We start from the raw sequence: 72,089 nt of genomic DNA on the forward strand, positions 1-72,089 counted from the left end.
GCTTCGAGTGGTAGAGCACTAGCTTTAAGCAAAAAGAGCTCAGGGACATCGCTGGCCCCGAGTTCAAGCCCCATGACTGAAAAAGAAATTATCCTGTTGAATTTTTTTTTTTTGGGGGGGGTCCGTTCGTGGGGCCTGAACTCTGGGCCTGGGTGCTGTCCCTCAGCTTTTCAGCTCAAAGCTAGCGCTCTACCACTTGAGCCACAGCGCCACTTCCGGCTTTTTTTTTTTTTTTTGCTTATGTGGTGCTGAGGAATCGAACCCAGGGCCTCAGGCATGCAGGGCAAGCGCTCTACCACTGAGCCACCTTCCCAGCCCTCCTGGTGAATTTTTATGTAAAGTCAAGACTAATCTTACTAGTTAGTGTTTTAAAAGTTTTTTTTTTTAAAGCAGTAAACATTCTTTCAAGAACACTGATTTATTTAAATGTCAGCCTTGAATTAAAAATAGTTGCTAATTAGAACAATCATTCATATGCTCTGCTTAGGTCATTAACCTAAAAAAAAAAGACATAGTAAACACAATAATGTGACCTTGGTGAACAGAAAGTTTAAAAATTAAAGTTTCCAGAACTATATTTAATTCAAATTAGTTGGATGTAGTTTCTCAGCAATGGAGAGAGGCATCGTGTGTCTACACTGGATGTGGCTTCTCAGCGATAAAGAGATGCACTGTGTGTCTACACTGGATGTGGTTTCTCAGTGATGGAGAGAGGAGCTGTTGTGTTTGCACTGGAAGATGAGCACACATGCTTCTACATTAAACAAATCTGGGATGCCTTGTGGATAGACTCCATTATTGTGATGGGAGAATATGCAAGACACCACACTCTGTTACATCACAACATTGTTTATTATGTGAATTTTTTACAATACAAACAAAAAATACAGAAATGCAATATATGGATACAGCTAAATGCAGAATGGTGACTTTTTCTCTCTTCAAGAGGCCATGATTCCCATTTCTAGTAAAATAAGAGACTGCATATAGGTAGAAACAGGCTTGTTGTTAGCTCCACAATTTGCCTAGAAATGACCTATAAATGCATTTTCTCCCTGCTACTTACCATAAAGTGTAAAAAGGGAGTTAAAGGAAAGTTTCCTTGTTGGTTCCTACCATATGAAAGATGCTATATTCTATTTTAGCAGGGCCAATATATGGAAAATATCTAAATTAAATGTTATTACAAAAATGAAGCAGTAATGAGATTCTGGCTAAAGAGGGTACTAAATGAGAATAACATATACGTAAAGAATCCAAAACAAACAAACAAAAGGTTGTTATAAAAAGCTCTAGGTGCACTGTAAGCATATACGTTCTTTTTTCCATGTGTATTTTCAAACAATGGAAGTGTCAAAAATAGGGTCAACTGTGTTAGACTAAATTACATTATTGTATAGGCTGCACTGAATGGAACCTCTGTATTATAATTATCATAGAGAAGCATAGTCTGCATCATAGTATGGCAATTTATCCTCAATGAAAACCTTCCAGAGTCCTTTATTTTGGAATATCCTGTAAACAATCAAACCACCAGAACATGATTGTACAACAGTTAAATGTTCTCTTGCATTAAATTGAAGACATCTGTTTAATAATAATAATAAAAAAGAAAATGTAGAAAGGTACTTAGAGCTGTTACTTTCTAAGTACAGAACACCCTAGACAATTCAAGGCATCTTAATCTCCATCGAGAACAACAACAAAAAAATAGTATTTGTCATGCTGTTAAATCCATCATTATGGATAAAATTGGTGCAAATTGGTCAAACGGATCCAACAAACACTGATGTCCAAGCTGGCATATTGGCAACTAATACGTAACTGGTGGTCAATGGAGAGTTTAAAAGATCTTCCCTTTCTTCTTGTTCTTTTCCAAGGTTCTAAACAATTGAAGGAAAATAATTAGGATGAGTGAGCACAATCTAACCATGAAGACAACACGTGGCAGAGGTGGCTAACACAGATACCAGTGTGCATGATTTTTAGGCACTATTTTTTCATGAAAAAGATCACAAGATTTAGAAGTACATTATGAGGACAATGAGTCTAAAACAGTATTTTTGTAAACAATCATATTTGACAAAATTCCAAGATGAGCAGTAAAACTTCCTCTAAATCATTTTAACATACAAAAACATTTTTTCAAATGAAACATCACAAACTGAGGAAGACCAACAAAGGGTTCCACTTGACTCACTGCCACTGTGTTCTTGAGGACATCTTATGCCTTACAAATCTACTGTCCTCTTCATATGTGGGTATCACAGAACTACCTAATCTGGGCAGCGTGGAACTCTCAGGGATATGCAGACTTTCAGTTTAAAATGAGATCAACCATAGTGACATTGACCAAGAAGCATTGTACTCATCAATCTGACTTAAGGAATTGCAACCTGTCTGTACAACTACTTAATTTTAAAAAATTGGAGACTAATGAGCTTGAGACCAATGAGCAATAAACAAAAGAAGAAAATCAAGGTAGGAACAGGATTGAGTTCCATATCAATCAAGGAGGAACTGACTTTGCATGTGTTAGAAATAATGTATCAGAGTTCATCTTCAAGAATTTAACTAAACAAATAATCTCACACAATTAAAACATACCCTTGTATGTATAAAAGATATTTGTAGCAGTTTATTCTCTAAGTATGCCAAAAACTGAAACAACCATTACTAGGAGTAACTGGGAGAAAGATAAATTAATTACAATGTGTCAACTGGAATGTTAGGAAGCTGAAAATTTGTAAAGATTAAGTCCTGGAAATGTTTACATGGGAAAAAAATACAGTTAACAGTATTTGCATCCATGCATATAAACATAGTGATCCACTAAATAACTGTGCTTGGAGACACATAACAATGGTAGTGGCTTTTTAAGTGCCACTCCAGTGTTTTAAAAATAAACACAAGAAGAAATTCCTTAAACATCACTACATGCACACACCTCAGGACTGGTGCTACTTACCGCGAAGAGTTCTGTTGTTCTAAAATGCGTTGCTGAGCTTCCCAGTTGGCTTTCTCCTCCTCAAACTGACGCCGTTTTTCCTCTAATTCTTTGTGCTGGGCTTCCAAATTCTTTTTCATCTGCTCATGGCGCCGTTGGAGCTAAATGACAGCATAACACACAAAGTATAACTGCTAAACCTGAGACAGAAGCATGTTTCATGCAGGCATCTTATTTTGAAGATATTGGCTACATAAATCCAAAATTCAACCTGGAGAGTGGCAGGGAGGGCACTGTACTGCAGGACCCATCTGCCCCCCAGAAGCCAGTAACTCAACAGAATCATCTTGGAAACAGGAGGACAAAAAAGCCTCCTAAAAAAAAGGAACCAAAACTAGAAATTCATACAAATTATTGTAAATATTTACATGTTTTGCTGAAAAAAATGGCAAAAAATGTGCTTGATTACATTTGCATGAGATAGCTCAGAAGGTGTATTTTCTATTACTGTGATCCCACATGTTTAAAGAGTTTGTGCTTTTAATTATAACAGTAAGAAACATGGTAACAAAACTTCACAGTGAAATCACCTCACAACAGTCTTCTCAGACATGAATCAAGCCTTTCACCTCCAGTGTCTCTCATTCTCTTTCCTTTTGCCTACTGAAGGAAATACCTCCATGGTTTTCTGCTTTTAAAACAGCAGAAATTAAATGCCAGCAGCCGGGCCGCTGGTGGCTCACACCTATAATCCTAGCTACTCAGGAGGCTGAGATCTGAGGATCACAGTTCAAAGCCAGTCAGGGCAGGAAAGTCGATGAAACTCTTATCTCCAGTAAACCACCAGAAAACCGAAAGTGATACTGCGGCTCAAGTTGTAGAGCACTAGCCTTGAGCTGAAGAGCTCAGGGACAGTGCCCAGGCCCAGAATTCAAGCCCTATGACCAACCAAAAAAAGAAAAAAAAATTAAATGCCCGCGTCAACACCTGGAGTGACCTGGCTGGAGTGTCAGTCACTGCTGCTCAGCACTGGGAATTACTAACACTGCACATTCACAGGGTATCACATCCCTTCATTTTCTCCCCTTATACTGTCTATAACTTACCCAGGCAGGTCTTAAGTGCAATTAAGATTACTTCATTCCTTCGCATTTATTCCTAAGACTGATCAAGTGCTTCATTTTTCCAGCACTAGGAATTAAATCCAGGACCTCACACATGCTAGGTAAGTGTTTATACCATTTGAACCATGTCTCCAGTCTTTTTACACACACTCACACACACACACACACACACACACACACACCATACTATGTACATGCTTGTAACATAGATATATACATACATCATACATACATATGTGCGTGTGTGTGTGTGTGCGTGTGCGTGTGTGTGTGTGTACACACAGTCCCTTTCTGACAGGTACTATTTAAGAAAGAATACAGACAGAAGCAAACTGGTTACCTCAGCCTCAGAGTCCTTCAGTTTCTGGACCTTCTCCTTGACCTTCATCTCAAACACCTGCTCCATCTCCATCTCCATTTTCTTCATCTTGGCTACATGTTCCCTTCTTTCTTCCTCCATTTGTGCCAGAGGGCTTCTGTCATGAACATTAAGACAATCACTCAGTGTGTGAATGGAAACTGTAACACAAAACTCTGAGACAGCCAATATTATACATGCATAATTTAGATGCATAAAAATAACTTTTGAAAGCTTTTATTTACAGCATGTTAAGTGATAACATAGAAATTCTAAGTTTTATGTACAAATCGATTATGAACCAATGCTTCAGAAGCTTATTTATAAGTATACTTGTAACCTAGGAACTTCCCTCCATAAGGTTTCATATATAAACTTCAATTTCTAGTGAATAATGTTAAGACAAAGATCTAAGCTCTAAGCTCAGCTGCTGAAGAAGTAGAAATTCAAAGGAATGTAGTAAGTATAAGGCCAGCTCAGGGAAAAAGGTGTACTGAAACCTTCATCTTAAATCAGTAAGTCAGGCTATTGGTATACAGCTGTGATCACAGCTATGAAGGTGGGTATATTAAGTAGGAACATAATGGCCTGAAGCCAGCCCTGGAAAAACCTCAAAATCCTGTTGGGTAAGTAAAGCAAAAAAAAAAAGGGGGGGGGCTGTTTGGGGGCATGGCTCAAGTAATGGAGCACCTGCCTAGCAAATGGAATGCATTAGGCTCAAACCCCAATGCTGTGTCCCCCACAAAGATCTAAATCAGTAAGGGCACCATCACCAAACCTTGTGCACATCCTCTATGAAATAACATGCAAGGAAAAAGTTCAAGTGTGAAAAACAAAGCAAGTTGACATAGTTAATTAATGTATGAGAACATTTTGAGTTTTCTTATGTTTCAAGTATCAAAATTTAAGATAACCTCTGATGTCACAACTATATTTAATTACAAAAATTTGAAATTCAATCTGCTTGCTGGAAATAACTACTAGTCAGTAGTAGTACACTGCATAGAAAGGCAGAATGTCTGCAGACCCTTTTTATTACCTGTAATATTCTCAAGAATTCACTATACTTGCAGATTCCAATGTCTTAAATTTGACATGTTCAGAGATTTACACACACACACACACACACACACACACACACACACACATGCAAGCAAGCAAGCAAACAAGCAAGCACATACACAGACATATAAGTGCCAGAAAACAGACATTAAGCACAGTCAAATAGTCTATTATACCACTGACATTAGTTTATGCGCTCAAGTATCTTGGTATAATTATGTTCCAAACTTTCATGCTGAAAAACATGTATAGGTGGCTTTTATGTCAACGCTGCTATATTTAAAGACACAAGAAAAAGCAAGGTGCTTGTAACTACCACAACCATGGGGAGCGTTCTATGGTTTAGCTCAATCATGCGAGTAACATCTTTCTCTGACTCTGAAGATAAAACACATATACTCTGACTCCGTAAAAATAGGCTTTAACCAAACACAAAGTTATACATTTTAAGTGAATAGCTCTGATCTCAATAGTGTTTTGTTTTGTTTTTAAATTAAGTTATGACTTAAAAGCAAAAGCCAGGCCTTGAGTTTCAGCCACTTCTTTCTGGTCCCCAGAGGGAAGTGCCAGCATGGTGACCTCTCTCACTGACTCAGTCTCTCTAATTGTCTCAGCACTCTTCTTCCCGAGTAAGTAAGTAGGGGGCATAGATTGCAACAGAAAACACTCCAAAAGGCTACCAATTTTTCTTAGTAAAAAGAAAAAAAATACTTGTTATGCTCCTATGATTAAAAAGATTTTTTTATGATTAGTGTAAGTTAAAACAAAACATTATTTAACTGAAGGATTTTTTTTTCACATAAGAAAACCAGTGGCTCACACTTGTAATCCTAGCTACACAATAGGCTGAGATCTGAGGACTGCAGTTTGATTCCAGTTCAGGTAGAGAGAAATCAGAGACTCTAGCCAGCAAAGTGCTAGACTGGAGGTTTAGCTCAAGTTGTAGAAGAAAAGCTCTGAATGAAAAAATGAGAAAAAACATGTCCTGAATTCAAACTCTGATAACCGCTCAAAAAAGAAAACTTCTACAACTGAGTACTAGTGGTTCATACCTGGCTATTAGGGAGGCTGAGAGAAATTGTGGCTCAAGACCAACATAGGCTGAAAAGTTCTGGAGATCCTACCTCAACAAAACCAAGAAAACAAATAACCCAGGCTCAAGTGGTAAAATATTGCCTAATGTAGCTCTAGGTTCAAACCCTAGCACTGTCAAAAAAGAAAAAACTATACGCACAGACCTGCAATATTTTGCCAAGTCATCAAATAACCAGAAATTCTGAAAATGCAACTAAATAAGACATTAACTTAGAATGAGACTGCCTTTTTAAAAAAGGTAAGGTCCATTGATAAATTTTTAAAAGCACTATTGCTATATTTCATTAAAGTTGTTAAGATCCAGTTTTTTATGTTTTTTACATATATGGGCCCTTGTCTCTTGGGCAACGCTGTAGGTGCCCTGAAAAAGCATGCCATAAAGGGTAACGGTCATTTTTCAGGGAGATGACCTGAGGTTTTATTACTTTCAAAGGGTCTCTAACCCTACTGCTCCCTCAACTACCCCAAACCTTCTAGACTCTGGAGAATAACTACTTTTTAACTGATAGTCTTTAGTAATTGGAATATATGTATTTAAAGCAATTAAAGATTATGCAACAATATAGTTGTAATTCAAAAACCAGTAGTTTGGTAGTTGTTGTGTGTGTGTCTGTGTAGACTGAAGGAAGCAGAGTAAGAATCTGAAGGTTCAGCTACAAAGAGAGGTCCTATCTCAAAACAAAACAAGACTGGTGTAGTGGCTCAACCTTGTGATTCTAAGTACTTTTAGGAAGCAGAGATTGGGAAATTCGCACAGGCAAAAGAAGTTATTAAGACTATCTCAACAAGTAGTCAGAAACATGGGGAAACACAAGCAGGGGTATCCACAGGCATCCCAGGCCAGCCTGGGGACAAGGTAAGGTCTAACCTCAAAAATAACCAAAGCAAAAAGGGGCAGGAGGCATGGCTCAGGTGGCAAAGTGTGCCTAGCAAGCGTGAGATCCTGAGTTCAATCTCTAATGCATTCAAACAAAAAATGCAAAGCCAAAATCAAAATATAACAACCAAAAAGGGAGAGAACTACATGAAGTTATTAGATATATAAATGTTGAAGCTACACATTCTTTTTTTTTTTGGGGGGGGGGGGCCGGTCATGGGACCTGAACTCTGGGTCTGGGCGCTGTCCCTCAGCTCTTCAGCTAAAGGTTAGCGCTCTACCACTTGAGCCACAGCGTCACTTCTGGCTTTTTTCTTTTTGCTTATGAGATGCTGAGGAATCGAACCCAGGGCCTCATGCATGCAAGGCAAGCACTCTACCTCTGAGCCACCTTTCCAGCCCGTGAAGTTACACATTCTTATTTTTACCTATCTATAAAATGCAGATAAATTTTGTTACTTTATCCTTGGGAGAATAAGGAATATACAAAATAGTACTTTGCACATGAAAAATTACCAGTTTACCTTGCAGTAGTAAACTTTGTCATTTTATTGTATTATGTATTTATTTAGCACCAGGACTTGAATGCAGGGTCTCAGGCTAGCTTCTGGCTTGCTTGATCAGCCAACTCTCTACCTTTAGCCCTGTCCTCTCAACTTTTATCTAAATAACTCCTGCCTTTAAATTCAAAGTACTAAATATTACTTATGTCTTAGAAAAGTAAATAACCTGCCTTCCACTGTCTATCTAAATGAACCTGTATTTTAGTCATTTCTAGGAACTCAGTCACCTAATAAGGTTCTCCTAAGTGAACAGATGGAAGTGGCTACAGAAAGAAAGTTTTCTAGGCACAATGAGATAAAGAGTCATGCACTGAAACATATAAATATAAAAAGCACATTTTTCTATTCCACTATAAGAAACATCAGGCTATCTGGCATCACATAGCAAACACCCTCTCTAGAATTTACACCCTCTAGAATTTCCAGTGTTAGGAGGCACTAGATGAAAATAACCCTGGAAAACAACGCTGGAGCTTACTTGGTAAGCTGTCCTTTACTCTTGTTATTATCCACGCCGTTGTAAGTCACAGCTGCCAGCTTTCTGCTTCGGTAGTTCTCATAATGTACATTATTAGTGACATCTTTTAAGTCTTGCATGTGTGTTCTGTCATAAATAAAGAGCATGAGTTGACTCTATTAAGAAAAGCTCTGATGCAAACTAAAATATTTGCCAAAATTTCAGACTTAAAATGGGCAAAAGATTATTCTTAAGAAAGACACATTCCTGTCTTCATCTTTAGGCTTCAAGAAGATCAAAATGAAGAACCCTAACTCGACCAACAGAATTTAGATTCCAAAATCTCTTAAAGCAACAACTTTAAAATAAACTTTCTACAATAGAATGTTCATCCTCTCTTCACAGTATTTATGTAATTTTACAAGGGTAGATTAGCTTCTATTTAAATTTACAAAATCTAAATCAAACTGCTTTTCTTTAGGTAAAGTAATTTTTAAAGTAATACTGAATTTTCACTGCGTTAATACTTAAATAAGGACACCTGAGATCACATTTCAACTTATTTTCACACTAGGGCAGCTTAATTTCTGTTTATTCAGGCTGTCCAGTGCATGTGCTACTTTGGCTTGAGGTATTTCCAACAGACAGAATCAATCAACACATGGGAGATAAACCTTGAAAATTCATGAATGGTTACAATTCTTTAATCATGAGAGCTGCTCTATGGATCCCCTTTGCAAATGCAGTATGCAGTATTCGTAGGTGGAAATGGTCCAGCAGTCCTTACCCATTCCACCCTCCCTTTTCTTATCACCCACTGCATCCTGAACTTCCTGTGCTCATCATATTCCATCTTCACTGCTTTACCACAACTCCCTTTGGAGAGACAAACAGAATCAAGATAATACTGATTTCATTCTTCCTTTTGGCCAGGAAACACTGTTACTTCTTATCCAACTTAATGGCATGCCTTCTTCAAAGTCCTTGTGAAGAGCATGTAACGTTTTAATTACTGTGGTTGTTCTCCTTCTGCCTAACATTTCCATGCAGTTCTCTGATAGTTTATTCCCCCTAGTCCTAAATTTGGACTTAGTCCTAAGTCATCTCCTATTACACTCTGTCCCTTGATACATATTTATTCTCTCTTATGGCCACAGTAGTTACATTTAAAGCTGTTTATATTCTACTCCAGTGAAGTCAGGACATTCCTAATCCCTAGTGCATCTGGTGGTTAAACAGAGCAGCTCCCAATAATCTGTGATAGTCCCCTCAGTTTCATTTTGTATCTTCTTAGGAGCCCTCTTCTGAAATCATAACATATAACCCTTGACTGTCACATATCTTTCTGGTTACCAGTATTGCCACAGGCAACACCATGCATGTTACTTCTTTATCTGTATTTTGCATTCCCCTTTACCAGAAATGTACAATTTCTTTTGTACTCAATAAAGAGAGCAGATAATAGGAACTTTAAAAAAATTAATAACTAAAGACTGAAGCTAAAGTATGATAAATGTTATTGAATTTTGGAACTAGTTACCAGTTTCTCCAGAGAATAGAAACAAGTCCCTGTACTAGAACACAGAATTCAATTTTGTACTCTTATGAATCACATCATCACTGTATACTGAAAAATCTAAGAAACATGACTGCAGTAAATAATGCAAGTAGTATAGAAACATCTAACACGTCAGAAATTATGTTGCTTCTAACACAAGCTTCTACAACTGCTGAATTCTGACTTGCAGATATACAAGTCTTTATTTCTATGGAAGCAAGAAGTCAGTCTGCCCAATTCTGTCACAATTCTTATCACTGTTCATACTTACCTTATCAACATATTCCTTAGAATTGTAAAATCACAATGTTCACCATTTTCAACTATAAAAAAAATAGATGACACATTATTTTCACAAAATCTGGTCTTTTCTAAGAAATTTCAAATGAGACTGTACAAGAGATTCAATCAATTTCTCAGAAAGTTTTAACACTAACAGTTCCCAAAGGAATGACAGACAAGTGTACAATAATACTACTTTATTCGTTTAATCCTCGTGATAAATATGAAAGCTGGAAACAACACTGAAAATTTGAAAACAGACAAGAAAACGTACATTTTCTCATATATCTCAGAAAGTATATTTATTCTATAATAAAATACATTTTGTAAATTTAATGGTATAGTAAAGAAGAGAACTGCTTTATTAAAACTTCCTTAAGGATAGGAAGGGGAAACAAAAGAGGAGGCAACAATGCTTGATAAGAAATGTACTCATCATCTTGCCCATGTAATTGTAACTCCTCTGTACAGTATTTTCACATTAAAAAAAAAAGAAAAAAAAAAAACTTCCTTAAGATGAAACCAAATGAAAAGGTGGCTGAGAATTTCAAGATTACTTATTTTTTAAAAACATATCACTCTGGGTACAGGAGATAAAACTAGAAATACAAAGGCATCTCTGCAATGTACAGTTCTAAGGAATATCTAAACTCTAAAGTCTTGAGGCAGTGACTTGCCTGGGTATCACAGAGCTTGTAAGAAAGCACAGGATTACTGGAAAGAAAAATCACTGCTAATCAGAGCAATTTCAAAGAGTATCTCCAAACTTACGTAAGTGGCCAACAAGTAGATAAAATATTCATTACTCTAGCTTATATAACACAGAAGATTAAGTATTAGGGTAAATAAATATAATAAATATAACATAGCTAAGAAGATTCTAAGGATTGTTCTTCTAGGATTATATTGGTATTTAAACTTGGTAGGGATTATGGCTTAGTTGGTAGAGTGCTTGCCTAGTATGCATGAGGCGGCTTTGGGTTCAATTCTTCAGTACCACATCAGCAAAAAAGAAAGTTAATAAAAATAAATTTTCAAAGTTTTTATATTTAAGAAAAATTTAAAATTAAAAAAATTCACTCTAGGGCTGGGAAGGTGGCTCAGTGGAAGAGTGCCTGCCTTGCATGCATGAGGCCCTGGTTTCGATTCCTCAGCACCAGATAAGCAGAAAAGACCAGAAATGGGCTGTGGCTCAAGTGATAGAGCACTAGCCTTGAGCTAAAGAGCTGAGGGACAGTGCCCAGGCCCAGAGTCCAGGCCCCATAACCAAAAAAGAAAAAAAAAAAGTTTTTACTCTGAAGATATGATGTAAAAAAAAAGAGAGAAAGAAAGAGAGAAGAAAAGAGAGAAAGAAAGAGAAAGAAAAAGAAAAGAAAAAGTGAACTAAGATTATAAATACTTTTAAACCATTCTTAAAGGTCTTTGAGGATTCTGGCTCAGATTAAATGAAGAACCTTCTCTCCAAATTGTTCCATTTTTCAGAAGACTCATTAGATCCTTGGCAAGGATCTTTTTGGTCCTTAGTCAAGAAGTCCTAAATTACAAGCATATTTTCAAGGAAGAAAACAAACACTGGCTTAATGATGGGAAAAAGAAGAGGAAGAGTGGCAGGGTACCAACAATTGACATCTAAAGTATCTCAACTTCAGGAATTAATACATACTTTCTTGACTGAAAATCAGGGTCTGGAAGTCAGAATTGTATTTAAGAGGAAAATGAGATTACAGGGAAATAAAATTCAACCAGCCTTGAAAATCCGGAGTATATCAACATAGTGTGCATTTTATACTACTTATAAAATTTTATGATTGTGAGACTTGATAGAAAGCCATTCACTACAGAAAGCCTTACCTTCAGCCACACCCCAAGGATACTGCCTTCCTCTGACCCTCTTGCCGTTAACTTCAATGATTGTGTTACTACCTACTACAGCGAGAGGTAAACGGTCCTAGAAAATAAAGTGCTCGTGTTCAAATACATCTTTGTAGTCCTCACAAGCTCAAGAATGAAGAACTTACATTACTCAACAGATTAAAAAGCAAATTATTTTGAAAGCTTTGACATTATTATAGGCCAATCAATAAATACTCAGTAAATTGCCAGTATATGGAATTACCAACAAGGTAAATAATGAATATAGTATTATTTTCTCTGAGAATTAATGAATACTAGAGCATATTCTAGTCAAATTGTTATCTCATACTGGGCAAGATAGAGTAACAAGAATATTGGCATTTATAAGGGAAGAATGAGGCTTGTGATTAGCCTACTGACGTAATCATAAACCAATCTTAACAATGGAACAGGGAATGTTGAGTCTGTAAACTATCATCAGAACCTTGGGTGCAAGTGACTGCACTAGTGTCCACTCATACTAAAACTCAACAACCTTTTTAAAATATTTGTGGTTGTCAGAAATACAAAAGTAGCTATTTTTATAAAACCTTAGAAATTAATCAGATATAAGTATTTCACTAATTACATAATGCCATAATTTACCCTACCAATTTTAGGTCCAAATTATTAAGAAAATCATTACAAACTAAAATACAGAAAATTATGCTGGTAGAGATTTTGATCTAGCTTTTATAAATGAAAAAATATTTTGTATGGCTCTTAAAAAATTAAAACATAACAAATCCTCTCCCTTCTCATCCTTCACTTAAGAAAAAAAAACTATATGAGATATAAAACCAATCCACTGAAAACCATATGAGTTAAGGATTGTATTATTCACCTCGCTATTCAATGCATTCCTACTTACATATAACTACCAGCAAAGTTAACTACAATGTGGAATTCACCACTAAATAGTTTTTATTATGTAAGCAAACAAACTACATAAAGCAAAGATACTTTTGGTTTTTCTTGTGGATATTATATTATGATTTAAGTGTCCAAATACTACAGTATATGTTGAGAAATAAACCTACCTTTATCTTTTTAACCAGCTTATTTTCTTCTTCATCATCTGTTTCTGGAAATTCATATATTTTAATTTTATGTTCTTGGATTTCTTTCATTATCTAAAATAAAAGAAGTAATCAGCAAAGCAACGCCACACATAATTAGTATACTTTTTGGATTCTTACATGAGAACTGTTTCTGGTCCTTGTTTTCAATTATGTAAACTATAATCTAGCCAGGCATCGATGGTTCACACCCATAATTCTAGCTACACAGGAGATCTGAAGATCTGAAAATCAAAGTTTAAAGCCAGCCCAGGCAGGAAAGTTCATGAGACTCTCATCTCCAAATAACCACCAAAGGCCCAACAGTAGCTCTAATGATAAGAGCAGTAGCCTTGAACTAAAAACTCAGGAACAATACGAGCCCTGAAAGCCAATAACTGCCAACCCAAACTGATCTACCCGGCAAAGCTAGCATTCACATTCGATGGAGAACTGAAAACTTTTAATAGCAAAGAAAAACTAAATGAATACATAAACATTAAGCCAGCATTACAAAGAATTCTAAGTGGGGGGACACAACCTGAAGAAAGCAACCAGGAACTGGGACCTGCCCCAGAGAGGCATTACTCAAAGCACAGGAGGAAAGGAAAAAAGAAAAACTTAGGAAAACGGAATGGCAGGGACAACAATGCATCTCTCTATACTTTCTCTTAATATAAATGGGCTGAATTCGCCAATTAAAAGAAAACGAATTGAGGACTGGATCAGAAAACAAGACCCATCCATCTATTGCCTTCAGGAGACCCACCTCTCAGCCAAACATATAAACAAACTCAGAGTGAAGGGTTGGAAAAGGATCTACCAATCAAATGACCCCAGTAAGAAAGCAGGTGTAGCTATCCTGATATCTGACAAAATAAACTTTTCATTAAAATCAGTACAGAAAGACAAGGACGGACACTACATATTAATACAGGGAACAATCCAAGAGGAGGATATTACCATCATTAACTTATATGCCCCAAATATTGGTGCACCCAGATATATTAAACAAACGCTCTCAAACTTACAGAATAAAATAGATCCCAATACGATAATACTAGGAGACTTTAATACACCACTCTCACCAAAGGACAGGTCTACCAACCAGAGGATTGGCAAAGAAGCTACGGAATTAAGTGAGGCCATACTTCAAGCGGAATTAACTGACATCTACCGAGTATTTCACCCTAAAACAACACAGTACACATTCTTCTCAGCAGCTCATGGAACTTTCTCCAAAATAGACCATATCATAGTTCATGCAAGGAACTTAAGCAAATACAAAGGGATCGACATAATCCCCTGTATCCTATCTGACCACAGTGGAATCAAGCTAGCTCTCAATAACAAAGCATACCGCAGAAATTTCATTAATACATGGAAATTGAACAGCACACTCCTTAGCAATGCCTGGGTAACGGAAGAGATCAGAGAAAAAATAAAGCATTTCCTACAACTCAATGAAAATGAAAACACCTCACAAAGAAACTTGTGGAACACAGCAAAAGCAGTCCTGAGGGGCAAATTTATTGCCCTCAGTGGCCACATCAAGAGAATGGAAACAGACCAAGTAAATAATCTCATGTTGCAATTAAAACAGCTAGAAAAACAAGAAAAAATGGGACCTAAAGTAACTAGATGAAGCCAGATAACCAAATTAAGAGCAGAGATTAACCAATTATAACCAAATTAAGAGCAGAGATTAACCAATTAGAAAATCAGAAAATCATAACCAAAATAAACCAAACAAAAAGCTGGTTCTTTGAAAATAAAATTGATGGCCCGTTGGCAAGATTAATTAAAAAAAGAAGAGAGGAAACCCATATTAACAGGATTAGGGATGCCATGGGAAACATCATAACACGCACCCAAGATATCCAAACAATTCTAACAGACTACTTTCAAAAGTTATATTCTCTAAAGGAAGAAAATCTGGCAGAAATAGATGCATTTTTAGAGAAATACAAGTTGCCCAAACTGAGCAAAGAAGAAATTAACCAATTAAATAAGCCAATATCCTATAACGAGATACAGAAAGCTATCAAAAGTCTTCCAACAAAAAAAAAGCCCAGGACCAGATGGATTCACAGCAGAATTCTATAAGACCTTTAAACAAGAACTAATACCCATACTCCTCAAGCTCTTCAGAGAAACAGAGAAGGAGGGAGCTATCCCAAACTCATTCTACGAAGCCAATATTACACTCATCCCCAAACCAGGCAAAGACCCAACCAAAAAAGGAGAATTACAGGCCAATTTCCTTGATGAACAAAGATGCAAAGATCCTTAACAAGATTCTAGCTAACAGAATCCAGAAACACATAAAAAAATTATACACTATGACCAGGTAGGCTTCATCCCAGAGACGCAGGGATGGTTTAACATGCAGGGATGGTTTAACATACGTAAGTCAATAAATGTAATCCAACACATCAACAGAGCCAAGGTCAAGAATCACATGATTATCGCCACAGATGCAGAAAAGGCCTTTGATAAAATTCAACATTCATTCATGCTAAAAGCTCTGGAGAAAATAGGAATAGAAGGAACATTTCTAAAAACAATAAAAGCCATTTATGACAGACCAATAGCCAATATTATACTTAATGGGGAAAAGCTACAACCAATTCTCCTAAAATCAGGAACAAGGCAAGGATGCCCACTGTCTCTACTCCTCTTCAATATAGTCCTGGAACCCTTAGCCAGGGCAATAAGGCAAGAAAAAGACATTAAAGGGATCCGCATAGGGAAAGAAGAAGTTAAACTATCCCTTTTTGCAGACGACATGATACTATACCTTCACGATCCCAAAAACTCCATCCCCAAACTCTTAGAAATCATAAATCACTTCGGCAAAATAGCAGGATACAAAATAAACCCACAAAAATCAGTTGCCTTCCTGTACACTGACAATGTACAAGAAGAAAGGGAAATAAAGGGAGCAACCCCATTCACAATAACCTCCCAAAAAATAAAATATTTAGGAATTAACCTAACCTAAGATGCAAAAGAACTATTTAATGAAAACTATAAAAAGTTAAAGAAAGAAATTGCAGAAGACACTAGGAAATGGAAAGACCTCCCATGCTCTTGGATAGGCCGACTTAATATAGTAAAGATGGTAATACTTCCAAAACTAATATACAAATTCAATGCAATTCCTATTAAAATCCCAATAACGTACATCACTGAAATACAGAAAACAGTCCAAAAATTCATATGGAACAACAAAAGATCTAGAATAGCCAAAACAATTCTAGGGGATAAAGACAATATGGGAGGGCTATCCATGCCGAACTTCAAACTCTACTACAGAGCTATGATAACAAAGACAGCATAGTACTGGCACAAAAACAGACCCGAAGACCAATGGAACAGAACAGAAGATCCAGAAATAAATCCACAGGCCTACAGCCAGCTGATATTCGACAAAGGAGCCAAAGACATACAATGGAAGAAACACAGCCTCTTCAACCACTGGTGCTGGGAAAACTGGGCGGCCACATGCAGAAAACTAAAAGTAGACCCCAGCCTATCACCATGCACCAACATCAACTCAAAATGGATTAAAGACCTTAACATTAAACCTGAATCTCTGAAACTACTGCAGGACAGAGTAGGAGAAACACTTGAACTAATAGGCACAGGAAGGAACTTCCTGAACAGAGTCCCAGGGTCACAACAAGTTGGAGAGAGACTCGACAAAAGGGACTACCTTAAAATAAAAAGCTTCTGCATAGCTAAATCTATCACAACCAACCAATTGGGAAAAAATATTTACCAGCAATATATCAGACAAGGGGTTAACATCCTGTATATACAGGGAACTCAAGAAACTAATCCCTCCCAAACCTAACAAACCAATTACTAAATGGGCAAGGGAACTAAAGAGGGACTTCTCAAATGAAGAAATAAAAATGGCAAAGAAACACATGAGGAAATGTTCATCATCCCTGGTGGTGAAGGAAATGCAAATAAAGACAACCCTGAGATACCACCTTACCCCAGTCAGAATGTCCCACATCCACAAATCAGCCAACGACAAATGCTAGAGGGGATGTGAAGAAAGAGGAACCCTATTACACTGCTGTGGGAATGTACACTTATACAACCACTTTGGAAAGCAGTCTGGAGGGTCCTTAGAAAGCTAAAGATTGACCTCCCTTATGACCCAGTCATACCACTTCTAGGCATCTACCCTGAACAACAGGAACCAATATAAAAGGACACGTGCACCTCCATGTTTATTGCAGCACAGTTCACAATAGCTAGGATATGGAACAGCCCAGATGCCCCACCACAGATGAATGGATCCAAAAATTGTGGTTATCTATACACAATGGAATATTATGCAGCCATTAGAAATGACAAAATAATGGCATTTCAGGGAAATGGATGGAGCTAGAAGGAATCATGTTGAGCAAGGTAAGCAAGAGCGAAGAGACAAATGGTACATGGTCTCCCTGATAAGTGGATGCTAAATCCAAAATGTTAGGTGATACGACAAAACTAACAGGACTTAAGAAACAAAGAAGTCCCACTCATCTGGTCGAACCACTACTAAATATCCCCATGCTGCTGATCACATGTATGGTGTATAACATGTGAACACCGTTATATGTTAAAACTGTGAAAGACAATTTGCTCCAGGAAAGTTAGGATGAACTTGTGACTTTAAATGAGCATCATTATTCCACAATACTGTGAAATTCCGGAAATTATGTAATCACTTAATCACAATCAAAAAAAAAAAAAAAGAACCTCAGGGAAGGTAGGGAGGGAGGGGATGGTAGGGGGAAAACAATGGAGGGGGTAACAATGTTCAATAGGAAGTGTACTCATTACCTCACTCATCTAACTGTAACCCTCTGTATAGTATCTTTACAATTAAAAAAAAAAAAACAAACTCAGGAACAGTACGCAGGTCCAGAGTTCAAGGGCCGAGGACCAACTCACACAAAACCAATCATCATCTAAACTAAAGAACTATGCCAAAGATCTTGTTTTTAAACTACAACGCTGATTTATAAGTACCAAGACCCAATTACGTCAGAAGTGTCCATCATATGGTTATCAGCCCAAAAGAGTTCTAAAGTTAACATTCCAGAAAGGATTTATACAGGGAGTTTTCAATATAATGGCTTTAAGTCACTTATCTGCAATGACTACGATTCTTTCTCTGGACACAGCTTACCAAACTGTCTTACTCAGCTAAACTAATAGGGCTTTCAAACTCACCTACAACTTTTAGTAGAAGGTGGGAGGGTAAGCAAAACTAAGCACAACCCTGGAGAAGATGTTATGCTGTGATCAGACATCCTTATGTGTACAAGTGCATATACACAATTACCGAGGCGAGGAACAGAGGTAAGACTGGACATATACAAAGATGAAACAAAAAAACACACTCTAGAAATTAAGCTCAATAGTAAGAAGAAAGAAAATCAAAGGAGATATCTTACTAATGACATCAGAAAATACCTAGTTCAATTTAAACTATCTTGTCCAAAATCACTCCAAATTCCAAAGGGAATAAAGACATTCAAATAATAGCCAACTCTACATAATACAGAATGCTAATAAATCCTAGCAATAGCTTCCTGCCTATACTTGTATTTTGGTGCTGCTTTCATGGCAGGGGTCCAAGCCCAAGTAAAGCGGCCATAAACAAATGACTACTACATAGAACTTAACAGAAGTAGGTAAGGCATGGATGCCCTGGCCTGTAACCCCAGCACTCAGAGAGTAAGGCAGGAAGATGGTGCACTGAAATACCTGCGATACCCAGCAAGACTTGTTACAAATAAGTGAATGGACAGAATTAAACAGAAAATCACTACAAGGAAAAACCAGGATCACATCTCTTTCACAATTGGAACATAGACACACATGGAAAAAACAGAAATAAATGTCAGGTAACCAATATTTAAGCAATAAAATCAAAGAAACAACAGTTCAAATAACAGTAGCTCTTTGTATATTAAAACATGAAGGTACATTTTTAAATGATATGGGGCTAAAGTCCCATCTTCATCTATATAACCAACTAGCATGGATAAGGCCCATCAACTCATTTTGAACAAGTTAGCTGGATAATTATGTTAGGCATATGAAGAACCATTACTCTAAGTATACAAAAACAGGTAAGGGCCAGAAGTGTAGTTCTGAAGCTCAAGAAAACCAAAAGAGATAGGGCTGGGAAGGGAGGTATGTTACTATAAAAATGAAAGGGAAGGCTGGGAATGTAGCTTAGTGGTAGAATACTTGTCTAGCATGCATGAAGCCCTGGGTTCAATTCTTCAGTACCACATAAACAGAAAAAGCCAGAAATGGTTCTGTGGCTCAAGTGGTACAGGGCTAGCCTTGAGCAAAAGCAGCTTAGGGACAGTGCCCAGACCCTGAATTCAAGCCCCAGGTCTGGCAAAAAAAAAAAAAGATGGGATCTTCAAGGAAAAACTTAAGACAGATTATTTTTAATAATTATTTGCAAAAACAAACAACAATTCAGTAGAGTGGAGACAACTGTATTACAACACACTATACTAAGAACATTAAAAAGCTGCAAATTATGTGAATGTAAGAGCAACCCAGGAGTCAAATCATTCTGCTCACCTGTTTTTTAAATTGCTGGCATTCCTCTGGTGTGAGTGTATCTGCTTTGGCAATTAATGGGATGATATTCACTTTTTCATGCAAACGTTTCATAAACTCAATGTCCAATGGTTTAAGTCTGAAATACATAGTATTTAATATGACTGAAACTGGTCAGTTTGGGGGAACAGATTATTCACATCCCAATGATCAATTTAGTACAATGAACTCCTTTACTTACTTATAAGAAACACTCTCTGTGAAGATGTATTAGGCCAGTCAACAGTTAAGTAGAACAAGACTTCAAGAAGCATTGGAGTGGCTAAGAAGGCATTTTGCTTCCCGCCCTTGAAACACCCTGGTCATAGGATTTTGACCCTAAAGAGGAATTGGAAAAACCAGAAAGGCTCCTAATAGAATTTCCTACAATCAGCTCTGTATTACTCAAACTTTGCAAAGTTTTGGGTTTTTTTTTTAAATGAAAAATAGTAGTCCTGTTCAAATCCAAGATGCTCTCAAGAGTATCAACTTGCCTCTCTGTCCATTACAATTTGGCTGGCTACCACCCCTTAGCCTCTGTGCTTTCAAGGTTACAGTGGCATTTACCATCACTACTTTGCCCATTATGTATTCCTGACACTACTCCTCAAAATTCTCCTAGAATTCTCACAGAACCTCATCTCTGAACCTCATCTCTCAGGAACTCGTTACAAAGTGAGTCCCTTTAGAGGTACATAATTCAGAATTCTTAGTTCCTCTTTTTTTTTGGGGGGGGGGGTCCTTCCGGTCGTGAGCCTGAACTCTGGGCCTGGGCGCTGTTCCTCAGCTCTTCAGCTCAAGGCTAGCGTTCTACCACTTGAGCCCAGCGCCACTTCCGGCTTTTTTCTTTCTGCTTATGTGGTGCTGAGGAATCGAACCCAGGGCCTCTGGCATGCAAGGCAAGCGCTCTACCACTGAGCCACCTTCCCAGTCCCTCTTCTCTTTTTACTACATTTTTTACAATTATGATTATTATCCCTACAAAAGATTTCAATTATCCCCTGTGGGCGAAGTACTTCCAAATCTTACTCTGAAGATCCAGACACTGTTTACTAGTGGACATACAATTAGAATATCCCATGGACTCCTGATCTGAATCTCTATGTTCTCCTTGTCTCTATGCTTCCTATCTCAGCGAATGATAGATACTACAATCTGAGTGGATAATCTTGAAACTTGGAATTCCCCATTCCTTTACTCCTCACATCTGATTCATCAATACTGACTTGAAACACACACACACACACACACACACACACACACACACACACACACACACACACACACACACACACACACACACACACACACACACACACACACCCTCCCTCCCTCCCTCCCTCCCTCCCTCCCTCCCTCCCTCCCTCCCTCCCTTAGGCAACCAAGACACTGAGAATGGACAACATGAGCCTTTCTGGTTTCCCTCCAAATCATCTGTACTGCAGCCTGACTGAAAACCTCAATAAAGGCCAGATTCCTTAGCTAGTTGATTACAAGGTAATGAGGACAAAAGATTCTCTGGCTGCCTCATTTCTTACTCTCTGTCCCTTTTGTTTAAAAAAAATCACCTCCTCCTTCTACTGTGCCAGGCTATTTTTTAAACATCTCATAATTCCTTGAAAGTGCCGTACTTGAACTTCTGGCCACAGACTGCTACCTCTGCCTGGAACATTCTCCATTCTATTTCGCTTGCCAAATTCCTATTCATCCTTTTAGGCTTGGTTTATAGTCCAATTACCTCTGGGATCCTTCTTCTAGCCTTACCTACCACTAGGCATCCAAGTGGTCCATACCTGATGTATGTATAGTAACTGCCTGCATATTCATTTTCTCATGCTATCACTGTTAAGAACCTCTAAAGTGGGGCTTGTGCTCATTCATTTGTGTTCTTAGCCCCTACCACTGAACACTTCTGAAAGGGCTCAAATACTTGGTGACCAAAATAAAAAAAAGACTGCTATGAATTTCTCTATGCTCATAAGAAACTGAAAGAGCAATGTCTTCATATGTAGACTATACCGTAAACTAAAAATTAATGTTCCACAAGAACAAATGAAGATAATGAAAACATTCTGCACAGAAATATCACCCCAAAGTGGTATTCCTTAACTTGATTAAAAATAAAGTAAGAAAAATAGAATAAAGTTTCGAGGCATGGTAGCTCATGTTTGGAATCCTGACACTTGAGAGGTGGAGGCAAAATTCCCTGTACAAGGTCAGTGAGGGTTTCATAGGAAGTTCCAGGTTGGCCTATGCTGCACCATGAGAGCCTGTCTCAAAAAGCTAGCTACCTAACTATGTAGATTACTAAACGTATAAAAGTAACAAAGGAGGAGCCAAAGAACACCTCGGTTTAGAAATTAAACAGTAAGAGAAAAAGTAAAATCTTGTCAACTTCCAAGAAACTCTTTTGCTCTTCTAAATTACTATACAAATTTAAGAAGCTTACAAAATGTCAACAGCAGAAAACATTTAGTTCACGTTGATTATACTGGTTTCTACTTATAGAGATTTGTCTTTTCAACAACAAATTCAGTTTTAAGTATTGTATTAAATTATAGAATAACCTTTTCAAAAATTTTAGAAGACAAACCCACTATCAAAAGAAAAGAGAACTGGACCACTAAGCCTATAGCAAAACAAATGACTACAGGACAAATGACAAGTATCTATATGTATGGAAAAAACCTGTACAAATGTTACACTTTTTAAATGGCAATTGATTTCAAAAGGAAAAATGGTATTTAAGTTCTAAGTTGGGTTGCTTAACAGTATCTACCAAATAATGAACAAGGCAAATAAAGCAATAATGGCTGAAAGAATCATTCTCCTCACACCCAGAAATGACAGTTGGTGTGGGTGAAGGCACTGGGCCAACAGATTATTACTTTAAAAACAGGTTTCTTTTACAAAGGGAATCTAAGGTCTTCTGAACAAGACAGAAAGGCCCTAATCCATTAGAATGCATGCAATTTCAGTCTGCAGTGAGCAAAGTATTTGAACTCTCAAAAATATTTCCGCTAAAAAACTTAAGCACATTTTCACACATAGGAAATAAATGTAAACTACCATCTCTTGTAACAAGAATTGGATCCAACTTACTGCATCTCATTTGAATTATATGAAATGTTTTTTTTCTTAAAAAGAAAAAACAATCTTATTTCTCATACAATTTTAAGAAATAAAATTTCTCCCAGGGGAACAGAAGAAATATGATTTCATGAGAATTATTTAAACTTGGAGAAAACCCAAAAGATCTAAAATAATAAAACTGGTTATAAACTGACTAATTTCTACTGAATTACTGCAGATTAAAATTTCACTGGGCTGATTTCCAGGAAAAAGTCCTACTAAGTCAAACCATAACAATGAAAAATAGAAATTCAGGACAGGAGGCATGGGTGAAGTGGTAGTGTACTTGCCTAGCAAATGTGAAGCCTTGAGTTCAAATTCAGTCCTGTCCCCCCAAATGCAATATAAATTTAAACAGACATCAGCAGGTACTCCTAAAAGGTGATTAATCTTTTTGAGCCACTTAAGTAGCTGATTCAGTAAAGTGATACAAATATATAAATGGAACAATGCAAAGTATTGGGCACAGAAAAACATTTTCACCACTTCAAACTAAGAGGGTAAAAACGGTAAGCATATAATTAAGGCTCTCTGCTCCACCATGAATGAAAATAGAATCATACTATCTAGCAAAAAATGCAGCAAGGAAAACCAAAAATAAAGGAGAAAGGAGGGCTTCTAGGGGACAAGTTTCATTATCTAAAGTATCTTGGGTTTTGAATAGCAGAACTTTTTTTTTTTTTTTTGGGGGGGGGGTTCAGTTGTGGGCCTGCTCTGGGCCTGGGCACTGTCCCTCAGCTCTTCAGCTCAAGGCTAGTGCTCTACCACTTGAGCCACAGTGCCACTTCTGGCTTTTTTTTTTTCTGCTTATATGAGGAATCAAACCAAGGGCCTCATACATGCAAGGCAAGTGCTCTACCACTGAGCCACCTCCCCAGCCCCTGCAGAACTATTTTAATGTCACAGCATTCTTTAGTTCCTTTTAGTGATGCAATAGCAGAATTACAATACATTATGCTCACGCATTTTCTCAAAGAAACTAATCAAAGTGGAAGAATTACAAATATCTGCAAGCTGGACGCTGGTGGCTCATGCATATAATCCCAGATTCTCAGGAAGCTGAGATCTGAGGATCGAGGTTCAAAGCTGGCATGGACAGGAATATCTGTGAGATACATATCTCCAATTAACCACCAGAAAACCAGAAGTGGTGCTGTGGCTCAAGTGGTAGAATGCTAGCCTTGGGCTGAAGAGCTGAGGGACAGCATCCAGGCCCAGAGTTTAAGCCCCATGACACACAGCTACTCAAAATGATAGAAAAGTAAAAAGAATTTTTTTAAAAAGAGTGCTATCAGGCAAGGTGGTTCTGCCCTATAATCCCAGCTATTTGGGTTCAAGAGGCTGGAGAAAAGTTAGTGAGACCTCACTGCAATGAACAGATCAGGTAGCATGCATCTAAGAGTCTATCTAGCTTCTAGGGAGGCCTTAGGTAGGAGGATGTAGCCTGAGCCAGTTCTGGGCAAAAATGTACAATCTTATCTAAAAAATATTAAAGTAAAAATGGGCTGAGGGTGTGGCTCAAGTGTGTGCAAACTCTGCCTAGCAAGCACAATTCCTTGAGTTCAAATCCCAGTATTTATAAAAAGGAAGAGGATGTGTGGAGAGGTATTTCAGACTAATCACCAATAAGCTGATCACATGAATGTCTACATATTTAGGCTTAAGTTCCTAATGAAAAGAAAACCTAAACAATGTGACTGTAACAGCTAAGGTGAAACAAGCCAAAAAGACTTCCTGAATAAAGAAAATGCACAACAGAACATGGTACTTGAGCTTTTTTTGGTTACTTTCACTCTCAAACCTTTAATAAATAACACCTTTCTTAGAATATGTCTAAACCCAGATATTATAGTTGCCCCTTATTGGGTATATAGTTCAATTAGTGACAAAGTATAATCAAAAGAAAAACTAGTCACAGCCAGGTGCTGGTGGCTCACACCTGTAATCCTAGCTACTCAGGAACCTAAGTTCGGAGGATCACGGTTCAAAGCCACTCTGGGCAGGAAAGTCCATGAGACTCTTATCTCCAATAAACCACTAGAAAACCAGAAGTGGCGCTGTGGCTCAAGTGGTAGAGTGCTTGCCTTGAACTGAAGAGCTGATGGATAGCGTCCAGGCCTAGAGTTCAAGACTCACGACTGACAAAAAAGAAAAAGAAAACCTAGTCAACTCTAAGCCCTCAAACCATGGTGGAGTCTTTCATATGCTTGAGCAACTAAGGACTGAAACTGTTGCTGGCTTACTACAGGCCTTAAAGGTTTGCTAAACCATTTCTACATAGAATTTGGTACTCTATCATTGGTGTATGTGGTACATAGACATAAGGATTCTAAATGTGTACATACAGGTGAGTAATATTAACCCACAAAACAAAACAGCAGTGGTGGCATCAGGGCACTGACCCATGTCCTGAGGGAGCGATGAAGTACAGGCAGCACTGCACCCTGTTATCAGGCATCTGACGCCTGTTCACCCGGGATTCCGCATTTAGATAATCCTCAAATTTACTATCAATGTAGTCGATAACAGGCTGCCAGCTACAAAACCAAGAGAAATACAACAATTAAACTGTAATTCTACAAATAAACAACTGATGACAATTAGAGAACATTGCTAATATTCAGTTATCATAACAAATACTAATACTTAAATGCTTTAATTAGGTAAAAACAGTAAGTGGGAAAATAGGTGTAAAAAAAGTATGTTAATGGAAGTCTCATTGTTACAGAACTTTCAAAATCAAAGAAAATGAACTGTTTAATGTCAAACCACAGCTAAGTAACTAGCATATTATTTGTAATTGTAACTATATCAAAGCTAAAATGCTTCTCAATATGAAAACAACTATACTGACAGCTTTAAATTTCAAATGAGATTACTTTCAGCCACACACACACAAAAGTTCTGACTAATTTATTTAGATGTCACAAGAGCTGAAAGAAAATAATCTCAAAAATAATTTACAAATCAAAGAAAAAACACTGTATGTAAAATACTAAGATAATTACACAGGGCTAGAATTTTATGGGTGCTTAATTTACTTGTCTTATGGCAAAACTGAAGGTCTAAATTGGAGGCTTAGAATGTGAAAGACAGTAATTTATACAGATAAAACTGTAGTAAAAAATTTTTAATTCTTTATAAAAAAAAATCAAAATTCTTATATCTAGCAGTGTTGTTTTAGAACCCATCTTAATAATTTTACAACAAGCCCATTATATTAAAAGTAAAAAAAGCATCAAATAAATTTGTAAAGCAACATTTTCCAAAGGTGATATGTAAACCTAAATCATATCACTTAAAAGTTCAATGCTCTTTGCTAGGATAAGAACTTCAAAATGTTCAACAGAGAAAGTATACCCACCCCAGTCAAATGTCCCAGAAAACAATAAGGACAAATTCTTCTTACCAATTACTATTATCCACTGCATCGCCAAAGCCTGGAGTATCAACTATTGTGAGCAACAACTGAACACCACCTTCCTTGATTAAAACTTTGGATTGCTCCACCTGTAACATTTATTGGAGCAGATGTTAATTATATATTACAACAGTGATTTCCTAAAAAGGACAAGAAGCAGGACACACAAGTTTATAAAAACCAGTTTGGAAGCTGTTTGCAAGTTAAATTACTCATGCCTACATTTTCTTTAGACTCAATCAATGACCATGGACACTGCAGAAAAAGCACCTATGTAAATGGTCTACCAAACTCCCAGCAAATGCCTTCTGGTATAAAGAAAGAAAGGGAAACTGATAAAGTAGCAGTAGTTGCTAAAGCCATATAACTATATACACATCTAACAATACAAAAAAAGAATTTGAACCATTTAGTAATTTTATGAAGTTCAAATGTGATTAATCAGACAAGCAAATCTAATCTACCATTTACAATTTCACTCAAGACTATCTCCACCTAGTCTTTGTACAAACTAAGTACTCAATTGACCTTATATTATCATTCCCAGATTTTTCTCAGTCTGGCCTTAGTTATATTTATGTTACAACTAATATCCTACTCTTTTTTCAAATGTGATAGTCTGCCTTTCTGGACAATGCTATCAAGGAAGGGCCAAACAATGCTGGGGGCAGGAAGTATTCTGCTAGAATGAAATCCTACAGATGAACCTTTTTTTTGTTGGTGGTGGGACTTGAACCCAGGGCCTGGATGCTGTTCTTCAGCTTTTTTACTAAAGGCTAATGCTCTACCACTTTAAGCCACAGCTCCACTTTTGGTTTTTGAGTGGTTAGTTGGAGATAAGAGTCTCAATGGGGGGGGGGGGGGGGGGGACAGGCTGGCTGGCAGGCAAGGCGGCTCAGTGGTAGAGTTCTTGCCTTGCATGAATGAGGCCCTGGGTTCAATTCCTCAGCACCACATAAACAGAAAAAAAGACCAGAAGTGGCACTGTGGCTCAAGTGGTAGCGTGTTAGACTTGAGCTGAAGAGCTTAGGGACAGTACCCAGGATTAGAGTTCAAGCCCCACAACTGACCCCCCCAAAAAAAGTCTCACAGCGACTTTTCTGCCCAGGCTGGCTTTGAACCACGATCCTCAGATCTGAGTAGCTAGGATTATAGGCACGAGCCATCAAAGCCCAGTTGAAAATCTTGTCTTTATAATTCTTAAAAACATTCTGTTTGAAGAGCCTTATACTTAAATGGTATTTGCAGTTCCCAGCCCAATTTCACATTTTGTACAATTCCAAGTATATCACACTTCCTAGGCACATACTGCTGTAAAATACAATCTGTTTTCAGGACCCAGAGAAAACACAAATGCTGATTCAAGCAGAAAAGGAGATAGGATGATTTCCCTAGAAAGAAGCATTTCCCCAGTGTTTATTAAGACTTAAAACCATTAAATGGCATACATCAAAGACTACTACATTTATGGGTAAGAGGTTACTTGTTGGCATGTGAAAAGCCAGCTCCACTGTTTACAGTGACTAATAGGTTGAACAAGAAAAGTGACTGCTGCATAAAAAGGTTTGGTGTACTTTAGAGATTATGGAAATGGAGATACATTTTCACTTCTCTTTGGCATTTCTTACAAATGTTCCAAACAAGGTACATTGAGATTGTTAATCAAGACAGCACTTCCAACACAGTAGAACTGGTCTGCTTCTGTGCTATGCCATATGCAACCACTTGGTCATATGGCTACTTAGCTCTTCAAGTGTTGACTAATACAACTGTTGAGCTGCATGTTTAGTTTCATGTCACTTAACCTCAAATTGACCATGCAGGACTATAGGAATCAAGAACTTTTTAATAAAAGACTATTATTAAGAACAAAATTTATTAGAGAGAAAAAAAACACACCAATGATCTAGACTGGCATGTCTATGGAAAGTTTTCATGTCTTTTAGACAAATAAAAGTCAGCATCTTATTTTTCAAATCAGTGTTCTTCATACTATGTTTATCTACCAAACAGGCATTCTTGGCAATCTTAATATCAAATGTTAAGAGGTACTCATTAGCTATAGATTAATAAAGTATCAATCAATAAACAAGAGTTGTAGTATTCATTAGTGTTTTATATATATATATGTATGTATGTATATATGTATGTATGTATATATATTTTTTATTTATTTATTTATTTTTGGCAGGACCTGGGCTCTGTCCCAAAGCCTCTCTGTGCTCAAGGCTAGAACTCTAACACTTAAGCCACAATGCCACTTCTGGCTTTTTCTGTTTGTGTGGTACTGAGGAATCGAACCCAGGGCTTCATGCATGCTAGGCAAGCACTCTACCACTAACTCACATTCCCAGACCCAGTGTTAGATTATTAAAAAAAAAAATTATTCTGGAATTACCACAATGACCTCCCCTTTACACTATTAGTGTATGCTAATAAAAGACTTTTACAAATGGTGTCCTGAAATGCTGTTTAAGTGTTATTCAACTTTCTAAGCTGGATTTATATATGTATCTATTAGTTTAACAACTAAATGACTTAATGACTTGGCAAGAAAAATGAAGATTTTATGTACTTTAAAGAATCTTTTAATAAAGCTTCTTTTTTACCTCTGGCTTATGAATTCTGTTATCCATACATGGTCAAATAAAAAGAAGTCATATGGAAGAGATCCAGAAAGCCTAACTGTAAACTAATGATATTCACAGAATCCAACTATATCCTATCATCTGGTTTTGCAAGTACCCTCATGGGATCCATGGAAAACAAATTAGTTCAAGTTCAGGAATTTCAAACTTTTCTTAACAAACCTATTCCAAATGGCCACTTTCCCATGCACTTTCCTTAAGCAGGTCACATCAGAATATTTTATGGCATCACTCAGAGTTCTCTAAGATTAAATGCATAACTTAATACCCAAAGAATGAAGCAAGGCATTTCTACTGTTTTTCTGTGGAAAGTAATAAAATTAGTCTATTATATTGTTTATGTATAATTAATTTGCTGAAGTTTCGTATGGATTCCTAGATACTAGGTATACAGGGTAACCCTTTTTTTAGATACTCAGTTTTTCAGTCTGAAGTCAAATGTTCAATGTTTCTTATACAATTTCATAACCTAAAGACTGGTAATTCAAGTAAATTATACTTTTCTTATCTAATATTTATAAGCCATTTATTAGAGTGGATTACAAACCACTATTAAATTTATTCTGAAGAGGTCACAATTTTTTTTTTTACAGTGAAAGCAGGGGTTATACTGTGGGGGAGGGACATACAAACCAACAAAGAAATAATCTTATAAATGCGTTAGAAACAATCTCATGAAAGAAAAAAAAACATTTAAATACGTATCTTAGGGTTCATTTTCCTAACATCACCTTATCTGACCTTTTCTGCTTGACTCATACATATACTAGATATTGTAAATAAGGGAAACCATGGGACCTATGTTTCTTTGGGCTTGGCTTACTTCACTTAATATAATTTTTCCAAGTCTTTCCATTTCCTAACAAATGGAGCAATGTCATTCTTTCTGATGGAGACATAGAATTCCATTGTGTATATATACCACATTTTCTTGATCCATTCATCTACTGAGGGGCATCTGGGTTGGTTCCATATCTTAGCTATAGTAAATAAACATAGTTTTGCAATAAACATAGTTGTGCTGGTAGCTTTAGTGTGGTCTTGTTTGTAAACATTTGGGTAAATGCCCAAAGGTCACAATTTTTTAAATATGCAAAAGAGGTAATTTGTGAGACCACTTGTGTACCAATTTGTAAATCATTGCCTATAAGGGGAGAAGTAGTAAAGAAAAGCCAATCAACTTAGTACAGATCGCACCAGTCTGCCTGGATTTGAATCCTATCCCTGCCAGTTACCAGCTACATGAAACAGGTATATTAACACCTCTTTGCTTCCATTTCCTCATTGGTAAAATAAAGTACTACTACCTACCATATAAAGTTGTAAGATTCAAAAAGCTGATGCACTGAAAGTTCTTACTTGGGAAACAGCTCAAGTGATAGAGCACTTGTCTAGCAAGTGCAAGGACCTGAGTTTAGAACCTACTATCACCCCCACACACAAAGAATATCTGGAAGACACAATAGCAACTCACTGAATGTTTTATTATTATTGTAGAATTTTATGTTCTCTACAGGTTAGAGTAAGAATGCAGAAAATTCCCTTGCCAGAAACAATGACCCATAAAATACTTTTAAATTCAGGACTCTATGCTGTAGAATTAATTTACTTTCCAAGGACTAAATTCCTAAATTAAGGAAACTACAAAAGTTATCTTCTTGATTGGAATTTAAATTTCCAATACTAACTACAAACTAGCCATGCAAGATCAAATTCTTCTTTTTTTGGGGGGGGAAGGGGGGGTTCCGGTCGTGGGGCCTGAACTCTGGGCCTGGGTGCTGTCCCTCAGCTCTTCAGCTCAAGGCTAGCGCTCTGCCACTTGAGCCACGGCGCGACTTCCAGCTTTTTTCTTTTTGCTTATGTGATGCTGAGGAATCGAACCCAGGGCCTCACGCATGCAAGGCAAGCACTCTACCACTGAGCCACCTTCCCAGCCCAACAAGATCAAATTCTTAAGAGCACATTTTTTGGTAAGTAATTTTAAAAGTTTTAAAGTCCTATGAAAGTTACACACACACACACACACACACACACACACACACACACACACACACACACACACACACACACACACACACACACACACACACACACACACACACACACACACACACACACACACACACACACACACACACACACACACACACACACACACACACACACACACACCCCTAAAACAGAGAAATAACCAAATGAAAAGAGATGTTTACATCACAAAATTATTCCTCAGGGACTAGACTGACTGCGTATGGTGGGCAAATATATTTCTGTGCCAAATCTACAGACTGTCCTTTCATCTTGTACACTAGTAATCACTACATGCCTTCCAATGCAGCTGAGCCAATCCCGGCCTCAAATAATGCTGCCCCTCAGAACTACGCACTGTTTATCCTCTCTATGCGTAGGCTGTGCACTTCCCTGGCAGCCCACAAACGCTTTCTTCAATCAATCTTTTGGAGTGGTGATACCAAACAAAAAGACAATTTGAACCAAATGACTAATTTTACGTTTTTTTGGTAGTCATTTAAAATAGGAGCTGGGATTACAGACATGAACCACAACTAGTCCTCTTGTAAACCACCCTCTTTTCAAAAGCTCAATAGCCACATGGAGTTGTAGGCAACTCTGAAAAAAAAAAGTAGAGATCTAGAATACAGAATCTAGAGTACAGAATCTTATACTACATAAAATGTGATCTAGCCATGAGGCACAGTGTATTCTTTGAACTTGTTAGAAAGGCAGAGCTGATCACCCCCATTCCAGACCAAGGATCTGTATTCACAAAGACCGAGAAGCAGTAAATCAGACTACATGTAGCCTGAGAGTGCTGCATACTGGCATTAAACTATCTGTCTCTCTCTGTCTCTGTCTCTCTCTCTGATATATAGATATAGATAGATGGATAGAGATAGATAGATAGATAGATAGATAGATAGATAGATAGATAGATAGATAGATAGATAGATATCTGTCCTACTGCAATGGTGATTGTGCTGCCCAAAATGATAGCTACTTGCCATATGTGACTATTAATGGGTCTGGTGCAACTAATAAACTGCATTTTTTGGCTTGATTGATTTGAACTTAAGATAGTCACATGGCAAGTGGCTATTGTATTGGAACACAACTCTAAAATGTGACTGCATCACAGAGTCATCTCTAGAAGACCCCATCCCACCCAGGAAAACTCTGGAAGGCGCTAATCAAGAATAATCCCTCTAATTATCCATGTTATTGTTTTTAGTTTTATAAAGTTATATTTACCACTTTATTTTGCATCCTACCTCTAGGCAAGGAAATTAAAGGTTCAGCATAAGTTTTGTGTGCTGCATTCCAGTTAAACTGTCAATGAACAACAGTGATATACACACCTGTACAGTCTTTTTTATTCTATGGGAAGGCCCTGGGTACTCTGGAGAATACAAATCTGTGAGAAATAATGAGTTGATTAATGTTGACTTTCCCAGTCCAGATTCACCTAGAAGAAAGAGGGGGAAATCTGTCAAACTGAGGTCATTTTACTCAAGGAATCAACTTTGTTTTGTACAAATACTTTTGTTTTTTGCAAATATTTCTTGATGGGACAAGTGACATCAGAAAATACTACAAAGACTCTGGATTAGAATATTTTTGCCCTCAGTTTCATACCAAGTAAAGTTCACATTTCCAAGGACTTTAAATTACTGCCATCTATGGTCTTTAATAGAAGAATACCCAATAGTATAACCTACACTTTTTAGCAGTAATGTATTCCTTAGAAACCAGTCACAAAAACTGTATACACTGGATTATATTTTGCTGTTTCAGTAAAACAAGTAAACTGATAAATCTTTAATATAGACCATAATGAATAATTAAAGCCAAAAGAAGCATGCAAAGTAGAAATCAAACTTACTGCACCTCAGTTTAAAATTCTAAATCCTCTCTCTCTCTCTCTCTCTCTCTCTCTCTCACACACACACACACACACACACACACACAATACTTTCACACACACACACACACAAAATACTTTCTAACTTACTCACTCATAGGAATCAATTTAAGTATACCTCTCCATAATCCACAACCAAACAACTTTGGTAATTACTTTTTCTATTTTTTCTTTACCTTAATTAATTATAAAGCGGAACTTCACTGAGACATATTCACGCACTTACAATAAATTACAATCAATCTCTGTCCCTCTATTATTCTCCTGCCCTCCCCTGATGCTATTACTTTAATAGATAAAAATGAAAAATATGAGCCGGGAATGTGGTTTAGTGGTAGAGTGCTTGCCTAGCATGCATGAATCCCTGGGTTCGATTCCTCAGTACCACATAAACAGAAAAAGCCAGAAGTAGTACTGTGGCTCAAGTGGTAGAGTGCTAGCCTTGAGCAAAAGCAGCTCAACCTTGAGTTCAAGCCCCCAGTTCTGGCAAAAAAAAAAAAAAGTGAAAAATGTCAGAATAAAGTGAAATAACTTCCCTGACATCACACAGCTAAAAAGTTATAACATCAGTTGGTACCAAGCAGTCAAGTCTCTGGAGTTCATGTTCTGCCACTTTGGTACATATCCTTTCTCATCCTTGCTGTGACTCTATCCCAATATTCCCAAATACATTCCCAGCCTGGCAAACTAGGATGGACTCTATCTGAATGGATATTCTACCAATATCTTTATAACCATCATATTTAACAATTTTATGGTACAACTATAAAAAAGGCACCTTACATGTGTTCCCCTACCTTAATCACTACAAAACTCTATATAAGACTGTTTACTCAATTTTACATATGAGTACACAAAAACTCTCAAGAAGTTAATTTCCCAAGCACAAACACCTCTGTCAAAACACAAAGCTCAACCTGGATGCAACTCTCATGCCCCTACCTTGGTATACTGAACAAATTCTGAGTGGATCCGTTTCTTTCCCAGACCTACTTATTCTTAATACTAAGAACAGGTCTACTACATCTACTGTACCATTACCAAGAGCACCAAATGAGAAAAATAACAAAGCAGTTCCATATTTAGAAGGGGTGGGAGAGAAAACACCTAAGTGCAACAGCTTTTAAATCTCTTCAGGCTGAGTGTTCACTCTCTAACCACAACAAATTCCACATCTATCCTGTATCCAAATTAGAACTTCTTTAAGCAGGTTGAGGAGGAAGAAAAGGAAAATCTCTTTTTGAAAATGTAGTTACAGTTATCTGGTAGCAGAGGTGGTACTATGGTGCTAAGAAAGAACTCAGGGCTGTGCATATGCTGGGCTACATCTCTAGCCCTTCATTTTATTTTGAGGCAGAGTGCTGCTATATAATTCAGGTTAACCTGAACTTACTATGTAGCCCAGGATGACTTTGAACCCAGGATCCTCCTGCCTTCATTTTCTGAGTACTGCAATTACTGCTATAAGCCACTATGCCTGCCTGGCAAAAGTACCTTTTTAACATATAATACTCTTCCATGTAGACAACATTCTGGTTTCCTGAACTTTCTTCTGGGGTTCTGGGGGTGGGACAAGAAGGCACACATTAAGCCCCATCAAATTATATTAATAGACTACTGTGTTGTTTTAATGATTCTTTTAGCACTTACAGAATATATCCTTAAAAAATATGCCTTTTAAAGTTTATTTTCTATATCCAAAGTCACTTTACTCAAATCACTGTGACCAATATGATTGATAAGGAACTCTGAAAAGGCAAACTATTTGTAATGAATATTCATTTCACTTTGATAAGTTATAAAGCACAACACCTGAGATCTAGTGAAATAGTTTGATAACACGACTATTATTCCTCAGAAATTGTTCCTAAGAGGTATCCAAAGATACAGTTAAGTGCATCCCTACTCAATAGGTGGGTACATTCCTTTAGTACCATCACTCTTGATCCAGTTCCATCTCAGACTTTATTCCCCTAAACCCCAAAAGTACATCTCATTTTAAGAAAGTAGTTGGAAAACTAAAGTCCAGGACCAAATGTTAAAGTTGTCTACTAGAGTTTAAAATGTCTTTGAAATTTCTTTTTTTTCTTGGGGGAGGGGAGGGGAAGGGGTGTGGGGGGAGAGGTCCGGTCCTGGGGCCTGAACTCTGGGCCTGGGCGCTGTCCCTCAGCTCTTCAGCTCAAGGTTAGCGCTCTACCACTTGAGCCACAGCACCACTTCCAGCTTTTTTTCTTTTTGCTTATGTGGTGCTGGGGAATCGAATCCAGGGCCTCATACATGCAAGGCAAGAGCTCTACCACTGAGCCACCTTCCCAGCCCCATGTCTGTGAAATTTCTTATCCATCTATTTCCACTACAAACTGGTTTTGTGACCTTAACTCCCATGTCTTATAAATAAAATTCAAGTAACACTGATACCCACAGTATAAGAGCAGCTTTGAAAGATCAGTGATCTTATTAGAAGTATACCTTGGAACCAAGTGTATTGGAGTATTACATGAATTAACAGTGAATGGAGGGAGAGGTGGGAAAAAAAAGAAGACTCCAGCACAATTGTTAAGAATAAAATTTAAAAATGAAGTAGGTAGCCTCATAAGGGGAACAAACATTTACAGCAGGAGGATAGAGTACAAGGGTAAGTTGACAACATGGCACTCAAGGAAAGTGGTTTCAAAATAAATAAAAGAAACACTGTAAGAGCAAGGCCATGCTCAAGTCTGGAAACTGATTTATTAATTTCCACTACAACTTAGTTGAGCAATATTTACTTCCATACCAAAATGTGCTTGCCATATTTGTAAGGCAAAATATAACAGCCTTGTTCTAATACTCTCAACATTTTGTTTTACTTTATAAATATTTTAAGTTTTGGATAATTTATTGGCTGATTCAAATTAATGTCTATTTTACATTTACTGGGACTATGAAATGTACTACACACATACAATACATACATTATTTAACCAATTTCATTTATCTTTCCCCTATATCTAACTTCAAGGCAAAATAACTGAATTTTGTCCTTTTCAAAACAAAATACAATTCAATTTGTGATGTTAAAATGCTTTATGAAAAATTATGAAGTAAGACGGAGTGACATCAGTCTAATTTTTTATCTTTGAGGCTAAAACATAAAAGCTAAGTACATTTTATCATTACTTAAAAATATTAAATTTACAGCCTAAGAATAAAAGTCCCAAAATGTTTTATCCATGACATTTTAAAAAATGTTACAATCATTATTTATTTAAAATTGTTAAGGTAAGCTTCCCTTAGGTCCTGCAGGCTGGGATCCTTTTAGGATCCTGTAAGATTATAAAATCAAAACTTCTGAAAGTAGGAAGTGACACTGTGGCTCAAGTGGCAGAGCTCTAGCCTTGAGTTGTAGAGCTGAGGAACAACACCCAGGCCCAAAGTTCAAGCCCCATGACTGACAAAAAACAAAAACAAAAAAACTTCTGAAAGTTCCTGTAATTAAAGTAATATTTAACTCAAAAAAGCCATGTTTTCCTAATCTACAGATTTTCAAAGACTAGAAAAATATTTGGTGTTTTATAGGTGATCACTAAATTTTTATATATGAAAGAACAGGGAATGCAAATATAAGATATTGTCCCTGTTTTCAAAAGAATTTTAAGCTTGAGGGGCTGGGAAGGTGGCTCAGTGGTAAAGTGCTTGCCTTGCATGCATGAGGCCCTCGGTTCTATTCTTCAGCACCACATAAACAGAAAAAGCCAGATGTGGCGCTGTGGCTCTAGTGGTAGAGCACCAGCCTTGAGCTGAAGAGGTAAGGGACAGTGCCCAGGCTGAGTTCAGGCCCCATGACCAAAAAAAAAAAAAAAAAAAACAATTAAGCTTGAGCTGGGTACCAGTGGCTCACACTGTAATGTAAGTTACATGGGAGAACTGTGGTTCCAACAGCTCAGAATGGTTTACTAGACCACTCACAGACCACAGCTGAGTCTAACAGTAAGTACTGGTCATCTCAAGCAATGTGGGAGGACTGCAGTTCCAGGACAGCCTAACTAGGAAAGTTTAGGGATTCCACCTCCTCAAAGGGAGCTGGAAGTGGTGTGAGCCAGTGATCCCAGAGTCAAGGGAGACTAAGTAGGCAGAGTGTACTGAAGGAGTGTGGGTGGGAAGTGAGACCTTACCTTAAAATAACCCATAAAGGGGATGGGAAGATGGCTCAGTGGTAGAGTGTTTGCCTCCCATGCATGAGGCCCTGGGTTCAATTCCTCATCACCACAAAGCAGAAAAAGCCAGAAATGGCACTGTGGCTCAAGTGGTAGAGTGCTAGCTTTGAGCTGAAGAGCTGAGGGACAGCCCTCAGGCCCAGAGTTCAGGCTCCATGACCCACCAAAAAAAACAAAAAACAAAAAACAAAAAACAAAAAACAAAAACGATGAATCCAGAGCTGGAGGTGTGGATCAAGTAGCACATTATCAGCCTAGCAAGTGTTAGGCCCTGAGTTCTAACGCCACACAGTACCACCAAAACCAAATATATTAAAAACAATCTGTTTTTAATAAAAGAGGTACCCTATGGAAACAAAGATCATGAAAGACACCCAAAAATGAGAGAACTGCTTTGAAAGATAGTATGCCATTTCAGTATACATTTCAGCTTTCTGTAATACCACAGCTAGAAAAGGTCACTTTTACCAACTTTTGTGATTGTATGAAAAAGGCAGAGAATGCTTAAAACCAGTCTTCACCTGGGGAATGGGGACTCCTACAATTCCAGCACTCAGGAGAGGCTGAGGCAGGAGGAGCTTGACTTTCAGGAGATCTTTGGGCTACCTTATAGATTCAAGAGTTTAATCCTTTCAGAATGTCTGGCTGTGCATGACAGAAATGAGGGTGCTTGTGACCAGTGTGGAGGCTTTCTATCTTGTTTATTTTTAATGTTTTTTATTGTGAAAATACTGTACACAGGGGTTACAGTTAAATGAGCAAGATAAAGGAGGAATTTGAGATAGAAGATAGACAATCCTTGATAAGAAGTCTATCTTCTATTTCAAATTCTTCCCCACATTTACTCTGGGTTTTGAAAACAGTTTTAGTCATAATACAAGTATATGACTTCAACGACAATAATGTCTCAAACATTAACTAAGAGAGGTGTTAACTAAAAGGATAGCCAACCTATCCTTCAAAATAAATGACTATTACCTATTACCCTTATCCCTCAGGCCTTAAAATCTCAGAATATCTAAGCACTTTTTGTTTTTTGTTTTTGAGGTATATTTTGAAAAAAAACTTCAAAATTACTTAAAATGTCAATGAAATTATAGTAAAAAAAAGACGATGACACTGAGCAGTATGCATGATTATACCAATATCTGAAGAGAGCCAACAGGAATGGAGCCTAATAAAGCAGGCTTCAAAACAACCAGTTAACCTGGAAGCAGTAAAAACTGAGAAAGAATTTTAAGGGAAAAAATTAGGTAACAATGACAAATAAGAGGTTTTGAAAAAGTGAATGAAACACAAAGGTCAAGAAGTCAAACAGAGAGGTATTTAAAAGTAGACTCTACCCTTCCTTTTACCTAGCTGTAAGTGAAGACAAGATACAACCCATGAGATCCTTCAAGATGGGCTGCCAGGGGAGGGTGCAAGTCTTTGTTTTGTTTTCAGTATGTTTATCTGGTGAAGATTTGATCTATCAAGAACAGACTACAGTTAGATTCTGATTATTTTTAAAGCACTCCACAAATACACAATCTGGGATTTGCTAAAAGACTATCATTCCTCCTTAATATCTATTAAGAGTTTTCTCTGACATGCTAATCCTAAAATACAAGTTAAACAGGTTCTCTAGGAGATGGCTCTACAATTAACTAGAGAGTAAGTTCACTTACTCTAGTTATAGTAATTGAGCACCAGGACTAAGAGCCAAGTAACAATTCTGCTTTGTAGCCAGTAGCAAACATTCCAAACAGCCACTCAGTAACTACCCTCCCCTGTTGGCTGGGTCAAATGGCTTCTACTTGCTACATCTTTCTTACTACCCTCAGATAAAAGTACTCTTTGCCCCACAACCAACAAAAAAAAAAAGTACTCTTTGTACTGCCTAGTTTAAGTAGGTGAACTATATTGGCATGGAAAAAAAATCTAAATATGTGCATCTGTCATGATTTTTTTAAATACATGAGTATGGATATTACAGTATTAACAATAAATGAAACAATGAAATTATCATTAGTGTTATGAATATACTTAATAGAAAGGTAAAAAAAATTCCAATCAGTAATTGAAAACATGTCATTTTGAATGTGGCTATCTGTGTATAAAACCTAATTAACAACTTCATTTTACTTTATTTGACATTGATCTCTGCTCAGCACTGGACAGGATGAAAACCTGTGTATAAACGTTTCTATCAGTTGGTATGCACTTTCAGTGCATATTCTTAGATATCCTAACATCCACTTCCAGAAATCAAACTAGAGAAAAAGAATCAACCTATATTTAAATCAGTAAGAAAGTAACTGGTCATTATGGCTTAAGCCTATTATCCTAGCTACTAGAGTGGAGATTATCAGGAACTGAGGTTTGAAGCTAGCCCAGGCCTTATAAAAGTGAGACTCCATATCAACCAATGACTGGGTAGTGCTATCTTGCCCAGCAACACAGAGAAGCAAAAACAGGAGGGTCACAACCCAGGTCATCACAAGCATATAGCAAGACTCTACCTTGAAAATAACCAATGTAAAAAGGAGCAGGGGTATGAGCTCCTTACAAAATTGCCAAAATAAACTGTACATTTAAAATTTAAATTTAATAAGTTACTGGCTTCAGAATTCACATCTCTCCTACTAGACTAGTAAGATATTACTACCTTAAATCCAAATAGTAACTACTGACTAGATATTAACACCTTACGTCCAAGTAACTACTGTTTACAACATTCTGTAAAATATGTATGACTATAGCATTTGTTAAATAGTAAATAATTTTTATTCACTGTAAGTTTTTAAAAGTACTTCCCAATTTCCATGTAATTTGAGCAGTATCATGAAAAGAACTTCCTTTTTAGAGGCAGTCCCTAAGTAAAGCCCATTGTGTATATTTCCTTCTAAAAATACTATAAACTGTAGTTTACTTTTTTGCCTATTTCTTTAAATTACCAATAATGTTCCTCCACAAATAACAATAAAATTACTAATTTACAACTTTAGTAATACAGTATATATGTAACTCTAATATATAGTATATGTAACTTTAATAATATAGTAGTTATATAGTGTGAGGAAGAGAACAAAGTCGAGCACACATTTATTTTTCTTTTTTTTTTTGGTGTCAGTCCGAGGGTGAACTCAGAGCCAAGGCTCTGTCTCTGAGCTTGTTTTGCTCTACCAGTGGAACCACAGAGCCACTTCCAGCATTCTGTGAGTTTGTTTGTTTGTTTGTTTAGGGTTAGTCGTGGGACCTGAACTGTGGGCCTGGGTGCTGTCCTTCAGCTCCTCAGCTCCAGGCTAGAGCTCTACTACTTGAGCCACAACGCCACTTCCAGCTTTTTCTGCTTGTGTGGTGCTGATGAATCGAACTCAGGGCCTCATGCATACAAGGCAAGCACTCTACCATGGAGCCACCTTCCCAGCCCCCTGAGTAGTTCATTCAAGATAAGCGTCTCATAGAATTTCCTGCCTGGGCTCGCTTCAGTTCCGATCCTCAGATCTCAGTCTCCTGAATTACTAGGATTTACAGACGTGAGCCACCAGTGCCCAGATCAAGCACATTTTTAAATGTCAAGTTTGTAATATATGGTTTTAGGAAGATTACTTTAAAAAAATTAAGTAACAATAGCATTGTATTATTGCATTGCTTCCTTACAACTTACAACCTCCCCCCCTCAAAAAAAGTGGATTTAAGATTTTACAATAGCCAGGACATTGGGTGGTTCATGCCTATAATCCTAGCTACTCAGAAGGCTGAGATCTGAGGATCACAAGGTCACAATTCAAAGCCCACTTGGGCAGGAAAGTCTCTATGACTTTTCCAGAAAAGCCAAAAGTGGAGCTGTAGGTCAAATGGTAGAACACTAGCCTTGAGGGGGGATGGGAGGAGTAAGGCAGGTTTAGGCTGTGAGTTCAAACACAAGGACCAGCTCAAAAAAAATTACAATATAAAGTTCAGCGTGATACAATGGTACACGCCTATAGTCCCAACTATTGAAGAGGTATATGCAGGAAGATTTCTTGTGCCCAGAAATTTGAGGCCAGCTCAGATACTCTCATAAGACCCTGTTTCAAAAACTAGTATATTACTTAAATACCATGGAATCAGTGACACTCTCAAATGAATCAGGAAAACACTAAAAATAATATCCATAAAGAAAAATTATTTGCATAAAATATAATAGGCATTCACTGCAGTTATTTGCACTATTTTCTTAAATTTATACAAAGCCAATTAACAGTTTAAAACTTAGATCAAAATTCCGTATTAATGAGAAACTATCTCTTACCTACTACCATAAGTGTGAATTCAAACCCTCTTTTCACTGATTTTCTGTATACTTGATTTGGGAGATTGGCAAATCCCACATAGCCTTCAAGGTTCTTCTGTTGCTGAGAAAGAAAAAGAAAAACAACTATCAATAATACTATCCTGTCCACCTTTCAAATTTCCTTCATTAACCTATTTTAGAAAATCATGAAACTATTACAGCAAATCAGATTGTTTTTATATTGTTAGCTATGCAATTGACATTACAGAATGAACAAATCATGCATAAATTGGCCTACAATATGTTTCGTTATTAAAACCCAAGAACAAAGTATTTTTAAGAAACTGCCTCAAAGGAAAGATTTCAATTGACATTAGTTAGTAAAAAGATTCTAATAATTAAAATAAACAAAAGAGCAACAAAAATAGCCAAGTCCCCTGAAATTTTTTTTTTTGGGGGGGGAGATCAGTTATGGGGCTTGACCTCTGGGCCTGAGCTTTGTCCCTCACCTCTTCACAGCTCAGGGTGAGCACTCTACCACCTGAGCTACAATGCCACTTCTGGTTTTCTGGTGGTTAAAAGGAAATAAGAGTCTCGAGGATTTTCCTCCCCCAGATGGCTCTGAACCACAATCTCCAGATTGCCTTCTAAGTAGCTAGGATTACAGGTATGAGCCACTGGTGCCTGGCTCTTTTTTTTTTTTTTTTAAATTATAAGATCAAAGTATCAATTCACCACATTTGAATTTAGCAAAAACAGGTCTACATTCATCATTAATATCATATATGTAGATAATCTATTCATAATTGTTATCCTTTTTATTCATATAAACTTATTTAAGTCAAATGTTCATAACCCTATTATGCAGTTAAATAGAAGAACTCATTTTAAACAGAATTAGGAGACTAATCAGAATACAGTATTTTTAAAGTCAAATATTTGAATATAAACACACACACACACACACACACACATAAAACAGTTCCTTGCCTATCCAACTGTAAGTTAAATTTAACTTAGACTAAAAATGGTGTCTATAAATTATGTAGTATACTTACAGCTACTTTGTAGAGGACAAATTTCCATCATTCCAGTGTTCCAGATTCCAACAGAACAAATTCACAGAAGAATAGTAAATGAGGAATTCGAAGAATTGTAATGATACAGGAGTGGAAATCCATTGGAACATAACAAAAGATAGAAAACGAAAGTTACTTAACATGTAACTCAACAAATTATGACATAAAACAAAAAAGTTGGTGACAGACTCTATTTTATGAGTGTTGAAATAATATTTTGTGTCTGCATGTGTAAACAGCAAGACCCAGTGAGTTGAAATTCATTTTGAGCAGTGTTCCTGGTAAAATATAAAATATAAAACAAAAGATTGCCTCTATCTAGAAAGGCCAGTCACTACCCCTTCTCCCTGAAGTCTTACTAGTAAATGGTGAAGAAGATGTATAAGCATAAAATTTCAGGAGAGTATATCACAAATTTCATATAATTTTGCTGTTATTAATAAGACAGTCCAGATCAGAAAAACATGTTTTAGTTAAAAAGCCTTTTCCCAATATTCCCAATACAGAAAAGGGAAAGAAGCTAAAGACAATAAATAGTAGCATAAGAAAAGGTGAAGTAAACTATGGACTGAAAACTGAAGGCAACTAATAAAGCAGACCTCAGATTGTCCTCATTATTACTCAAATGTCACCTTCACAGAGAGACCTGCCTGTCCACCCATTTTTTGGAAAGCAGTATGGAGGTTCCTCAAAAGACTCTACATAGAGCTCCCCTATGACCCAGCAATCCCACTTTTGGGCATTTACCCAAATGATCACAAACAAGACCATACTAAAGCTACCAGCACAACTATGTTCACTGCAGTATTATTTACCATAGCTAAGATATGGAACCAACCCAGATGCCCCTCAGTAGATGAATGGATCAAGAAAATGTGGTGTGTGTGTGTGTGTGTGTGTGTGTGTGTGTGTGTGTGTGTGTGTGTGTGTGTGTGTGTGTGTGTGTGTGTGTGTGTGTGTGTGTGTGTGTGTGTGTGTGTGTGTGTGTGTGTGTGTGTGTGTGTGTGTGTGTGTGTGTGTGTGTGTGTGTGTGTGTGTGTGTGTGTGTGCCTCCATCAGAAAGAATGACATCACCCCATTTGTTAGGAAATGGAAAGAAGGAAAAAATTATATTAAGTGAAGTAAGCCAGGCCCAAAGAAACATAGGTCCTATGGTTTCCCTTATTTGCAATAACTAGTATATGTCTGGGACAAGTAGTAAAGGTCAAAAGCTAAGTACATATGACCAGATAAGATGAAGTTAAGTGAAATGAACCCCAAGATAGGGACACGTGTGGTTTTTTTTTTCTTTCTTGCTACTGTTTCTAACCTATTTATAAGGTACCACATGATTTTTTTGTTGCTTTGTATGTTCCTCCCCCACAGTATAACCCTTGTTTTCACTGTATTTGATGTCGGTATAATTTGGGGAGGGAAGATAAACAAACAAAATGTGTAAATAGGAATACAGGTATGAGAAGTACAAGACACTATGTTGAAAAACGAAGTTTACTATTTGAAGGTGGGATGAGTGTAGTTTGGAAGTGGAAGGGATGGTAGGGGAAAAAAAACAAAGGAGGAGGCAACAATGCTTGATAAGAAATGTACTCATTACCTTGCTCATGTAACTGTAACCCCTCTGTACAGTATTTTCACAATAAAAAACATATAAAAATAAAAAGTAAAATGTTTCCACACATCTCCAAGCACCTGGGTGCTAGGATGCTAGCTGTTTCTCCTTAGCTTTGTTGTTGTGGTTGATGGTGGTGGTGGTGGTGTGGTGGTAGCGGTCATGGAGCTTGACTCAGCTGTCCCTGAATTCTTTTGCTCAAGATTAGCACTCTACCACTTTGAGCCACTTCAGTTTTCTGCTACTTTAATGCCCTGGCTGGCTTTGAACTGTGATCCTCATACCTCAACCTTCTGAGTAGCTAGGATTACAGGCACAAGTCACAAGCGCCTACCTAGCTCTCTTTAGCTCTTACCACCATTTTACATACATTGCTCAGCTTTTTAATTGGGAACCAACCCATCCACTCTCAACTTGCCTCCAACTAGAAAATGAATTCATATAATGTGGCATTAAAAACAATGAAGCCATCTGGGAGAGTTGAAAAAGCTTCAGAGAATATGGTGTTTTTCATTTGTAACTATAAGGAGTCCACCAAACAAAAGATAATAGTATCAACACCTAAGGCCAGCAATCTTAGCTTAGCTGCTCAGGAGGCTGAGACCTGGAGGACAGAGGTTCAAAAGCCAGCCCAGGCAGAACAGTCACTGAGACTTTATCTCCAATTCAACAGCAAAATGCCAGACTGGATCAAGGCCTCAAGTGGTAGAGTATCAGCTATAAGCAAGTAAGCCAAAGGAAAGCTCAAGGCCCTATGTTCAAGCCCTAGAACAGGCAACAAACAAAAACAAATAAAAAAACACCAGTAAGTCTGTTCCTGTATCTTTTCACTGCCTTATCCTCAGTAGTCTTTGACTTGGCTCCTACAGTCTGGAATAAACAAAAACACTTAGTTTGTTAGTTTCCCATATGACTGATTTCCCAGAAAGCATTCTTGGCAAAGGATGGACCCTACATTGGAGACAAACTTGCTACTTCCAGGAAGAAAAGAGAAAGTATGTGATATATAACATAAGGAAACAGTAGACAAAGAGATGAGGGACAGGAAAGGAGGTCAGGGAAGCAGGCAGAGGTCAGATCATATGAGACTCAGCCAAAGTACAAAGTTTGGATGTTATTTTAGGCATGATGGGAAACCACTGGAGGGTTTTTCACAGGCAAGTGACCTGATTAGTGTTTTAAAGATAGCTCTCACTGCCAAGTGAAGGAGTGGAAGAAAACTAGTAAGGAAGCTACTTGCAACGGTACAGAAAAGATGGTATACTGAACTAAGACAGTAGGAAGCAATGCGAGACTATAAAAGGATTCAAAATATGAAGGTACAGTCACCACAATATTTAGATGTGGTCATTTAATGAAAAAAGATAGCAAGGATAACTCTTGCATTTCAGGCTTGAGCAACTCAATGGCTAGTGATTGATTTTAGAGAGGAGTAGGGGAGGAAAAGATCTTGTATTAAGAGCCAGCTCTGATATAATTTGATATTTCTACTATATATTCAAGAAGAAATGGCTGGACATCAGGGCTTATGCTTGTAATCCTAGCTACTCAGGAGGCTGAGATCTGAGGATTGTGGTTCAAAGCCAGCCCAGGCAGGAAAGTTTGTGAGACTCTTATCTCGAAAGAAAGGGGGGGGGAGGGAGAGGGAGAGGGAGGGAGGGAGGGAAACACCAGAAAACCAGAAGCAGCACTGTGGCTCAAGTAGTAGAGTGCTCACCTTGAGTTGAAGGACAGCGCTCAGGCCCAGAGTTCAAGCCCCATGACGGACGGAAGGAAGGAAGGAAGGGAGGGAGGGAGGGAGGGAGGGAGGGAGGGAGGGAGGGAGGGAGGGAGATCAGTCCAGGAGGCAATGCTAGAAATTCCAGGGTTGGATGGTGCTGGAAACACCATTGAGGAGTCATGTGCACTATACTATCCAGAAAGGATTGGATTCCCGAAGAAAGACTTGATTTTTTTTTTTTTTTAAGGAGAAAGGGTCCCTCAGACAGCACCTTGGAATACTAAAAACACTGGCAAGTTTAGGTAGAAAAAGATCAGCCAGTAAGGAAGGAAGAAAATAAAAAAACATCTCAAGGAATGAGAAGTCACTTAAGAAGAGAGTAGGTTGATTCAGAGTAAACTTTTTGCATATAATGATTACAACATTCTAGGTTTTTTAAAACAGCCTTTCAGCTCCCCATAGGACTGATTTTCCAGGAGCAAACGATGTGAATTTATCTCTATAATCCCAGAAAAAGTGTATGTGGAAACCCAATAGATACCCCAAACAGGTGAATACCATATGGTTATTCAAGACAAGTTTCTTGAATGGAGCGATTTGTTCAAAAGCAAAAGACAAATGGGTTCAGCTACAACTGCAAAACAAATTATCCCAGAATTTGCATGAAAGTGTCCCATAAAACAGAAAAATGTAATTTCCGAAGGTAGTCTGGCACTAAAATACTACTTACAGAATATACTAATAGTATAATACTGGTTGACTAAGACATATAGACTTTTTCATCTCATAAGAATCTTTCCTCACTTCTCCAATTAAAAAAAAAAGTATAGTCTGTAATTCTGAAGATTTAACTATTCACGGATTCTTATTCTGTACTAAATATTCACAGTTCCCAGGTGAAATACAATCTCTGGATAAGGAAACATACATGTGGGTAATATAACCATGGCATGTACAAGTATTCTTCTGAGTAAATATATGTTCACACAGGAGTCTTAGATCTTTAAAGTATTCTTTCATGGCAAGCCAGTTATATCGGAAGAAACATTAATCACCTTTTCTAAAAGCAAATTACTTACAGTCTTGTTAATATGCCCCATTTCTACATCAAAATTAATATTTAAGAAAGCTACAACTCTGTTGCTTGATGGAAATTAACTACATTGTAGAAATTAGAAACACTTCAAGAACTAGAATTCTTTGTTTCTTACTATCTTTTCCTATTCCAGAGAACTGTTACCAAAATCTTGGTATATGAAAGATCATTGGCATTTTTAAAGGCAGGAATATTAGTATTTGCTATAATGAGATTTCCATTAGGAAAAAAAATACCTTATTTTTTAAATCTGTTAAATGTGCTTTTTGATAAGGACAAAAGGTTATCGAAGGGGTGATGACCAAATAGACTGGAGCCTCACATGGACCAAGCAAATGGTAGCACAGAATGTAATCTCTGCCACATTAAAGTAAAAAGAGATGGGGTGGGGCTTGAGTGATGGCCTAGCATACAGAGGCTGAGTTCAAATTCAATACCACCATGAAGAGAGAAGAAGGGGAAAGAAGAGAAGAGAGAGAGGGGAGGGGAGGAGAAAAATCCGAAGTTGAAGAAATTTAACATGATCCTGGAAGGATTCACCTCAACCCTTCAACTCCCCCCATCTCCACAAATTGAGATCACTGGAAAACTAAAATGGTAACCAATAATAATGCACATCTTCAAATTAATATGTCCAGAAATCTATTTCTTCTCTTGGGAATTGCATAAACATTTGGTCTGTTCCATTTGGTCTATGAGAGAGACAGAGAGAGAGAGAGAGAGAGAGAGAGACAGACAGACAGAGACAGAGACAGAGAGAGAAAGAGTGAGAGAGAGAGAGAGAGAGAGAGAATGTGTGTTGATGCTGGGGCTTGAACTCAGGGCCTGGATCCTGTCCTTGAGCTTTTTTACTCAATGCTAGTGCTCTACCACTTGAAGCCACAGCTCCACTTCCAGCTTTTTTTGGTAGCTAATTGGGGATAAGTCTCATGGGCTTTTCTGCCTCATGGCTGTGAACCATGATCCTCAGATCTCAGCCTACTCAATAGCTAGGATTCCAGGCATAAGCCAACAGTGCCCCAGAGAAGTTATACTTTTAGCTCAATGTGCCTCTTTTGAATCTTAAAGTGTATTTATATTGCATACTGTTTTATTTTATTTTTGTGAACATACTGTACAGAGGGGTTACAATTACATGGGCAGGATAATGCGTACATTTCTTATCAAGCATTGCAGCCTCCTCCTTTGTTTACCCTTCACATCCCTTCCCAGCCTCCCCCCCACCCCCCACCCAATCCTCCCCCCCCAACGTTGTAAAGCTCATTTTCGACATGACAACTTGTACTATATATTGCATATTGTTATACATACTAATAAAAACAATTAAATCTCTTCTAAAGTTTCAGTAATTCAAAACACAAAAAACAAGCCAAGGACATAGATATACAAAAGTACTCCTTAGGGAGGCAGGGGCAGGAAGACCGCTTAAACAAGAGTTCAAGGGCAGCCTAAGACCCCAATCAAAATAATAATAATAGTAATAGTAATAATAATAATAAAATGTGAATACAGACTGCAAAAGCAAGATCCTGGCAGAACTTTGTCTATTCCTTAATATTCCTAAGAAAGGCTTTAGATTTTATAGATAGATAAGATGCAATCAAATTCCTACCTCCTCTCACATAGCCTGAGGGAAAAGCTGAACTTCATCTACCAGTTAAATGTCAGATTAAATAAGCTTTGTCTAAAAAATAAAATTTAAACTTAACACAAACTAAAATAGTTCCAGGTTACATTGGGCACATCAGTTTTTAAGTCTTCAACCTTCTAATTGTTTTAGAAGTTATCTTCTTACATGGTTGCTTACAAATACTCTTTTTATTGAAGACAACTGTATACAGATGAACCAATTTTCATTCTGTTGAATCTTATTCTGGATTCTTAATATATTGAAAAGATCTGAGTATTTATCTCTATGAATATGTGTAAGAATGAAATTTTAAAAATCCCTTTGCTCTGAAACTAGGATTCAGATCTTTACTTCCTAGCATTTCTGGCCTCACTCTCCCACTCATTCATTAAGCTGTGGACCCTTAAACATGCCAGGTTTCCATGTGGATGCTAGCAATTAGAATAAAAACAAGGTCCTAGTTTATGAAGTTCAGAGTTTAAAGGGGAAATGTCAGGTAAGTCAGAGGGCAATTAGAATAGCAATAATAAATACCATTATGTAACAATGCACAGAAAGAAGAATGCTAGAACAAAAGAAAAGAAAAGAGAGAGAGAGAAGTGAGGGAAGGAGGGTTGGGGAGAGTTTGAGTGTTTCATTCTGTTCTGGGACCAGTGCCATCAAATCAAGAGGATCTAGGTTTTAGTCTGATGAGAGCTAAGGGTTAGAGATCAACTGATGAGCTTCTGTAACTAAATTATAAGGAGGTTCAGATTTCTGGATTTAGTTTTAAGTAGATGAACATTAGAATCAACTAAAACAGTTATCATCTGAATTTAGGGAAAACACATGTCCAGTAGGAGGCAGTGGCATATATGCTATATACATCTAGGCTGAACAGATACTAGTATTTTCCATCACCAACATTTAAGTGGTTAAGGGTCATGGGTAGAGTGGGAAGCAGGCAAGGACCCAATACCAGCATCCCATAATCACCATCTAAACAAAACTACAAAAAGGTGGAAAAAAGGAAGAATCAGAGACAAACTGGCTCAAATGGTAGAGTTCCTCCTGCCTAGCAAACTTAAGGTGCTGAGTTCAAAGCCTAATATCACAAAAAAGGAGATGGAGAAAGAGCAGGAGGAGGAAGAGCAGTGAAAGAAGACCAACTGAAGTGGGTTTAAGTGTTTACCTGCTAAATGCTGTGGAGTGGTAAATATAAGGCAGACAACTCTTACTATTAATGGGTATTCTTATCAAGGCTCTACCAGTGGCAAAACAGTGGATGCAACCTACTAGAAGTAAGTAAGCAAGGAAAGCAGAGAAGAATGTCAGGAAGTGAGTGTAAACAATTATTCTTTGAATGCTGCCTGGGAAGTAAAGAGCAATAAGATAGAAGGTAGAAGGATAAAGGAAAGAGAGAGGTCTTTAATTATATAAAGAAGGATGGAAAGAGGGTGAAAAAGAAGGTATAAGAAGAAAAAAAGGTAGATAGTTAACATTTGTTTAAATGCTAATATGAAAGATTAAGTAGGGTCTGGGGAAGGTGGTGGCAAAGGCCTGTAATTCCAGCCAGTATGGAGAAAGACCTACGAGGATCTTAACCCAAGGCCAGTCCCCAGCTAAATAATAACATCCTATGAATCTGAAAATAATTAAAGTAAAAAAAGGCTGAGGGTATGGCTCAAGAGGGAGAGCAACCAAAAAGGAAAAATGAATAGAAGGAAATACAAAGAGAAAATTCTAACACCTGAGATAAAACCACCTTCCAATCTTAAGAAGGGAGGGGAGGACTAGAAGATTTTAAGAAATTTATAAAACACAAAAAGTTATTTTTCATGAAGAGTATACAAAAAGAGATTGAGAAAGCACACAAATATAATTGAAGTCATTCTGTAAACACACAGGGACAGGAATAAAGATGGAAGGTAGTGAGATAGCCGAAAGAATGTGAAATAAGGTAACAAAAAGAATAAGCCATCCAATTCAAGTTTAAGAACCAAGACCCTTTGAGGCCATTAATATAATGGTTTGAGCAAGGGATATAGCTCCATCGTAGAGTAAGTGCACTGCAAACATAAGGAAGGGGAGAGACAGAAGGAAAGAAAAAGAAACATGAAAAAGAGGTCGAAGGGAAAAAGAAAGCCAATGTGAAATATCCTAATGTACACTGAAATGACAAGTACATAACTACTCTCATGAACAGAGGGAGCTTAACTCTATGACATCATGTAGAAAAAAATGACCAATAAATACTAAAATGATGAAACTCAAGAGTGGAGGTGGAGCTGGGCGCCGGTGGCTCACACTTGTAATCCTAGCTACTCAGAAGGCTAAGATCTGAGGCTTGAGGTGCAAAGCCAGCCTGGGCAGGAAAGCCGTGAGACTCTTATCTCCATTAAGCCACTCAGAAAACTGGAAATGGCACTGTGGCTCACTTGGTAGAGCGCTCACCGTGGGCTGAAGAGCTGAGGGACAGAGCCCAGGCCCAGAGTTCAAGCCCCACGACCAACAAAAAAGAAAAAAAAAAAGACTGGAGGTGGAGAACTAACAAGATGGCATTGAAGATTGTTTTAAAGCAAGAATGTCATACAGGTGGTTTGGAGACCAAAGGAATAACACTAGACTTCAACAAGAGACTCCAGACATATATTGAAGAGCCAGCTGAAAATGAATCAATGAATATATAGTGAGGGATGGAACAGGAAGAACCAAAGCCCAAGAACTGCCTGTCAGAGGATGAACCCCCTGAAAAACTGTTGCTGCCAGGCACCAGTGGCTCATGCCTGGAATACTAGTTACTCAGGGGGCTGAGATCTGAGGATTTTGGATCAAAGTCAGCCTGGGTAGGAAAGTCCAAGAGACCCTTAGCTCCAATTAACATTCAAAAACCAAAACGGGAGCTGTGTCTCAAAGTGGTAGAGCCCTAGCCTTCAGCAAAATGATAAGGGATAGTGCTATGGCAGCAGAGAAAAAAAATGGTAAAAATTAGATCTGAAACACTACAGACCAAGACGAGACCTGAACAGTTCAATATACCTGTGGTCTTGGAGAGTAAGAAAGGTGCTTAGGCAGATAAGTTTGGAATTTCTTCTGTTTCAACAAAAGACCTGTCATCTGACAACAAGCCTGTGGTTAAAATGGGCCAGCTAAAGGAAAGAGTACAATGATCTGGTTTGTCTCTTCTATCCCTAGAAAGCCTAAAGATGATGAGAAATTGAAAAAGAGGAAGGAACAATTTGGGATTGTCTCAAGTTCTGCTGGAACTGGAACCATAGATGATACAAAGGCAAAGTAAAGGGGAAAAAAGAGTGAAATGCTCTGGGATGAGTGATGAAAAGTTCCTTATGCTTTATCCTCTCTAGTGGCTTCCAGTTGTATGGTTCTTCTTGGTTACATATTTACAGGTTCAGTATCCAAGAGCTATGGTGGCGCATACCTATAATCCCAGCACTTGGGAGACAAAGGCTAAGAATTTATAGAGTTGGAAGCCAGCAAGTCTTTAACTCAAAATACATTAGTTAACTGATTAAATTTTTAAGACAAAAGAAAATCTTTATATTATGTGTATACATATATATCTACACACACACAAAAGCAAAGATTTGAAAATTCTGCTTAAGTTACTGAAATAGTAATTTGATATTTCAAGCCAGAAAAAGATAATTTTACCAATAGCTTAGGTCTTCAAATTTTTATTTCATTATAAAAGGGCATTCAATATACACTAATACAAAAGTTTTTTTTGTTTGTTGATCATGGGGCCTGAACTCTGGGCCTGAGGGCTGTCCCTCAGCTCTTCAGCTCAAGGCTAGCACTCTACCAGTTGAGCCACAGTGCCACTTCTGGCTTTTCCTGCTTATATGGTGCTGAGGAATTGAACCCAGGGCCTCATGCATGAGAGGCAAGCACTCTACCACTGAGCCACCTTCCCAGCCCCAAAAATTTTTTAAATGCTTTTTTCAACTCCAAAAATAATCAATGACAAGAAAGAAAAGAATATTCTATCCAAGACTAGTGGACAAGACAATGAAGTTAGAGGCCAATGGATGCTCCAAACAGCCTGCCACAGATCACACATAGCAATACTACCCCAACAAGAATATCTGAAGCACTAACCATAGGCAACAACTCGTAATACCTAAAAAACTGTACAAGTTAACTGTACAGCAGTTAACTTGCTGTGGGAGTACTCTTAGAAGTTGTTAGACAACAAATAGAAGAGGCAATAATACTAAATGCTATTTGATGACTTGCCTAAATGGATAAAAGAATTAAAGAATATGTAAAGGAATCAATCATAAGACCATGGTATAAGTATAGTTGGAAATCTGAATGTTAGTAACTGCTCAGATAGGTACATTATACACCTTTCTGGGTCCTCCATGGAAAACCATCCTTCTGAGGTTACTGTAGAGTACATATGAAATAATAGAAAGTACCTGGCACTTCACATATAAGTACAAATAAATGACAATTACAGTGATTGTGAATTAGAAAACAATTATTAAGGTCTATGAAGACTTATAAGTGAGTGAAATCCCCACACCTTTTGGTATTCAGGAAGCTTTTGATAAATATACACAATTTGGCCACAGCTTAGAAATAGGGAATGAAGTCCTACTGGTAAAGCTCACAAAATATATTTTTTAACAATAAACCCTAGGAAACTATACTATAAATAACAGAAGGATAACTAAGGATCTGTAACAGGTACATGATTTCATACCAGCGGAGTAGAATAATTTTAACACAAATTTACTAAGTAGGTAGAGGCTGGAAGCAAAAAAAAAAAAAAAACAAAGGAGAAGCTGCAGGAAAAAAGTATGTATATGTATATATGTGTACATATAGAATTTATATAAGATATATATGTATTTATGTGTATATATAATGCTGTATTTGCATGTTCATAGGACTGTTTCTGTATTTCCACCTGTTAACTATTTAATTTTCATGGAGGCTACAACTTTTCAACAAACCTAAAATTATTCCAAAATGTCAAGAGAAGCTATGATTATGTAATTATCTAACAACAAAACACAATGCTCCAACACAAATTTAAGTGTTTTGTGGGTCTACTTAGAGAATGTCATTCTCTAAGTAATCTCTAAGTAATCTCCCTAAAGTAACCTCTAGTTGTTCTGTATTTGGCCAACTTTATATTCTAATACAAACCCCATGACAAGATTGACAAGTTCTATATATTAGCACAAATTTCACCCATTTGGGCCATTTTCATTTCTCAACATTTAAACCAGAGAAATCATAACCAAAGTACTCAATTCACCCTACTCAGTAATGAGATAGTTACCATACTACACACTGTACACTGAAGCCAATGCAAACAATACAACTGCCCAAATATTTTTGGTAACTTATTTCTATATTAGTCTACATAGCCATAGAATAGAAAACTTCCCATTTAAATTCATCTCCCTTTCAATCAGCAACCCAATTGTGTAGAACATAGCTAAAAACCAAACATACAAATCTAAACACTAAGCTACATCAATAAATAAATCAGAGCAACTAAAACACAGATGTGTAAGAGCAAATTGGATAGCTACAAACTTTTAAGATGAGAAGGCTGGTACAACTGCAATAGCAAACTAATTTTTTTTTTTTTTTGGTCGGTGGTGGGGCTTGAACTCTGGGCCTGGGCGCTGTCCCTGGGCTCTTCAGCTCAAGGTGAGCGAGCACTCACTCTACTGCTTAAGCCACAGCACCGCTTCCGGTTTTCAAATGGTTTATTAGAGATAAGTCTCACAGACTTTCCTGCCCGTGCTGGCTTTGAACCGTGATCCTCAGATCTCAGCCTCGAGTAGCTAGGATTACAGGAGTGAGCCACCAGTGCCCGACTGCAAACTAAAATTTTTTAAAGTGAAAAGCCACACCATTTAAAAAAAAAACATGTAATCTCATGTATGTCAAAGCCTAAAACCAAATGATTCTGATGGTAGCTATTAAAAGACCAGTATAGTCTGGGAATGTGGCTTAATGGTAGAGTACTTGCCTAGCATGCATGAAGCCCTGGGTTCAATTCCTTAGCACTACATAAACAGAAAAAGCCAGATGTGGTGCTGTGGCTTAAGTGGTACAGTGCTGGCCTTGAACAAAAAGAAGCCTAGGGACAGTGACTAGACCCTAAATTCAAGCCCAGGACTGGCAAAAATAAAAAATAAGGCCAGTATATTCTTCTGATCACAGAGAAGCTAATTAGTTTATACATAACAGACACCCAATGTTGACACTTGAAATCATACTACCTACTGGAGAATTTTTTTTTAAGGAAATACCTTATACTACCAATGTCACATGCAACCAATATTATGATACCCTGGTTATTTTTTAAATAACAATATAAATAGAAAACCCTAAAATAAAATTGTAAGAATTTTGTCTCTTTACACAATCTCACTCAAAATATTTTTCTTTAAAACTGATTGACAGGACATAACAAAATCCTCAACTATGATTATGTAAGAATACAAAATGTCAGGCCCAGTGCATATGGCTGTATCCAAGCTATAATCCTAGCTACTCAGAAACCTGAGGACTGAGGATGATCAAGGTATAGAGTAAAGACAAGCAGAAAAATATAAAAGACTATAACATCTCCAATTAATCAGCAAAAATCCACAAGGGAAGCTATGGCTCAAGTGGTAGAGTGTTAGAGCAAAAAGGCCAAGTGAGAGCCCACAAGGCCTTACCTGAGTTCAAGCCTCAGTTCTACCACCAAAAAAAAGGAAGGTGAATTAACTGTAGCTTTTGTAGCATGTTGAGTTTTGAACAAAGTAGTTATATTACCTGTTTAAAAATAAACTGTTTAAAACAAAAAGCTGTTTTAGAAAGGAAAGCACAACCACCACAATATCCATGGAGGTATAAAACATACCTGTCTAAATTTCAATGAATGGTACATTGGGCACATCAATGAAAAATAAGGTTACCACTGAAAAAAATATTTCAAATATATTCTACAAAGGAAAAGTGGGGGGAAAAACTTGATTTTCCTAAAAAGTAAATAATGATTATCACCTTCTGGAACAGTACAAGAATCTATATTTCCTGAGCCGGGCGCTGGTGGCTCACGCCTGTAATCCTAGCTACTCAGGAGGCTCAGATCTGAGGATCGCGGTTCAACGCCAGCCCTGGCAAGGCTCTTATCTGGTGAGACTCTTATCTCCAATAAACCACTAGAAAACTGGAAGTGGCTTGGCTCAAGTAGTAGAGCGCTTGCCTTGAGCTGAAGAGCACAGGGTCAGCACCCAAGCCCAGAGTTCAAGCCCCACGACTGATCAAAAGAAAAAAAGAATCTGTATTTCTTAAAAGTACCAAGATGACCATTTTAACTTGTCAAATTTTCTGTACATCTGAAATCCTATAAACAAGTTAGGAAAGGGGAAAAAATAATTAAGGTTACCCAGAAAAACACTTTAAATGAGAGTAGTAGTTACATAAGCTGGGGCAGAAGGCAAACTGCAAAGGGGTACAAAGAAAACACCAGGATGGCAGAAATGTTTGTCTACTTGTGTGAAAATTCACTGAAATACTTAAAAGTCTACGCATTTTATTATATAAAAACAATTCCTCAAAATAAAGGTTTTTTAGCTAGGGACCACAGCTCAAATGCAAGGCAGTTGTCTAGCACATGTGAGAGTGAGTTCCATTCCTAGTACCTCCCCCCCACCCACACACACACAAAGTTTTGGGAAGCATTCAGAAATGCAGATTCCTGAGTCCATCCCAGAAACCGTGAACTACTGGATATGCAGTGAGAATGTGTTAGTCTTTTTTAACATAAGGCCATGAATGACCACCCTTTACGCAGAGGGATTATCAGTTATATTTTGGAGCTACTTAAATGATTCTGCTTACCAAGTTTGGAAAATACTAATACTATATGGTAGGAGTTCCATGAGGAAGAATAATATGGCTAAACTGGTTAAGAAACACATCTTTCCAATCTCCTACAATCCTCCATTGGTTCCACATTACCTAGTACAGTGGGTCCCAGTGATATATCACACATGTGCATGCAAAATACACACACACACACACACACACACACACACACATGCACACACGCACCATCCATTTTTTTCATTGTCATAACTAAAGAGAGCATGTGTTATTATTGGCATCTTTTAAGGCAAAACCAAGTATGCTAGTAGGTATCCCACCATGTACAGGACAGCAGCCCACCTCCAACAAACAATTATGAAATATGACATGTCAACACTGCTGAGATTGACAAACTAAGCTAGAGCCTTACTTCAAAAGAATCTACAAGACTATCCGGACTTAAACAATAGAAACAACATACAACATCCTCAGGACAGTCCACTTTTATTTATGGATTAGTAAAGAAGAAGAACATCATATTGATATGCGTATGAGTGTCCCCAACTTAACACTTCAAAGCAATTCAAGTAAGAGCAGCCTCGTGGTACACTCAAAAATACCAGGTACACTTGCTTCATCATCTCAGCCTTCAAGGCATGTTGGAAATTAAGAAACACTGGGTTATTTTATATAAGCTTTAACTTAACAGACCAAGAATCATTTTTTTTTTCATCACTGAGATAGTTAACACTATTGGTTACAAGATTAAGACTATTCTGAAAGCATGACAAACCAGTGTATGACGAACCAGTGTACAAATTTTATGTCAGTTTATGTCAAGTTGGAATAGAATCTGTAAGCACAAACCTGGGCTTTTTTGGGGTTAGGGGAGAGATGATGATGGGCAAATAAAGGGCCTCACACACTTGGCAAATGCTCTACCACTAAGCTATGCTCCCAGTCCCCCAAATAGTATTTTTATAGTAGAACAACTTTATGGATGCAGAACCTAACAATAAAAATTGTCTTTATTACATCATCTTTATTTAAAATTTCTATAGTACTTTTCTTATTTTTATAATAATTACGATTGAAGAAAGAGAAAAAGATGGGAGAAGGAGAGGAAAGGAGGAGAGGAAGGGGTCTTGACCAGTTTGAGAAGCACAAACCTATCCTGACTGGAAGCTAGGAGGTGGCCTGGTGAAGAACTGAACCCATGTCTGACATCAAAGCCCATGTTCTCAATCATTACAGGGTCTACTTCTATTAAGATTTTGAACTCTCAAACTCGTCTGTTTAATCTCTACCTCTGGAGAGCTGGAAAGCATTGGTATGAGTCACAAAGCCTTTCAGTATGTCTGATCTAAAGCACAAGCCAAGCTACCTCTTTGGTCCTTCTTTTCCAAACTCATGCTCTCTACGTGTTTGATGATGCAAAGGACAAGAAAAGACAAAAAGTGTATTTTCCTGAAGCCTAGAGCAGAGTTAGTGACTACTAGCGGTTTTTTGTTGAGTCCCACCACTCTGCTTTCAACCAAAACTTGGGAGATGACTGCCTCTCAGGTAGAAATAGTTCCTACACTTCTCTAACACTGTGTACAGACTACATGAGTACAAGAAAAAGCTACATGGACTTTCTGAAATCTCCCTCACACCAAAAATTACCGCCTTATGAGTTCAAAGATCTTAGATATTACCCACCTATCTTGCACTTTTGTCACAGTCCTTAAAGGAAGAAAAAAAAAAATACAGGGTTGGGAATGTGGCTTCATGGTAGAGTGCTTGCCTAGCATGCATGAAGCCCTGGGTTCGATTCCTCAGTACCACATAAACAGAAAAGGCTAGAAGTGGTGCTGGTTCAAGAGGTAGAGTGCTAGTGAGCCAAAGAAGCCCAGGTACAGTGCCCAGGCCCTCAGTTCAATACCCAGAACTGGCCTGGCAAAAAAAAAAAAGAAAGAAAACTCTATGAGATTCTTATTGCCAGGGGCTGGTGGCTCACACCTGTAATCCTAGCTACTAAGAAGGCTGAGATCTGAGGATCACAGTTCAAAGCCAGTCTGGGCAGGAAAGTCCATGAGACTCTTATCTCCAATTAACCACCTGAAAACCAGGAGTGGTGCTGTGGCTCAAGTGGTAGAGCACTAGCTAGCCTTGAGCTGAAGAGCTCAGGGACAGTGTGCAGGCCCAGAGGTCAAGCCCCAAGACCGACCAAAAAATTAAAAAAAAAAAACCAAACACAACAGTTAGAAAACAAAATTTATCTCCCCTCCAATTAAAAACCTCCCTACTAAGTGAAATGTCATGTTATTCTCTATTTCTTTACAAAGTATCAGCAGAATTTCACAAACTGATTTCAAGATCCACTAACTGGTAGAAACTTGCAGTGGACCTGCTGTAGAGTCCCACTGTCAACATTTAACAACATGAGCTCAACTGGCAATCTAACCCCATCACAATACCTTAAGAATTTTCCTTAAGTCAGTTTTTCTACACTAGTTTCCATCACATCATAAACTTTGTTACCTGCATCCTACGCTTGTACCAAAAATGAAATTTACAGATTTAAATGTACACAAAGAGTAAAATACAGAAACAAATGCATCAAGTTAGAATAAAAAATTTCAATGTCTAATAAAAAACTGAAGATGCTTTTTAAGTCAAAATATGAAATATGGTTTTTCTGCTGGCAATCCAGTCAAGTATCGACAGTGTATACTGGCCATTTCCAGGTCATCATTTAACAGCAGTATGTATACATGAAATTCAGTCTGAAACTACATAGCTCTACTCCTACCTTCATCTGGCTGATCAACCAGCCAATACAGCAGCAGATCTAACTTTTCTTCCTTCCTTCCTGTCCAAGCCTTGTTCTTGTTGTTAAAGCATAACTCTTTTAGCTCTGTCAAGAGTCCTACTTTATTTCAGGCTACCTTAAACGTTTAGATTATTTCTATAAAAACAGACCCAAACAGCCAATTTTATAATAAACTTCCAATGTACAATCTATTGACAGTATTGTCTTTCATATAATTATGTATGAACATCCCTAAACAAAACCCAGAAACTAAAAACTGCTAAACTCAATTAGAAAGCATGATATCCTTTCTATAAACCAGCCAAACACACAAAATACAGACAAAATACATTGTTTTCAATCTTGTAAGCCTGTAACATATAATACTGTCATAAACTGTATTGAGGACCCTACTTCATCACAGAATGACACCGCTGTCAAGCAAACATCTACGTGGCTTCCATGTTTTTGTTTTTGTTTTTTTCACAATTCCAGCCAACCCTATCAGTTCCACCCACTGAACAGCTGGATGGGATGAAAAACTTTCCTGTCTCCCCCCAGCCAGGGCTACCCCTCACTGGATGGGATGAAAAACTTTCCTGTCTCCCCCCCAGCCAGGGCTACCCCTCACTCCGTCCCTTGCTATTTGGAGGAATAAAGAATCCAGACAGCCAACTGGGTTAGTAATAGTTTCCATCCATCCCTACCAGGATTCTATAAATTTTACCCCTACCTGTATGTTTAAAGACAAAGAATTTTCTCCTCAAAGTGTAAACTTCAACCTGAGCTGGAGATGTAGTTCAGGCGGATTGCCTAGGATCTGAAAGCCCTGGGTTCAATTACCAGCATCAATCCCCCAAGTCCCCAAAAAACGTCTGTATAACTTTGGGGTGGGGCTAACAATATTCATCACTTGTATGAATATACAAAATAAATGAAAATACTTGAGAATCTAGATTATCTGTTCATCTGGATTCTCTGGGAAGACAGTCTTTCATTTCTCAAAGTTAACAAGGCCAAAAGAAATAACTCAAGATCTTAAAGTATTGTTAAATGTAGCAATAAACTCACAAGAATTTCCTTAGTTATTAAGTAACTAAACAAACACCTGAGCATCACAGGTTATTTGAAAACCTAGAGTTGAAAGTGTTACACTCAATTGAAAAAAACAACAACACAAAAACAGCAAATGGAAATATATTGAAAAAAGAAAAAAAATCTCAGTGGCTCGTTTCAGACTACACACAGTATGAAGTGGAAAATGTGAATGAAATGGCTTGTTCTTTTTCCAGTACGTGGGGGAGGAAAGGAAAAGGTTGTTTTTTTTTCTAATGAGAATAACTGAAATTTTCAAAACTTAAAATTTCCTTCCACTTCACCAATCCACCTCTCTCCTCCCTCCCCTCTCCACCTCCTTGGGAGGGCGCCCTTTTCCAGGCGATCTCTTCCTTTTCTCCCAAAATCAAGCCCGGAGCCCCAAACCGAGCCTCTGATTCTCCATCCTCCAGACCGACCCGGCCTCCGCCGGCCTCCGGGGCAGCGTCCGGGGAGAGGCCGGCCTGAGAGGCGGGGATGGAGAAGCGGGCGGGCGGGCGGGCGAACGTCGCGGGCATCGGGGCCGCCGCCCGCACTGCAGCCTGGCCCGGCCCGGCCCGGCGCATCTTTCCTGCGCCCTCCCGCCGTCGCACGCTCGCCCCCGCCGGCCTCCCCGGGCCCGGTCCGCCTAAGCCAACCTCGGGCCCAAGCTCGGGCCGACGGCGGGGGGGGGGGGGTAACGCAGGGCCCCGCGGCCCGGGGCGGCGGCGGGGCGAAGGCGCCCGACACCGGGAGGCAACGGCTGAGCCAAGACTCCTACCCGGCTCGGGCTGCTGCGGCCGCGGAGGCCTCGGCTCCGGACGCCCCGCGCCCCGGGCCCGCCGCCGCCGCCGCCCAGGAAATACCGCCGCCCGGGCTCCGCCGCCGCCAGGGCTCCGCTCACGTTCAATTCAAACTGTCACCGCCGCCGCCTCCCCTCCCCCCCCGCCGCCGCCCCGGGCCCGTCGGCCCCCCGGCTCCCTCCCTCCCTCGCCGCGGTCTCCCGGCCGCGCTCAGGGCGTTCCCCGGCTCGGCCCCCGCGGCCCCGGGCCCCCGCGCACCCGCCGCCGCCCACCCCGAGCCGCCGCGGCCCGGGGCTGAGACTCACCCATGGTGCCGCTGTTGACGCTCCTCTCCTCGGCAGCAGCGGATCTCGCACTGACCGACATCCCCTCCCCCCGCCGCGACCAGCCCGGGCGCGCCGCAGCCCGCCGATTCTCCAAAGCCGCCTACGCCGATTCCGCGGCGTAGCCGCCCGGCGTCGCAGGGTTGCTTACGCACGCGGCCGCAGGCGCGCTCCCCACTGGCTCTCGCCGACTCCACTCCTTACGCCGCCCCCGCCCCTTCCACGAGGCTTCCGGGCTCGGCCGCGCCGGACAAGGATCTCGCGAGACTACATCCTCCCCCTGACCGGCCGCCTGCTCCATTTGGAGCATGACTTCATTGGTGTCGGTGGTGGTTTGCTGCATGGGTTTAGCCGCCATGTTTGGAGTGGCCGCTTTTGTCACTTCCGTGGTCGTGGACGGTTGGGTCTCTTCGTGTGTTTCTCCAACACTGCCTCCGAGGTTAAACCGTGTTACCGTGGTGGGGAGGAGGGCAAGCCGTGGGGAGGCTGAGAGGGAGTGGTCGGTGGGTTGCGAGGGTGGGGTCCTGCCCAAATCAAAGATGGCCGCCGCCAGTGTGGTCCCGCGCGATTCCGCGTCAGACCTGGGCGCTGCGGGACTGGCGGAGGCGTAGCCTTACGGAGCTGGCGTGAGGCGAGGCGGCGCCTCTGGAAGAACCCGGTAGAGCCGCGGCGTCTCTTTACGAAGTTGGCGTAAAACTAGCGACGCCGCGGGCCCAACCGGTCCCGGGTTCGGTCGGGCCAGGGCCGCGCAAGGCCCTCGGCCGTAAACCATCGACCTGGCGTTTTGTGAATCGGAGGGAAGAGGGGCCCATCGAGGCAGGTGTCCCACACGTCCCTGTTTCCTCGGCTTCTTCGTCTTCGGGGGTGGAAAGTGAGGTTAGGCCCCGATGGCCCCAGTGCGCTGTTCCGGCTGTCACTTTCTGGGGTCCCCTAGACGGCCACACTCGGGGTGACTCGGCCTGCTGAGGCCGGGTGGAGGCCCCGCTAATCCCGTCCGTATTGAGGAAATGAATGGGTAACCGATAAGAGAACGAGGAAGGGCCGTGGGTGTCAGAATAGCTGTCGTTGGAAACGCTCCCCGATGCTTGCTGGAGGAGGGGCCTTCCGTGGGCGCACCCCAGACCCTTCCACAGAAGTCAGACCTTGCTTGAGGCCGGAGGCTGTCTTCGAGGCAGGGTTCACGGGTCGATATCTGCCCTACCCAACTGCAAGGAAAGGAATTTTCTGTACATAACGCTCGTATACAAAATTACCGTGAGCACAACCCAAGAATATTCATAGCAACATAGTCTATGTTAGTGAAACAATGCCCCCCAATAAGGAAACTCGACGGGTAACTTACCTCGTTGAAAGACAATGGACATACACAGAACATTTTTAAAAGCTAAAAGTCAACGAACCAAAGCTACTAGGATTGTATGGATAGTACACAAGTTGCCCAATGATGCATTTGGTATATCATAAATAGAAGGTGAGATCTGAGCCCAAAAGTCACATAAAGAAACAACACACATATCAAGTTTAGTATAATAGTTACTTCAAGACAGGAAGCGAAGGGACTGTGACAGGACAAGTTTAATTGTATCAATAATGTTTTATTTTCTACCAAAAGTAATCTGCCAAAAATGTTGCAGGCACAACTTTGAGACATGTTCAAAATCAAAAGAGTGCAGGGGCATTTTGATTCTAATTACTTTTTATAATCATATGTGCTTGAAATCTTTCCAAGTAATTTTAAGGGAGGTGATTTTATTCAAGGATTCAATATTTTTGTATCTTGATTTATGGTGTCCATATGGTCTACAGTTTTACTATTCTTTAAATCTGTTAAATCCAATCATTGTGCCTAGTGCTGGTGGCTCATGCCTCTAATTTTAGCTGCTCAGAAGGCTGAGAGCTGAAGATTTTAGTTCTAATTCAGCCTGGCCAACAGAATTAGTGGGACTCATATCTACAACCACTAAAAGACTGAAGTCAAGCTGTGGCTCAAGTGGTAGAGCACCAGCCTTGAGAGAAAAAGCTAAAGGACAGTGCCCAGACCCTGCATTCAAACACCAGTACCCACACAATGAGTATTCTACTTTGGGGAAATTATATTAAATTTCTATTTTGAGGAAGAGGGTAATGTGGAAGATCAGCACATAGTATCTGGAGTCAGTTGCCTGGATTCAAATCCCAGCTCACAATTTCCTAAGTATGTGAATACTAGGGGCTGGGAAGGTGGCTCAGTGGTAGAGCGCTTGCCTTGCATGCATGAGGCCCTGGGTTCGATTCCTCAGCACCACATAAGCAAAACGCTGGAAGTGGGGCTGTGGCTTAAATGGTAGAGTGCTAGCCTTGAGCTGAAGAGCTGAGGGACAGCGCCCAGGCCCCATGACCGGACCCCCGTCCCCCCCAAAAAAGAAAAAAAATATGTGAATACTTAACCTTCTGTGATCTGGTTTCTTCGTATATCAATGGAGATAAATATTCAGCTAATGAAGGTTTTGTGAGCAATCATGTGCCCAGTGTACAGTAAATGCTTAATGATATTGCACGCATGTAAATCAATTTAGAATATAAACCAAATACTATTAACATAATCTAATCTATAAAGAGTAAAAGCTTCTGTATGTATTTATTATATATAAAGTTATTTCATATTTTATATATATTATATGAAAGCTCTTTAAAAATTTTCCCCTCCTTTTTTTCTGGTGTTGAACTCAGAACTATTAGTCTTCCTCTTGCTAGCCAAGCACACTACCACTTGGGCCACATACCAAGCCCTTTTTGTGTGTGTGTCTATGTGTGTGTATGTGTGTGTGTGTGTAATAGTCTGACTTTCTGATGAGGGCCAGCCTGGACCAAGATCCTATTTATACTTCCTTTATAACTGGGATAGCAGCAATGACTACCATGCCCAGCTTTTTATTGGTTGTGACAGTCTATCCATCTTTTTGCTTGGAATGGCCTGGAAGTTGGATCCTCCCAATCTCAGCCTCCTGTAACTACTATTACAGGCATGAGCCACCTCACCCAGCAGGAAGAGCTCTTAGTGAAATCTGAATCTTGTGAATTGTTAAATCTTGTGCTCTGAAATGGATAAATTCTTACTACAAATGATATCATTAAATACCTTGCCTGAGGTTTATTTGTGTTCTCATAAGATCTCCACCCCCACACAATGATAACATCACAACTTCCCATTGAAAATTACATAGAGCAATACAATGAGATGATAATAGTCTATGGAAGACTCTCACAAGGAAGTATAATAGCAGGTGTGTGTGTGTAGATTTTTTTCCCCCAACTACATATTAATTATCTAGTACCAAAGAACTTCCAGCTTTGCCAAGCAGTACTTGTTTCTGCAGTTAGCTCTCTTTCATATTTTCACCCAGCTAGCTGCTTCCAATTTTCTCCATTGTCTCCAAACAACCTCTGTCACTTATACTCAGGAAAAAAAAAGGAAACCATTAAAGAGGAACTTTAATGACTCCATCTCCATGCCTACACGTGCCTACATGGCACAGCGGGTGAGGTGTCCACGCCAGCCATCATTGAAGCACATATTTCTACCTATTCTTTGGATTCTGTCTCCAGTAATTTCACTCAAAAGATTAATTATTCATTAAGCACTGGGATTTGCCCTTATGCCTCTACTATAATTCTCAATGTGTTTACCAGCAGTCTATTTTTCAATTAACTGGAAACTTGTTTTTCTGGACCTCTCTGCCATGTTGGATACTAGGAGCCGCATCCTTCTGTATATGCATCCCTTGATTTATGAAAACACATATAACTAGTTTTCTCCTACATCTCTGGCCTTATTTTACCTTCCAGAACCCCTCCTGTCACTTAAATGCCCCTATAGCTCAGAGTTATGTCCTGGACAAACTGTCTCACTTTTAACACTACTTTTGTGGTATCCTTGGGTTCAATTTCTAGACCAGTTCTCTCTTCTAGAAATAAACATCTGACTTCCTTCAAAACATCCTGAGTGGTTAAAACATTTATGTATATGTTTATGCATACATACACACATATATACATACATACATACATATTGATAGTAGCCAAACTAATTTTCATATGGATTAATTATGGAGATATTTTCAAGTCAAATTTAAACCCATAAAAACTCATAATTTGAGCTATTATAGCATGGGCTGGGCACAGATTAGTGTGGGGCACATGTTTAATTTGCACAAGACTAGGTTCCATCCTGAACATGCATGCATACATGTGCATGTGTACACACATATATGCAAGAGAAATATTCTAGTGCCTGTAAAATACCTTACAGATGTTATGAAACCAAGCTATTTGGGAGGCTGATATTGACAGGATAGGAGTTTGAGGCCAGACCAGACAGAAAAGTTAGTAAGCGTTCAGCTGAGAACTGGATGTGGTGACAAGAGACTGTTGTCTGAACTTCAACAAGACTAAAATAGGCACTTCATGGACCAAGCATGTTTCCAGGCAAGAAGTGAGATCATAACTCAAAAATAACCAGCAAAAAAGGCTGGAGGTATGGTTCTGTGGTAGAACACCTGACTAGCAAGCTTGAGGCCCTCACTTCAAATTCCAGTACTCTCTCTCTCTCTCTCTCTCTCTCTCTCTCTCTCTCTCTCTCTCTCTCTCTCACACACACACACACACACACACACACACACACACAAAATAAACAGCTTCAATATTTTTATATTTAGCTTTTAAATATTTGAAAACTTACAGTGTTATGTTATGATTAAATAATGTAATTATTAGAAATAGTTTTCTGTTATAATCCAAGAATGACTAATTGATATTGTTAATGATCTACAAATGAAAGGAATACATATGGCATGCTCCTTTTTAGGCTAATTATAAGACTTTTAAGACCACACAAGCCATGAACAAAAGTAAGGAAAAATTTAAGGCTTCATGCTGAATCTTCTTAAAAGTCAAACTTCACAGAGGAAATACAAGAAAAATGCCATAATAACAAACAAGAAATAATGTGAGAAAACCATGCAACTTAGACCCCAGAGAGTTAAACAAACTAGAAGAAAAAATAAAAAGCATAGCTTCATTCTTAAATTCTTTCCTTCAGTAGGAATTTTTCTTTTTCCCACCAGTCAAGAAGAGAATGAGGAAGTATGCAGCGCAGAAATAGGATGCTTGAATCCAGACTGGCCCAGAAGGCCAGATTTATCATCACTGGAGTCTCAAGGAAGTTTCATGTTCCAGGGCTCTGGAAATAGAGTTCACACAGGAACTAGAGTCTTGCTTACCTCAGAGTTCCCTTGCCATTGTACCTTGGTCTAGAGCTACCCAATCTGATTCCACAGTAGAGATGCCACTGAATACAATACTAAAGTATATATAAGAAAAGCTATTATAAATGGAGAAGGCCATGGTTGCCAGCTCCCTTTGGCATTTCCTAATATGGAATCAGAAACTGACTGAAATAGGAAATAGGGACACATGGTTCCATAGGAAAGCAGCTGCCTTGACAACCAGACTTAATATGTTGACTTTGGCAATGATTAAATACCTCTTACTACATAAAAGTAAATGGGACTTTAAAAAGTTTGTGTAGATTAAATAGGTTACAACATAGCTATCATTTTAGATTTTAGCAAACAGAACCAGTCCTCTCCAAATTGTCTATTTCTTGCAAGCTTTGCTAAGTGACTTTTCTGAAGATGTACCTCAGAGAACTTATATCCAGGGAAACAGGAAATTTGAAGAGGAAGTAAATGCCTTGGCCTTTGTACCACACTAATCTGCTTGTCTCAAATGAACATTTGGACTGGATTACCATGCAGACTGACTGGCAGAGGACAAATGCTTAGTAATCATTAAAGTAGCACATTTTCCTCTGTGAGACTTTGAACAGCTCAGAGATTCTTACATTATACCTGAAATCAATTGATAATTATTGGATCCTATTTCAAGGAGGTACTTAACCAATAAAATCTAAAAGGACAAATGATGATCCTTGTGATTATGAACCATGATGTAATGCATTCCATGGAAAGAATCATAATTCTGATTTAGTTGTAATTTTTGTTTGATATCCTTTTTCTCTGTATTTGCTTCCAAAAACTTGACAGTCCTAACATTATGCCAGTCACTCAACCAATAAACAGATTTCATGAAATCAGAATAATAACCAACACAGTAGCAACATAACACTCACTACCAATGTTAAACTTGAGATGTATTTGCTCCTCAAGTTCTTATTTGAAAAAGGTCATATTTATGTCCTAGAATCTAGTATCTTAGAGTTAGAAAAGACTTTATGATTCTAAATCGGCTACCTACCAAATCCAAAACTTCCTCAAGTGTGATTTTTTTTCATATCACATATGCAGCTGCTATTGAAGTTATAAGCTGTTAGAACTTGAATTTAGATGAAGCCAGCTGTATTACAGATGATACCATATTACCATACAGCTCTATAGTTCTCACATATGGCATGGGTGTAACTCTCTCATGACTAATGGCATACAAGTGAGCAGACTCTTCTGAAACATTCTTGTTTCTGTGGAGATTTAGAGGTCATCACAGAAAATTGGATAACTTAAATTTTTTTTTAAAGTCTAGATGTTTTTACAAATCTGTGCGAATGTGACCACGAGTTACATTTGCTATCAGACTGAAGAGCCTGCAGTAGACTCAATCTTAGCTGTCTAATGCAGAACCTAGAACAATGCCTTGTACAACATGCAGAACTTGGCATGATTTTTGGCAAATAGTACACACTCATATTTATTTATTTATTTATTTATTGTGGGGCCTGAACTCTGGGCCTGGGCGCTGTCCCTCAGCTCTTCAGCTCAAGGCTAGCACTCTACCTCTTGAGCCACAGCGCCACTTCCGGCTTTTTTCTTTTTGCTTATGTGGTGCTGAGGAATTGAACCCAGGGCCTCAGGCATGCAAGGCAAACGCTCTACCACTGAGCCACCTTCCCAGCCCCCACACTCATATTTACTGGAGAGAATTCTATATATTTTAGAGGTTAATAGAGAATAGAAAGAGTAACACCAAATAAAAAGGACAAAAAAGACAAACTTGAATATTCCAAATAGAGATTGTTACTTTCATATTTGCTCCTTAGTTTATCCCTATCTTCCGTTACACACAAAGTCAGGGGGGGAAAAAGCAAAAACATAAAGAATTTCTTACCTAACTTCCCCTCCGATTTTAAATGGCAGAGATTTCCCTGTGTTTTGTATGTTTGTGTATTTATTCGTTTTTTCATATCTCTATGGCAGTCAAGTGAAAGATTCAGGTTATTGCATTGGCAAGGCCAGGGCCCAGTGAGAAAAAAAAAAATCTGTCTTCACTTCCCTTGGTCTATCCCTGCTGCTTCTCACCCTTTTCTCTCCTGATGAGTTCTAGATAAGAAGTGGGCCTGACTCATCTTCCCAAGGAACACTGTGAAGAAAAGTAAACAGAAGCCTTCCCAGACTTGTGGTGCATAAGGCACCCATGTGAACTCTGAAAAGAGAAAAAGCAAGGAAAAGGTCACAAAAGTAACATCCTTTGAACACTGGCAGATGTTCTCCCTCTTCCTTTCCTTTAGTCACTAATACACAACCATCTCCAGCAAAACAATCTTTCACTTTATGAGTAACAAATTGCTGAAGAAAAAAATATTAGACCTTGAGACCAATTATCCTAACTACTGTGGCTGAGTCGCTTCTTTAGGAAATCAGAGCAATGTTAAATATATATAGGTTACAGAGAATGACTGCAGAAAATGTAGATCCTCAGTAATTTTCCTTCCTACTTCCTTGAGGAAGCACACACATCAGATTTAATGGGGGCCAGGAAAAGGAAGGGTGGTCAGGGAAAGAATGTATTAGGAGTGCATTAACTTTAGCCATGAGGCCGATGTAGGCTGTTTCCATTATGTGAATAAAAACACTTATTAATAAAGTTAACATAATCTCCCAATGGTGAGTTGTTCTCTTCTATCAATTAAAGGAAGAAATGTGGGTTTGTGGAAAATATTTTCTTGGTCTTCTTCCTATTATTTTTCATGAGAACATAATGAAAACTATATAACTCAATGGGAAAATACCTTCGTGACTTTTTTTCTTCTGTACTCTAATGCCAGAGTGAGGTGCAACAAAAAATGGACATTTACACATCTCCAAAGATCATTTATGTTTCCCAAAGGCCATAATGGACACCTAATTAAACCAGAACAGGACAATGAAGGACGGGAAATGAGAGCAGCAATAGAAGGAGCAAGTGACTAGAAGGCACAAGAATCTCAGCTCAAAGGAGGATCATCAAGTCTTTAATAACATCAGTGTTACTTTTCAAGGGCTAAATATAAGAAGATACCACAGACTACATGACTTAAACCATAGAAATTATCTTCTCACAGTTCTAGAATCTAAGATGAAGGTCTTAGTAACTGATTTCTCCTGAGGCCTCTCTCCTTGGCTAGCAGATGCTATCTTCTTGCTATGTCCTTATTTTCATCCACATCCTTGGTGTCTCTTTGTACATCCATTTTCTCCTCTGGGCTGAATCTGACCAAAGTACATTATAAGTATGTATGTGAATATCACAATAAAACCCCTTTGTGCAACTCATTTACATGTATGGTTCTTCACGTAAGATTCAATTTAATGGGATACAAGTCAATCTAATGGGGTTGGTTGGTGCCCACTCTAGCTACCTCACCTTAACTTAATCACTGTTTTAAACTCAGTCCCATTCTGAGGCACTGTGGGTTTGAAGGCTTCGATGTATAAATTCTCGAGGGACACATTTCACCCTATAACATTTTTTCTACAAGTTAGTAAACTAGTTAATATGTGTTCTCTTTGACTTCCCAATTCCTCTTCTAGAAATTTGTCCTAAAAAAACAACTAGTACATGCATCAAAAGGTTTTTACATAAGAATGTTCACTGTAGCAGTGGTTGAAACAGCAAAAAAGTAGTAAATAATCTTGTCCATTAATAGGAGATTCATATCATTAATTACAGAGTCCAAATGTGCAAACAGGATACTAGGTGTGAAATAAATGACTGTTAACTTGAAACCTGAACTTTCAGAATGCTGTGTATAGTCCAAAGTCATATTTAAAACTTATGTCGTATCATTTCATTTTGAAGGATGTTTGTGTTGTAGCAAGTCTGGTGCTAACTGCTGTTGTAGCCATCACAAAACGCTAAATTTGTGGAATTGGAGCTTCCTGCTGTTATCTGGAAATTGTGGGGAAGCTCAACTTTGTATATTGTTTCCTAAAGTATATTAAAATAAAAAAGAAACTATTGCTACTATAAAGTTTAAAAATTATGTCATATAATTTGTACCTGCCTAGAGAAAGGTTTAAAAGAATATATATCAATCTTCAAGAAGTTATTTCTGTTGAACGTGTGGCATAGTGGTAGAGCTTTTGCCTACTTAGTTCAGGGTTTTGAATTCAAAACTCAGCCCTACCAAAAAGGAAAGAAAAAGACAGATATGGGAATTAGAATGGATCCTCCTACTTTTTGTGTCTACTTATGTAATTTAAATTTTTGTAGCACATGTGGTTTTTTGGGTGTTTTTTGGCAGCTAAAAATGAAAAGATAGGCAGTTTAAAGCCTCTGAAGTGTGACAAACACTATAAGAAATATTCAAAGCCACTTTTCCTTGTATATCAACTCTATATTCATTAACAAATGTTTTTGAGCCTCTTCACAGGTATTGTACTGAATTCTTACAAAAAAAATTCTCAAAGCAAATATTAATATTTTTATTTTTTATTGTGTCCGAAAGCAAGATTCACAGAAATCAAGTAATTTGTAAAAGTTGCACAGTTAATAAACAGTAGTAAAGCCAGGTCTGGTCTGCTTTATATGCTATTGTGTAAAAATGACTTCCTCCTGCTGTAACTGTAGGATAAAGAAAACTATCACCAGCTTAACATCTTAGAATGTCCTTCATCTTTATATATTATTGCTTTAGCAAAATTACTCCAAGTCTAAATATATATATATATATATATATATATATATACATGTATATAATATGTGTAAATATATTTGATAGCCATTTGTCACAAAAACTTGCCAGAACAATGTTGAACTCCCAAATCATACTGATAAAGGAAAATCCCAAGATCTGGAGCTGCCATTGGATTGTGTGGTAGTAGGGTCAGATGCGGAGTGCCACTCTTGCTGACCTCTGTTTATTGTAGGATTAGATAGTACTGGCATTTGAAATACTAATGAGGCAGTGTCTGGCCTGTAACTTCAGTTTCTGAAAGAAAGAAGCTTTGATGGGTTATAACCACTCATGACCATCTTAGGGCAATGCACACACATACTTATTGTTCCTACTGCAAATTGAGGACTTTGTACAAATAGAACTGTACAGTGGTAGGAAAAGTACTTTATGAGCATCTCAGAAGCAACAGAACTCTTGATCTCCCATCTCCTGAAATCTATCATCTCTCTTCAGATAGCAATTAGACTGGGTTCTGAACAAGCTCCAGCTTCCCCATGAGTGTGCCTTAGGGAATATCAGCATATTTTGCAGAACATTCCAATCCTCTGCTCCTGATTTTGCCTTCATTCCTCCAAGCACCTGATTAGGTTCAAAGCAGAAGGTCCCTGAAGCAGAATGCTTCATCTGTCTTCAGACATGTATGTATT

General features: G+C 38.4%; 1 protein-coding gene across 1 annotated transcript; it reads right to left on the reverse strand.

The window, feature by feature from the left end:
* Positions 1-833: 833 nt before the first annotated feature.
* Septin7 (septin 7) lies at positions 834-42,645 on the reverse strand. Its single transcript, XM_070014236.1, has 13 exons — positions 42,558-42,645; positions 41,518-41,620; positions 32,483-32,589; positions 26,449-26,549; positions 25,442-25,576; positions 19,890-20,007; positions 13,257-13,349; positions 12,175-12,271; positions 10,313-10,364; positions 8,505-8,630; positions 4,412-4,547; positions 2,969-3,108; positions 834-1,883 (listed from the first exon to the last, which is right to left on the reverse strand). Exons 2-13 carry the CDS (start codon positions 41,525-41,527, stop codon positions 1,844-1,846), a joined length of 1,155 nt encoding a protein of 384 aa, XP_069870337.1. The 5' UTR covers positions 41,528-41,620; positions 42,558-42,645; the 3' UTR covers positions 834-1,843.
* Positions 42,646-72,089: the final 29,444 nt, after the last annotated feature.

This window comes from Dipodomys merriami, unplaced genomic scaffold, assembly GCF_024711535.1.
Source record: "Dipodomys merriami isolate MVZ:Mamm:240054 unplaced genomic scaffold, mDipMer1.0.p SCAF_94, whole genome shotgun sequence".
NCBI lineage: Eukaryota > Metazoa > Chordata > Mammalia > Rodentia > Heteromyidae > Dipodomys > Dipodomys merriami.

Coding starts and splice junctions, on each gene's coding strand:
- Septin7 (XM_070014236.1), bottom strand. Junction 26,550..32,482: donor GAATAAAAAAGACTGTACAG/GTGTGTATATCA, acceptor TAAATGTTACAG/GTGGAGCAATCCAAAGTTTT. Junction 1,884..2,968: donor GAACAACAGAACTCTTCGCG/GTAAGTAGCACC, acceptor TCAATTGTTTAG/AACCTTGGAAAAGAACAAGA.